Consider the following 55,499-nt stretch of genomic DNA (forward strand, 5'->3'; position numbering starts at 1 on the left):
CAGGAGACGACAATTTTAATAATTGGTCTTCTGATTTATTCTACTGCTTAACTAGCATTGTGGGTGGAGTGTGGGTGTATCGCGTACGGTTGGAAAGTTGTTATATCCCAATTAGCAACCGAATGATACTGCGACGTCTCAACTCGTTGAGACGTTGAAATCACACTGTTCAGACCACACAACACTGAGAAGATTATTCGTTCATTGTGGGATGGTTGAGTTGTCACCGGCTCCCTCGGTCAGTATGAAAATCGTCCAGTCAATGATGAACAGGTCCACCTGATCTTGCAAATGTTCATATGTCTCTGCGTGTATCTGTAGGTAGCTGTATAGTCGAGATTGTGGACGAAACTTATTCTCAGAGCTGGAGTGATCTCACTCAACGCTCACAATTCACTAATCACTGGATATCGGAATGACGGGATTCTTCAATTAACGGCAACAAGAAAAGATGTTCTCTAGAATACGCTCGTCATGTGACATTGCTCAGGTGTCGTTGATGACGTCGATAAGGACAATGGTGACTCGGGCAATGACATCGTAGAAGAGTAAGTAGAATAAGAAAAGACAGTGATGGTCAGGACGACAATCCTGATGATGATAGAGACAGAGATATGCAGAATGGTGACGATAACGAGGATTGTGTTTTCCAGAGAAATCCCACCTTTCAAATTGTCATTTATTTCCAGAACTGTGTGATATTATTGTGTTCAGAACTAGATCACATGGTAGAATATGTGCGAGAAAATGCAGCAGTTAGTGATAACCGTCAAAATGCAATGGTTGTGTTGGTGAATGTGTAGTAACCAATCGACTTAAAGGCTGAGCACATGTATGTAACCACTGTTTGAAATAAGAGACTATTCTATAGGGAATTTGTAGCATTGATCCACCGATCTAATACTGAGAGAAGATTTATGCCTCAGTGATTGTTTTGCATGTGTTCATGTTGAATGATTTTGATGATGAAGTGTTCATGGTGAAAATTAACTGAAGTATGTTTATTTGCCAATGAAATTATTTTGCAACAGCTCCTCGTTGTCGTCCTGGTCAATATCAGTGTTCTTCTGGTGAATGCATTGAACAACAAATGAGGTGTGATGGTCGACAAGATTGTCGGGACGCTTCAGATGAGACTGGTTGCCGTAAGTCAGATCTTATATCTTTTTCCGATTTCCATGTTTATTCATTTAGATTTGAGTAAATTCTTAACGTTGAATTTTTAATATATGTTTACTTGAATTTTTATTTTCTTTTTTTGTTTTTTGTTGTGTTATTTGTTCGCTGTTTCTCTTTTTATGTATACTTCTTTTTCTTCATTTTTTTTCGCATATTTTTTTCCCTTTCTTTTGCTTTGTTTTTTGTGTGTTTCTTTATGCCTATGTTTCGTACTATTTCTACTGATTTTTTTTTATTTTCACCCTTTTATTTGTTGTTTTTCTCTGGTGTGTTTTCTTGAACTATGCATACTCTATAATATTTTCTTTTTTCTTGTTGATATCATAACTCATTTTCTATAGGACAGTGTTTTTTTTTACTCATAATTTCATATTATATCATTATCTGTCAAATTCCTTGGTCGTTTCCCAACACTCTAGCATTTCGTTTTCTACATATACCAGAAGTAATAATAATTCGTTTTTGGAGCTCTAGTCTATATGTTCTGAATAGTAACATTTTTTTAAACGTAATAGTTTTCTATTGATATAAAATTTATCTAAAAATCCATTACTCCCATCAATCAAACCGTACCCTATTTTCACCAATCAAAAGCGTTGTTTTAGTCGGTTTATTAAATACCCAATTATCGGAACCATAAAAGTAGTGAATTTGGTTCGACACTATCGGTTCTAGTCAACCTTGTCGTCAGCTATGTATATTTCAAATAGTGAAGCTTATATGGCTTTCAGTGAGGTGTTCGTTGGTTTATGATTTTTGGCGGAAGCAGAACTCCTGATACAACTGAGAGCATATGAGAAAGTGACTGGATGAAATTTCATAATACGAGACAGTCATCGAAAGCCAAATGATTTTTACATTAAATGTGTATGCGAAGGGAAGTGTCATCTTTAGCGTCCGAAAACTTTTCAGGAAACTCGAAGTTTTTTTCGAGGTAGGTTCTTCATCCATAGGTTTAGAAAGCCTCCTAGTAGTAGTTGTGAACCTGATGTATTTGTGTACGAAAATTACAGGAAGAAAATAAGCGCCCAAGATGTATTCGACATGCGAAAACGTTTATTTGGACGATCTGAACTCTGAGGTCAGTCTAACCTTGATTATTATCTGTACTAGGTAGGTGATTTTGAGACGTAGACTGTAGATCAATGAATGGAAGAAATCAACAGCAGAAGTGACGCTTTGAAAAATGTGATCTGGATGCTACAATATCTACTGATAACGGTAAGGACAGAGGTGAAGCAAATTTGAATGTGCAATTGAATAGTAAATTCCCTGTGCTTATTGAAATATCTGATGATAAGAATGTTGGCATTATTTGTTCTAACCATCAAGTGCGGAAAAAGGTTTTTATGGATGGGTCAGATGTAGATGTTCGAGATGCAGCACACCCCGTTATCTTGTCTGTTCTGTAAGAGCTGCTGAGGGTAACCTCCCATATATGGAATGTTAAGATTATGATATGTGGTTATTGGTTCTACAGATGGATGAAATATTGAATAATACTCTTCATGTTATTTTATTTTGCATTTGATTCTAACTGGAATAGTTTTATGCAATATTTTAATGTTTACCTTCATTATTTCCCTTTTTAGGAGAACGAGTAAATATTCGTGTAGTGCCAGATATCATTCATACACAGCCGTACGAAAAATGGAAGTTTGAATGCTCTGTGATAGGTGCAGATATAGAACCAATAGTCAAATTCCAAGATGGTAGACTTGTCGAATCAGATCCTAACTTTCGAGTTACTCGCATTGATCCCAACACTGTCAGCGTTGAAGCGATTCATGGCTTAACGGAAAAAAAGGAGCGTCTTAGCTTCATGTAAGGAGATTCGCCATGAATTCTCTCATTTATGTATCTTTTGATTAAATTAATATACTTTGCAAGCTGAATACAGACTTAATCCTCAAGTTCCTTTCTTAAGAAATAAGTTTTCCTATGACTTACTCAGTTGAAGGTTTTGAAAACTTTTGATGGTATTTTCCATGATGATAATTTTCCTGCTGTACAATCTTTTTTAGTCTATATGCTAGAATGTTTAATCGAATATTATTTACTAGCCATCTACTTTTTTAGAATTGTTTGATACTTACTGGGAACCTATTAGAACAAATAAGGACTCATGAGTCTATGTATTGAAATTGTTGACGATTATTAGGATGATTAGCAATAAATCCTGTTTTTACTGATGCTTTCCTTATCCTTATAGACGACTTAATAATGATATTCTTAATTATTTATTGTCATTACATTTATGTAAGAGGAAACTAATTTTAACAGTGAAATCATCATGCCAGTTTTATTAGATAAATTCCAAGGTTACTTGTTAAATAAACTATCATGATCTCAAATATTGAAATTACTACAATCTCCACAAAACCCCTTCTGATACTAATCAAAATATGCTCACTAGTGACTGGCTTCAAGATGTATATCCTAGATTTCTAGTGAGAAGCAGTGAGCAGTGGAGTTCAACCAGGTCAGTTGTGGGATAGGACTTCACTGATAACAATGGTGTATGTGTCGCTCGATCTCGTGGATTAGTTAAAGCTAGACATTAACACCGTTGGATGCCGGCCCAGTGGTCTACTGGTTAGGCGCTTGCGCGCGAGACCACTAGGTCCTGGGTTCGCATCACGCGAGGCGGGATCGTGGATGCGCACTGCTGAGGAGTCCCACAGCAGGGCGAAACAGCCATGCAGTGCTTCCAGGTTTTCCATGGTGATCTAGCTTCAATCGACTCATAATCTCAACCATTGAAATTACTACAATCTCCACAAAACCCCTTCTGATACGAATAAACTATCATTTAAACAAATGTTAATACCATTTCTTAGTTTTATGGTATAATATACTTGATTAACGAAATTATTGCTTCTTAAAATTACATCAGATAGACTTTTTATGGAGAACATTGCCGATTATGATGTAACCCTGGCTTGATATTTTCATGGATATGGATTACCATGAAAATTTTTAAATATACTCTTAATAAAAGGAGTTTTCTCGGTACATTATTTCGATGCCTATATGAAAAATGTGTACCTTTTTTGGAAACCTAACTTAATGGCCTAGTTATCCTTAAAACGATCCCTTTAAATTATAACGAGTACATTCAACTATTAAAAATGTCTATAAATCAGAAAATAGTATAAGATTGTCTAATAGTGAGATTATAAATAATGAACGATGGTAAATTTATGACCATCTTTTAATGGCAAATTAATTCTACTTAAGTCAATATGGTTTCAAAATAAAGTCCACATAATAAGCACCAATTAGGTTTATTTTTAACAAAAAACGGTGAAATACAATCATAAATCAAAAGATTAGTTACGATAAAGAAACCCCATCTAACTGTTGATTTACATTCGTCTTTATCATAAATCAATATTGTTAGATACTGTACAGTACTCATAAAATTATTGAATGTAACTCAAACTACTTGGTATTGAATAAACAGTACTTTATACTATACAAATAAACAGATGCGATCCAGAAATGAAGACTAATTTTAACACATTGTATATAATGATACAGTGTATTGTCTAATTTATTTGAAGAGTAAATGTAAATTACCGAGTAATTCAGCGATTTCATAAAATTTAATTAAATGATTCTTTTGCATATATCTATTTCACTATCTATATTAAATATGTTAAAAATCAACGAAACCTCTCTAATTATAATAAAATAGTACAATCAATTTTGTAGTGAACAGAACACGGGTAGGGACAATCGAGTTGTCTCACATTTCATTGTTCATGCGTTTTCTTACAAATTGCATTGTGTTCCCGCCCTTCCTTTCTTGATCTTCCCCCATCTTCTGCTGCCAGACATTACATTTTTAACTCGCGTCATATACTACTTACATCAATATAAGTAGCACGCACCACAGTTTGAATATCAAGCTTAGTTTCATTCATAGTTTAAAAGTTATAAACCAGATCAAAATGTTAAACTTCTTTGATCATTGTATTGTTTGATTTAAAATCGAAAAATCTTTACATATTTTATTTCTTTTTAATTTGATGGTGAATAATATCTTACCTGCAAATCAATTGCTAGATATAAAGTAGTATTACTAATGTAATTCTTGCTAATTATTTCACAGATGTACATTCCCTGGTGGACCAGAGGAGGAGATAGATGTTTATATTCGACGACGATGTCCTCATGATGAATTCATGTGTAAAGATGGAACATGTCTTCCAGAAAGGGATTTTTGTAACGGTCGAGTTGATTGTTCTGATGGTTCAGATGAACGACCTCCATATTGTAGTAAGTTTAAATAAACTATTAAATACTTTATTATTGTCTTAATATTTCAAATTGTTTCATTCTTTACAAAGAGTAACTAATGAGCTCTATCTCAAATTTACCAAAACTCAATTAATTTTTTTATATATTGAGATCTTATTAGCTAAAAATTACAAATGCTTATTGTAAGTCATATCCTACTGTTTAAATTTAGTTGCTTATTAATCATTTGTTTATATTAAAAAAGATACAAAGCTATAATTCATATCTGGTTGGTCTTTGTTTTTATATAAATTTATTCATAACTAAATAAGAAATGATATATAGTTGTCGTTTGTGTAAGTGTATAATGTTTCCTGTAGATAATATGTGAAATTTATTATTACATTCTAAGTACTCTAGTTTGGTCAAGTTGATATCATTAATTTTGATGGAGTTTTGTTCTCTGAGCTGGATGGTTTGGTCGTGGAGCTTTCATCCTTCTTCTGAACAACATCATCAGCACAAACTTCAGATAGAAGTGAAGTGTTCGAATTTCTTCATATACGTTTCACAGCTTATTCTGTACATCTCGACGTTGATTGGTTCTTATTGACCTTAAATTTGTCATTGTTTACTTCAAAATCATCCACCTAAGCTACAAATCTTCTCCACCATCTTGATATTATTAATATTATTTTCCACATTCATTAGTTACTATGCTTTATGAAGTATTTACTATGTTCATATGAATAGAGGGTTATTTCATAAATTAGAGAAGTGATATAAAATACTTCAGTTTCTGATCAAACAAGCAGAACTTCTAATTATAATTTATACTGGCTAATTTTTAACACATATGGTTATTGTAATGAAAGTTTACAACTAATCTTCTATTTATGCTCTGAGATATCTATCAATTCAGCTATTTCATATCGCGATATTTGCTACTGATTTTAACAGATATAAGAAGTATGTATCGTCACTCAAAAGCGAAATGCCCAGAGGCATAAGGTTAAGAAGAGAACGAGAATGAAGAATGATTGGTGTGGAATCGAAAGAAAACTGAAGTTTGAGACGATTGATTAACATTTTGCAAATGAAATACTTACTGTATGGTTCTCAGATTTTACTAAAATATTCTGTAATTTTGCATTCAAGTACATTCGATTATCCTCAATTGTGTTTTCGTTCACTACAATATTACTAGTCAATACTACTAGTAGTCTAGATTATTAGTAACTTAAATATTGATAATTTTTTCCCATAATTAATACTGTGAAATTTGGAAAACATAAAGAGATGAACTCTTTCTCATCACCTTATTACTGTGTTGTTTGTTTTAAATATGACACCGGTCTATTATGTTTCTTTAAAAACTTGTTTTATATTTAAGTAATTTTTTATATCCCTATGAGAATAATGAATGGTAACTGTTGGAATCTATTTCTGGACTAATACAATACGCATATTTTTATTGTATAATTGTTAAATAACTAAACCATTCATATTCGTGTTTCTCTTATCATAAGCTTTATTTTGAATTATGAACCATTGTTATATGATTTATCATTCTTGAGTTACACTCAGTCTGTCTCCTACAATCACAGCCACATTTGGCAAAATCTTGTACAAATGTTATTTCTTTTTTATAATACGATGTGGTCTGTTTGGTTAGTATATAAACCCAGTATGTTTGAAACATATGATTCATATCGGAGAGGTTGAGATTGGTGTTCTGAACTTAATAGGCAGGGCTAGGTCGGAAGCAGGACCGACAAGTACTGTAGACTTCCCGTACAGGTTTTATGCGTCATTGGTCCGGTCGATAATTCACTGTTCTCTAATTGGCGTTATCATTACGTCATACATTAATAGGACACAAGGCACAAGTTATAACATAATTCAATTCACCTAATTACATCAAGTAATTATGTTGCCAAGAAAAGAACTGTACTATAAATTTTAAAAAAAAATTACAGTAAAGTCATCGAGAATATTCTTTCAATGTTTTATTATTGTAGATTTATATTTACCTCTATTAAACTACACAATATACCTTGTGAATATTTTTTTTCCAAATAAAAATAATTAACATCTTTATTTTATAAAATAGGGGAAATTGTACAGGTGGAAGTTAAACCAAGCATTATTCATGTTCAACCGTATAAACGTTTTGAATTTGAATGTATTTCTTTTGTTCCTGGGATAAAACCAGAAGCTCGATTACCTAGTGGTATACTTGTAAGTCAAGATCCACGTTTTAATGTAATATACCTTTCACCAAATCATCTTCAAGTAAATGCAATATATGGTTTAACAGATAGAGATCATCCATTCCAGATTTAGTAAGTTCTAAACTGTAAACTTATTTGAATAACTATATATAACATGAATGGTTATTAATAATTATTTCAAATACAAGTGTAATCAACCGCCATCACTTGAGAATTTATTGAATAATGTGTTAGGTATAAAATCTTATCCTATCCTCATTTGGATATTTTTTTATCAGTCACCTATTGTAGTCAAGTTAAATTATATACAAATAATCACTCTTAATCTATTGTATTCTCAGACTATTCATGTTTATCTTGCATACAGTTAACGAAACAATTTTTGTTTTGATTGTAGTTGTATATTTCCTGGATTAGAAAATAGAACTGCTGTAATAGAAATTGAAAGACCTTGTCCAAGTGGACAGTTTCAATGTATGGATGGACGATGTTTACCATCTAATGTATTTTGTGATGGCAAATCGGATTGTTCAGATAGTTCAGATGAAAATGAACGATACTGTGGTAAACAAGTTCTTAGATTGTTATTTTTTATTATTTTTTAATCCTATTTTTACTTTAATAGTCATATTTCATAACAAAAGTTTGATAGGTCTATCGCAAACCATGAATTAATCTTTTTGAATAGAATTTTACGACATTTTATGTTTTCACTGTTTGAGTTTTTTAACTTCGGTGAGTTGAAGTTATGAAAACCGAATACACAACAATGAGCAAGAATTAAGCAGACAGTGACACGGATTGGCAAATTTTTTAAAGGTAACAAAAACAAAATCCATTTATAACCAAAGATGGATAGTGGCTAGCAGTGGAATCTAAGACTCGCGTTTCGTCCTGTTTGGAACTCGTCAGCTGGATGTACCTGCATCTCAGCGTTGATGTTCACTCTGGGATTCGAGTCCAGCATCTTTGCCTATAATGCTTGTTAATTAATGCAATATCTAGGCAATACGCACAGTATGCACCTATGCCAATAACAGACTGATCAATTTCAGTCCTAAACATCAGTGGGAAGATTCAAGTAAAACAATACCAAGTGAATCAAAATCCATTTAGTTTGAAAATAAATCCACTTAGAGTAGGCACTTCATAAAATCAAAATATTAAAGAAATTATTCTAAATTATATAACTTACTACTTTTGACGAATATCTTATTATTAGAAACATTTATTTTCAAAAATATCAGAATCCAAGTACGATCAAACATGTTTTCCCGCATGAAATCAACCTTCTCAATACTTCAAGATTTTGGCTGAAATATCGAATATTAAACAGCTGATACAATGATATAACTCAACCCTCGTCCAGTACCGTTTGCGATTGTCTTCATATTCAGCTCAATGGTTCCTCATAATTACAACACAAGAAAATCCATTTTCAGTTTATTCTGTTTTCGACTGAAAAACCGTAAAGGGAAAATGAATTGTATTATTTAACTTTTACCAAAATGTTTAAACTTTTGAAAATAGTCAATCTTTCTATCCATTTATAATAAATCGATGCACAGTGTGCACCATACTACTTGTGTCGATGACTTAATTATGTCCTCCACTAGGGCAGCTCTTAAACTTTTATGACAAGATGATATTCAAACAATAACATTTTATAGCCATCACTTGTAGGAACATGAGAATAGTAGAGCAAGAACGTACAATCTGATAAAATTCAGTTTATACTTTCATCGTAAAATCATTTAAAGACTTAACATTCTCAGATAGGAGGACATTTTTCTCCAATATCCAACCCCACGTTGAGAACGCGAATTAATTCATTACACCATTGCTATAAATGAATGATATATAAATTCATTTGAAGATAATTCATATTAAGAGATGACATGATTTGAAGACGCATTAGAAACTACCTAGTTCGTTCAGTTACAGAAATTCTCGTGAGTGAGAACTCACATTCCTACACGAGATATCACCCAAGACCCCCAGTTCTGATGGCTAACATTAGCGCCCTTAGACCAACTAGTTGAGATTCGGATGTCTGATTGTTTCAATTTTTATCAGTTTGTAGTTTAGAGGAAATTACATCAAATGGCATCAGTGGATTATCATTTTTCACAGTTTGAGATGAAAATTACATTTAGGTTGATAGGAATCTCCACAAAATTCCTATTATTAGACTTCATACTAACTAGCTGCATTAAAGTTTAGTGTAACCAAAAATTGATGCCTTGAAAACACTATATTGTTGATGCTAAAGCCAAATACAGTCTATGTTCCGCAATGTCTTCACCTATAGTCTGGCCTACGATAAAACTATCAAATCAAATCTTAAAGCATCTGGAAAATAGTTGTCATATTTCTTTCTACAGATTTTGTATCACTTCTTTTATTTTAGCTGTAAACATCAGAGTGACACCAGGTTCGATTCGTGTAGTCCCATATCAACGTTTTCAATTCGAATGTTCAACGTCAATCCCAGGCGTATCTCCTCAAGTAACGTTTGACGAGCGTTCAGTAGAAAGAGATAATCGTTTTGTTGTTACTCGTCCAAGTCTTCAAACTATAGTAGTGACAGCGCCAACTGGTTTATCAGAAATTGGTGCACACAGATTTAAGTAAGAATTAAATCTAATCCATTAATTATAATTTTCTAGTAGTAAACACTATTCATTTTAAAAGGTTTATAGCGTATATTAAGCATAAAATTATGGATTTTTCAAACAGCAGTAAATTCTCACCTATCAGTAGAGTTTATAGTTTGCTTAATCTACACACTAGCCTCTGCATCAGTAGGCCTCAACATACACCAAGGAAAAAGCGAGATCCTCGAATACAACACGGAGAACATCAACCCAATCACACTTGATGGCGAAACTCTGGAAAATGTGCAATCCTTCACGTACCTGGGAAGCATCATCGACGAACAAGAAGGATCGGATGTAGACGTAAAGACGAGGATTGGCAAAGTAAGGGCCGCATTCCTACAATCCAAGAACATATAGAACTCAAAACAACTCTCAACCAATATCAAGGTCACAATCTTCAATAGAAATGTCAACACAGTTCTACTATACGGAGCTGAAACTTGGAGAACTATTACGACCATGATCAAGAAGGTACAAGTATTTACAAATAGTTGTTTACGCAAGATACTCAATATTCATTGGCTGGATACCATCAGCAACAGCCTACTGTGGAGGAGAACAAACCAGTTTCCAAATAAAGAAGAAATTAAAAAACGATGTTGGAAGTAGATAGGACATACATTTCGGAAATCATCAAACTGCACCACGAGACAAGTGATAACTTTGAACCCTGAAGGGAAGCGGGAAAGTGGAAGGTCAAAGGGCACTCTGCCTTGAGAATTGGAAGCAGACATGAGAAGGATGAATAGCAACTTGAAAGGACTGCTAAGGACAGAGTTAGATGGAGAGTGCTTGTGAGCGGCTTATGCTCCTTCACGAGGAGTAACAGACGTAAGCAATTAAGTAATCTATACACTATTAATAATTATTCAAAATACGTTAATTTGGTCAAGATGGAGAATTTTCCAGTTGTCTACTGAAATTATATAGATTTACTTGAAAAGAAAGATAGAACTGAACTAATCTCATTATCAAAGATGAGATGTTTTTAAAAAAATTAATGATATACATACAGAAGTCATTGTTGTAGTGTAGTTATAAAGTCAATCAAGAAGTGTAAACCAGTTAAATTTAGTATAGTGAATGTAAATGATACAAAATATTTCATCAAAAGAATATTGTTCTATTTATAAGTTATAATACCTAGAATAGAGTCGTTCATAATTAGAAGTATTTAATGTTAAGTGATAAATTATTGTGAGTATTATAAACTCATCATTTGAAACAAGAATTAATAAACAATGAATGGTGTTTACTTCCATGTCGTACTGCGAAAATGCTGGTTAAAAACTTTACAGACAGAGCCTTCGTCTGTTCTATATTTGGCATGAAAAATAGATTATCAGTAAATATTATTCTAACTTACAATAAATTAACGTGTTACATTTTCATTTAGTTTAATGGAAACAATAACCGATATATCCAAATAAAGCTTTATTAAGATCCTACATTACATTTAGACGTTTATGAGAATGATCATGAATCAACAGTATAGAAACAATATTGTTTCGACCGTAATATGTTAATTATAAGCAGAAACTATGGAAATTATTGATTTGATGGGAATATAATTTAAATGAGTTGTATCGTTTATATTACTGTTTACTAATGATCAATAACCAACCAAATCTTTTAGAAGTCGAATTCACGAGCCAATCTAAGCTAGACCACTATTTAAAACCTAGAAGCATTGAACAGGAGTCTTGTCCTAGTATGGGACTCCTCAAAATTGTTCATCCACAATCTCGCACTCCGTAATCGAACACAGCAATTTCGGTATCGCGCTATAGATCACTCAGTCAGTATCCAATGTTATTAATGTTTGACTTCAATCACCCCAGGATTTTGCATAACCTTTCATCTTTTGTCTGAGGTGGATAACTCTTTCACACTTGACACGGACTGGACTCCGTTGGTCATGGTTCCTCAACAAACTCCAGGAGTTACATCTTGAACCTAGTCACTAGCGAGCACACGATCATGATCGTGGATGCGCACTGCTGAGTCCCATACTAGGACGAAACGGCCATCTAGTGCTTCCAGGTTCTCAATTATGGTCTAGTTTAGATTAACTCGTGAATTCAACTAGTAAAATGCTCCAATCTCCACAAATTCTCCTAATGGTAACTGAATTTTTGCCAAATTTTAGGTTAAGCAAACTAAATCAGTATATTTAATATGACCACTATAAATGTAGATTAAGAAAAGGTTTCTTTACAGGAAAAGTTATCGTTAACGGTAACTGATTCGACTAAGTGAATATTCGAATATTACTTCTATGACAATAGAAAATGTCAATCTATAGTAAATTATTTTAGTGTTGAAACTTTAATTGATCATTTAAACTCAATGGCTAGTGAGAATTTCAACATTTATAGTTATAAGCGAATTAAAATGAAATTTTACCTATTATTTAATTTTCTTAGATGTATTGTATCAGTAAATATTGTTAAAGAAGTTGATGTAGAAATCATAAGTGAATGTCCACCTGGGCAATTAAAATGTAGATCTGGTGAATGCTTGCCAAGAGCAGTGTTTTGTGATGGGAAGTATGATTGCCCAGATAGATCAGATGAAGATCCAAGATCATGTGGTAAGATTCTCTGTTTACTGAAATAATGATAATTCATCTTACTTTTCAATCATTAATATTCGTTCAAGCGATAGATTTGGTCGATTCCAATCACTAAAGTATGAGGTTTATCTAAACGATAGTAATAATATCTTTTTTTGCAAGTTTTCTTTTTGTATGTTTATCTGAAGGACTTTGATGGAGTTCTGTTCTCTGAGCTGGATGGTTTGGTCGTGGAGCTTTCATCCTTCTTCTGAACGACATCATCAGCAAAAACTTCAGATAGAAGTGAAGTGTTCGAATTTCTTCATATACGTTTCACAGCTTATTCTGTACACCTCGACGTTGATTGGTCCTTATTGACCTTAAATTTGTCATTGTTTACTCCTTCGTTTTGGTTGTGTCTTCCAGTGGTTTGATTTTTGTTCCCATATTTGTGCATAATTTTCCTGATTGGTTGATAAATTGGATCGATTACAATGTGCTTGTTGATTGCTGATTGACCTGAGTGCCAGGCTTCTAAAAATTCTCTAGTGTTTTTGGAATTTCCTCTGTCCAATATTTCCACATTTTTCCAATCGAACGAGTGTCCGCAGTTGTCCATATTTATTTATATAAGTGAGGAAGTATAATATAATGGTTTTACAATTGATTGATCACTGGGTGGTGATCAATCTCATGCTTGTCTAGTCCTTATTAGTGCAGATCGAATGCTATCGATCATGTTGCAATGTGGCCACCAGTCTAGGTGACTCGACACTGCGGGCACTATGTATTGAGATTAGATGGTGGTTGGAGGTAGTCAACAGGAAACCCTGGACCCGGGTTTCGTGCTACTTGGCACTCGTCAGCAAGGTGTACCTGTAATCTTGAGGGAACTGGTGCTCCCTGGCGGATTCGATCTCGTGTCACCCAGCTTCACAGTCAGAGACGTTACCACTGAGCTATCCGAGCCGTGACTAACCTCCTGTAGGACTGAGATGTAATCACAATTGATTGATCACTGGGTGGTGATCAATCTCATGCTTGTCTAGTCCTTATTAGTGCAGATCGAATGCTATCGATCATGTTGCAATGTGGCCACCAGTCTAGGTGACTCGACACTGCGGGCACTATGTATTGAGATTAGATGGTGGTTGGAGGTAGTCAACAGGAAACCCTGGACCCGGGTTTCGTGCTACTTGGCACTCGTCAGCAAGGTGTACCTGTAATCTTGAGGGAACTGGTGCTCCCTGGCGGATTCGATCTCGTGTCACCCAGCTTCACAGTCAGAGACGTTACCACTGAGCTATCCGAGCCGTGACTAACCTCCTGTAGGACTGAGATGTAATCACAATTGATTGATCACTGGGTGGTGATCAATCTCATGCTTGTCTAGTCCTTATTAGTGCAGATCGAATGCTATCGATCATGTTGCAATGTGGCCACCAGTCTAGGTGACTCGACACTGCGGGCACTATGTATTGAGATTAGATGGTGGTTGGAGGTAGTCAACAGGAAACCCTGGACCCGGGTTTCGTGCTACTTGGCACTCGTCAGCAAGGTGTACCTGTAATCTTGAGGGAACTGGTGCTCCCTGGCGGATTCGATCTCGTGTCACCCAGCTTCACAGTCAGAGACGTTACCACTGAGCTATCCGAGCCGTGACTAACCTCCTGTAGGACTGAGATGTAATCACAATTGATTGATCACTGGGTGGTGATCAATCTCATGCTTGTCTAGTCCTTATTAGTGCAGATCGAATGCTATCGATCATGTTGCAATGTGGCCACCAGTCTAGGTGACTCGACACTGCGGGCACTATGTATTGAGATTAGATGGTGGTTGGAGGTAGTCAACAGGAAACCCTGGACCCGGGTTTCGTGCTACTTGGCACTCGTCAGCAAGGTGTACCTGTAATCTTGAGGGAACTGGTGCTCCCTGGCGGATTCGATCTCGTGTCACCCAGCTTCACAGTCAGAGACGTTACCACTGAGCTATCCGAGCCGTGACTAACCTCCTGTAGGACTGAGATGTAATCACAATTGATTGATCACTGGGTGGTGATCAATCTCATGCTTGTCTAGTCCTTATTAGTGCAGATCGAATGCTATCGATCATGTTGCAATGTGGCCACCAGTCTAGGTGACTCGACACTGCGGGCACTATGTATTGAGATTAGATGGTGGTTGGAGGTAGTCAACAGGAAACCCTGGACCCGGGTTTCGTGCTACTTGGCACTCGTCAGCAAGGTGTACCTGTAATCTTGAGGGAACTGGTGCTCCCTGGCGGATTCGATCTCGTGTCACCCAGCTTCACAGTCAGAGACGTTACCACTGAGCTATCCGAGCCGTGACTAACCTCCTGTAGGACTGAGATGTAATCACAATTGATTGATCACTGGGTGGTGATCAATCTCATGCTTGTCTAGTCCTTATTAGTGCAGATCGAATGCTATCGATCATGTTGCAATGTGGCCACCAGTCTAGGTGACTCGACACTGCGGGCACTATGTATTGAGATTAGATGGTGGTTGGAGGTAGTCAACAGGAAACCCTGGACCCGGGTTTCGTGCTACTTGGCACTCGTCAGCAAGGTGTACCTGTAATCTTGAGGGAACTGGTGCTCCCTGGCGGATTCGATCTCGTGTCACCCAGCTTCACAGTCAGAGACGTTACCACTGAGCTATCCGAGCCGTGACTAACCTCCTGTAGGACTGAGATGTAATCACAATTGATTGATCACTGGGTGGTGATCAATCTCATGCTTGTCTAGTCCTTATTAGTGCAGATCGAATGCTATCGATCATGTTGCAATGTGGCCACCAGTCTAGGTGACTCGACACTGCGGGCACTATGTATTGAGATTAGATGGTGGTTGGAGGTAGTCAACAGGAAACCCTGGACCCGGGTTTCGTGCTACTTGGCACTCGTCAGCAAGGTGTACCTGTAATCTTGAGGGAACTGGTGCTCCCTGGCGGATTCGATCTCGTGTCACCCAGCTTCACAGTCAGAGACGTTACCACTGAGCTATCCGAGCCGTGACTAACCTCCTGTAGGACTGAGATGTAATCACAATTGATTGATCACTGGGTGGTGATCAATCTCATGCTTGTCTAGTCCTTATTAGTGCAGATCGAATGCTATCGATCATGTTGCAATGTGGCCACCAGTCTAGGTGACTCGACACTGCGGGCACTATGTATTGAGATTAGATGGTGGTTGGAGGTAGTCAACAGGAAACCCTGGACCCGGGTTTCGTGCTACTTGGCACTCGTCAGCAAGGTGTACCTGTAATCTTGAGGGAACTGGTGCTCCCTGGCGGATTCGATCTCGTGTCACCCAGCTTCACAGTCAGAGACGTTACCACTGAGCTATCCGAGCCGTGACTAACCTCCTGTAGGACTGAGATGTAATCACAATTGATTGATCACTGGGTGGTGATCAATCTCATGCTTGTCTAGTCCTTATTAGTGCAGATCGAATGCTATCGATCATGTTGCAATGTGGCCACCAGTCTAGGTGACTCGACACTGCGGGCACTATGTATTGAGATTAGATGGTGGTTGGAGGTAGTCAACAGGAAACCCTGGACCCGGGTTTCGTGCTACTTGGCACTCGTCAGCAAGGTGTACCTGTAATCTTGAGGGAACTGGTGCTCCCTGGCGGATTCGATCTCGTGTCACCCAGCTTCACAGTCAGAGACGTTACCACTGAGCTATCCGAGCCGTGACTAACCTCCTGTAGGACTGAGATGTAATCACAATTGATTGATCACTGGGTGGTGATCAATCTCATGCTTGTCTAGTCCTTATTAGTGCAGATCGAATGCTATCGATCATGTTGCAATGTGGCCACCAGTCTAGGTGACTCGACACTGCGGGCACTATGTATTGAGATTAGATGGTGGTTGGAGGTAGTCAACAGGAAACCCTGGACCCGGGTTTCGTGCTACTTGGCACTCGTCAGCAAGGTGTACCTGTAATCTTGAGGGAACTGGTGCTCCCTGGCGGATTCGATCTCGTGTCACCCAGCTTCACAGTCAGAGACGTTACCACTGAGCTATCCGAGCCGTGACTAACCTCCTGTAGGACTGAGATGTAATCACAATTGATTGATCACTGGGTGGTGATCAATCTCATGCTTGTCTAGTCCTTATTAGTGCAGATCGAATGCTATCGATCATGTTGCAATGTGGCCACCAGTCTAGGTGACTCGACACTGCGGGCACTATGTATTGAGATTAGATGGTGGTTGGAGGTAGTCAACAGGAAACCCTGGACCCGGGTTTCGTGCTACTTGGCACTCGTCAGCAAGGTGTACCTGTAATCTTGAGGGAACTGGTGCTCCCTGGCGGATTCGATCTCGTGTCACCCAGCTTCACAGTCAGAGACGTTACCACTGAGCTATCCGAGCCGTGACTAACCTCCTGTAGGACTGAGATGTAATCACAATTGATTGATCACTGGGTGGTGATCAATCTCATGCTTGTCTAGTCCTTATTAGTGCAGATCGAATGCTATCGATCATGTTGCAATGTGGCCACCAGTCTAGGTGACTCGACACTGCGGGCACTATGTATTGAGATTAGATGGTGGTTGGAGGTAGTCAACAGGAAACCCTGGACCCGGGTTTCGTGCTACTTGGCACTCGTCAGCAAGGTGTACCTGTAATCTTGAGGGAACTGGTGCTCCCTGGCGGATTCGATCTCGTGTCACCCAGCTTCACAGTCAGAGACGTTACCACTGAGCTATCCGAGCCGTGACTAACCTCCTGTAGGACTGAGATGTAATCACAATTGATTGATCACTGGGTGGTGATCAATCTCATGCTTGTCTAGTCCTTATTAGTGCAGATCGAATGCTATCGATCATGTTGCAATGTGGCCACCAGTCTAGGTGACTCGACACTGCGGGCACTATGTATTGAGATTAGATGGTGGTTGGAGGTAGTCAACAGGAAACCCTGGACCCGGGTTTCGTGCTACTTGGCACTCGTCAGCAAGGTGTACCTGTAATCTTGAGGGAACTGGTGCTCCCTGGCGGATTCGATCTCGTGTCACCCAGCTTCACAGTCAGAGACGTTACCACTGAGCTATCACGGCTCGGATAGCTCAGTGGTAACGTCTCCTGACTGTGAAGCTGGGTGACACGAGATCGAATCCGCCATTGATTGCACCAGTTCCCTCAAGATTACAGGTATCACCTTGCTGACGAGTGCCAAGTAGCACGAAACCCGGGTCCAGGGTTTCCTGTTGACTACCTCCAACCACCATCTAATCTCAATACATAGTGCCCGCAGTGTCGAGTCACCTAGACTGGTGGCCACATTGCAACATGATCGATAGCATTCGATCTGCACTAATAAGGACTAGACAAGCATGAGATTGATCACCACCCAGTGATCAATCAATTGTGATTACATCTCAGTCCTACAGGAGGTTAGTCACGGCTCGGATAGCTCAGTGGTAACGTCTCTGACTGTGAAGCTGGGTGACACGAGATCGAATCCGCCAGGGAGCACCAGTTCCCTCAAGATTACAGGTACACCTTGCTGACGAGTGCCAAGTAGCACGAAACCCGGGTCCAGGGTTTCCTGTTGACTACCTCCAACCACCATCTAATCTCAATACATAGTGCCCGCAGTGTCGAGTCACCTAGACTGGTGGCCACATTGCAACATGATCGATAGCATTCGATCTGCACTAATAAGGACTAGACAAGCATGAGATTGATCACCACCCAGTGATCAATCAATTGTGATTACATCTCAGTCCTACAGGAGGTTAGTCACGGCTCGGATAGCTCAGTGGTAACGTCTCTGACTGTGAAGCTGGGTGACACGAGATCGAATCCGCCAGGGAGCACCAGTTCCCTCAAGATTACAGGTACACCTTGCTGACGAGTGCCAAGTAGCACGAAACCCGGGTCCAGGGTTTCCTGTTGACTACCTCCAACCACCATCTAATCTCAATACATAGTGCCCGCAGTGTCGAGTCACCTAGACTGGTGGCCACATTGCAACATGATCGATAGCATTCGATCTGCACTAATAAGGACTAGACAAGCATGAGATTGATCACCACCCAGTGATCAATCAATTGTGATTACATCTCAGTCCTACAGGAGGTTAGTCACGGCTCGGATAGCTCAGTGGTAACGTCTCTGACTGTGAAGCTGGGTGACACGAGATCGAATCCGCCAGGGAGCACCAGTTCCCTCAAGATTACAGGTACACCTTGCTGACGAGTGCCAAGTAGCACGAAACCCGGGTCCAGGGTTTCCTGTTGACTACCTCCAACCACCATCTAATCTCAATACATAGTGCCCGCAGTGTCGAGTCACCTAGACTGGTGGCCACATTGCAACATGATCGATAGCATTCGATCTGCACTAATAAGGACTAGACAAGCATGAGATTGATCACCACCCAGTGATCAATCAATTGTGATTACATCTCAGTCCTACAGGAGGTTAGTCACGGCTCGGATAGCTCAGTGGTAACGTCTCTGACTGTGAAGCTGGGTGACACGAGATCGAATCCGCCAGGGAGCACCAGTTCCCTCAAGATTACAGGTACACCTTGCTGACGAGTGCCAAGTAGCACGAAACCCGGGTCCAGGGTTTCCTGTTGACTACCTCCAACCACCATCTAATCTCAATACATAGTGCCCGCAGTGTCGAGTCACCTAGACTGGTGGCCACATTGCAACATGATCGATAGCATTCGATCTGCACTAATAAGGACTAGACAAGCATGAGATTGATCACCACCCAGTGATCAATCAATTGTGATTACATCTCAGTCCTACAGGAGGTTAGTCACGGCTCGGATAGCTCAGTGGTAACGTCTCTGACTGTGAAGCTGGGTGACACGAGATCGAATCCGCCAGGGAGCACCAGTTCCCTCAAGATTACAGGTACACCTTGCTGACGAGTGCCAAGTAGCACGAAACCCGGGTCCAGGGTTTCCTGTTGACTACCTCCAACCACCATCTAATCTCAATACATAGTGCCCGCAGTGTCGAGTCACCTAGACTGGTGGCCACATTGCAACATGATCGATAGCATTCGATCTGCACTAATAAGGACTAGACAAGCATGAGATTGATCACCACCCAGTGATCAATCAATTGTGATTACATCTCAGTCCTACAGGAGGTTAGTCACGGCTCGGATAGCTCAGTGGTAACGTCTCTGACTGTGAAGCTGGGTGACACGAGATCGAATCCGCCAGGGAGCACCAGTTCCCTCAAGATTACAGGTACACCTTGCTGACGAGTGCCAAGTAGCACGAAACCCGGGTCCAGGGTTTCCTGTTGACTACCTCCAACCACCATCTAATCTCAATACATAGTGCCCGCAGTGTCGAGTCACCTAGACTGGTGGCCACATTGCAACATGATCGATAGCATTCGATCTGCACTAATAAGGACTAGACAAGCATGAGATTGATCACCACCCAGTGATCAATCAATTGTGATTACATCTCAGTCCTACAGGAGGTTAGTCACGGCTCGGATAGCTCAGTGGTAACGTCTCTGACTGTGAAGCTGGGTGACACGAGATCGAATCCGCCAGGGAGCACCAGTTCCCTCAAGATTACAGGTACACCTTGCTGACGAGTGCCAAGTAGCACGAAACCCGGGTCCAGGGTTTCCTGTTGACTACCTCCAACCACCATCTAATCTCAATACATAGTGCCCGCAGTGTCGAGTCACCTAGACTGGTGGCCACATTGCAACATGATCGATAGCATTCGATCTGCACTAATAAGGACTAGACAAGCATGAGATTGATCACCACCCAGTGATCAATCAATTGTGATTACATCTCAGTCCTACAGGAGGTTAGTCACGGCTCGGATAGCTCAGTGGTAACGTCTCTGACTGTGAAGCTGGGTGACACGAGATCGAATCCGCCAGGGAGCACCAGTTCCCTCAAGATTACAGGTACACCTTGCTGACGAGTGCCAAGTAGCACGAAACCCGGGTCCAGGGTTTCCTGTTGACTACCTCCAACCACCATCTAATCTCAATACATAGTGCCCGCAGTGTCGAGTCACCTAGACTGGTGGCCACATTGCAACATGATCGATAGCATTCGATCTGCACTAATAAGGACTAGACAAGCATGAGATTGATCACCACCCAGTGATCAATCAATTGTGATTACATCTCAGTCCTACAGGAGGTTAGTCACGGCTCGGATAGCTCAGTGGTAACGTCTCTGACTGTGAAGCTGGGTGACACGAGATCGAATCCGCCAGGGAGCACCAGTTCCCTCAAGATTACAGGTACACCTTGCTGACGAGTGCCAAGTAGCACGAAACCCGGGTCCAGGGTTTCCTGTTGACTACCTCCAACCACCATCTAATCTCAATACATAGTGCCCGCAGTGTCGAGTCACCTAGACTGGTGGCCACATTGCAACATGATCGATAGCATTCGATCTGCACTAATAAGGACTAGACAAGCATGAGATTGATCACCACCCAGTGATCAATCAATTGTGATTACATCTCAGTCCTACAGGAGGTTAGTCACGGCTCGGATAGCTCAGTGGTAACGTCTCTGACTGTGAAGCTGGGTGACACGAGATCGAATCCGCCAGGGAGCACCAGTTCCCTCAAGATTACAGGTACACCTTGCTGACGAGTGCCAAGTAGCACGAAACCCGGGTCCAGGGTTTCCTGTTGACTACCTCCAACCACCATCTAATCTCAATACATAGTGCCCGCAGTGTCGAGTCACCTAGACTGGTGGCCACATTGCAACATGATCGATAGCATTCGATCTGCACTAATAAGGACTAGACAAGCATGAGATTGATCACCACCCAGTGATCAATCAATTGTGATTACATCTCAGTCCTACAGGAGGTTAGTCACGGCTCGGATAGCTCAGTGGTAACGTCTCTGACTGTGAAGCTGGGTGACACGAGATCGAATCCGCCAGGGAGCACCAGTTCCCTCAAGATTACAGGTACACCTTGCTGACGAGTGCCAAGTAGCACGAAACCCGGGTCCAGGGTTTCCTGTTGACTACCTCCAACCACCATCTAATCTCAATACATAGTGCCCGCAGTGTCGAGTCACCTAGACTGGTGGCCACATTGCAACATGATCGATAGCATTCGATCTGCACTAATAAGGACTAGACAAGCATGAGATTGATCACCACCCAGTGATCAATCAATTGTGATTACATCTCAGTCCTACAGGAGGTTAGTCACGGCTCGGATAGCTCAGTGGTAACGTCTCTGACTGTGAAGCTGGGTGACACGAGATCGAATCCGCCAGGGAGCACCAGTTCCCTCAAGATTACAGGTACACCTTGCTGACGAGTGCCAAGTAGCACGAAACCCGGGTCCAGGGTTTCCTGTTGACTACCTCCAACCACCATCTAATATAATGGTTTTAGTTTGAAAAATTAGCCACATATATTCAACATGTGATCTTCTGATAGGCTAAGACAATATGAAATGTAGCATCGAAACAAATTATCTCACGTAACTCTCATGTTGAAAACTCTGGATTGTTATGATGGGATAATCATTCGGTAAAATACCAGTATGACTGACTAAACCGTAAAGATTATTTGTTTGGGAATAGTACCGTTGAATTCTAACCAATTATTTTTCACCAGAAAAACCAGTTAACTGTTATTTATAAACAAAATATCAGATATCAAATACTTAGCGTGGATTAATAGTGAAAATGACTATCACAAAAAGAATTGAGAGAGCCACCGTTTCATCTATAGTACAAAAGAGTAGTGATGAAATAGACTGGTTTAATGAATAATAATACCAAACAAATGTTTGAGAAATCCAAACAGTATAAAGAAAGAACAAATCGAGACTGCTAGTGATATTTTGTACTGGTAACATTGAAAACAATAAATCATATTATATTCAAACATCCTAGACCCTATTCCAGGTTATTTTTGACAGGACAATGATAAGTTGCAGTAGCTAAAAAGCACGTTGATAAGTCTGTCTAATTTAAAACGGGCTCAATAAATTATTCTCATATTTCATCCGTCAAGCACATCCTAAACTATCTAATGTCAGAATCACTACATACCGTTTCAGTGATTAAGATTCCTACACGAAACACACTTTTGTAACCTGTGTACATAGCATTTTTTAAAATTTTCTAGATGATTCACTTATTCAATCTAGTATTATCCTTAGTGCTTCTGTATGACTTTCATCTTGTTTCAGACATAGATATTAGAGTACCCTAATAATGAATATTCTCTTTGCAATTCATAACTGAGTTGAAACATTTCAAAATTATTTTTCATGATTTACAAGAAATAGCTTAATTATGTGATAAATAAGGACGCTTCTTCCATATGAATAGAAATAATCATGTGTGCTTCACAAACTCCGTTTTCATTAGATTAGAGTTTGAAAATATCAGACGTCTGAAGTAGTAGATAATTAACAATGTTGTTGAAATGAATAAAAATATTTAATATCACTGTTTAAATGCTAAGCATTTTCTTTTTATTCTCATTTTCATTTTACTGACATCAGTTCCTACAATTATTATTACTCCAACAACAATTTTAACAAGACCACATGAATCTTTCCAATTTGAATGTAAATCAGTTATGCCAGGTGGTGAACCAAAAATTACACTTGAAGGTTATCCAGTTGAAAATGATCCCAGATTTACAATTGTACGTCCAAGCCGTGAACATGTTATTGTTCGAGCAGAAAGTGGTATTGCTGATCCTGGAAAATATTCTTTCACGTATGAAAACATAGTATACAATTAAAAATTCTTAACAATCACATTTATTATACAACGATAAAATTCCTATCCTAAAATATATTTTATTATTGTTTACCTGCATAAAGATAGAAATCAAGTACTAGTTGTGAGATTTGATAATGCTAACTATTTCTCACTTTAAAGTGTACTTTGAAAGGAAACGTTACTGGTTAATTTTGAAAAACAAACCCTTCTTTCAGTGTATCATATCAGATATAGTCTAATTTATAAATTCATAAGTTCTAGAATTTAGTAATTAAAAAGTGTACTTATGAAGATTTAAATTTAAGATTTTACGGTCAAGTGAAAGTTTATAAAATAGGGTATATGCAATATCACAGATTGAAATTATGAGTCAGTTGAATCTAGACCAACATGGAAAACGTGGAAGCAGTGGACGGCCGTTTCGTCCTAGTACGGGACTCCTCAGCAGTGCGCATTCACGATCCCACACCCCGAGAGATTCGAACCCAGGACCTATCAGTCTCGCGCCAAGCGCCTAACCAACTGGACCACTGAGCCGGCATCCAATGGTGTTAACGTCTAACTTCAACCAATCCACGAGGTTGCGCCACCGTATGCCATTGTCTTCAGTGAGCTGATATCTCACGGGGTGTGGGATCATGTGTGCGCACTGCCGAGGAGTCCCCTACTAGGACGAAACGGCCGTCCACTGCTTCCAGGTTTTCCATGGTGGTCTAGCTTCAATTGACTCATAATTTCAATCTGTGAAATTTCTAAAATCTCCACAAACCCCTTCTGATATATGCAATATGTTTACAAAAGTTAACTACATAGCCGTTCAAATCAAAATACACTGATCGAAATAAATAAATAAATAAAATAAAGTGAGTGGTCTACTGAGCTACCTTGTTAAAACATTTTGCTAAAGCACAATTCTCTGAAATTCCTCAACATTATTACTTATGTGATAAGTGATTATACTGTCTCTTATTTTGTCAGAATTTGAAGATTCACTAATTTGACACCATTTGTATTCAGTGATAACAGTTTCTTTTGTATTTATGTAATTTCGAGTGAGTTACCTGAGACCTATCTTATATTTTAATAAAAATTCCATTTGTTGTGATATGGGGAGTGTTATAATTTTTTATTCCATCACATTAAGCATGTTATTCTTACCATGGTTTTCTAAAAAAAATATCCATGGTCTAGTAATTCCCATATAGTGTAATCTACCTAAGACACAGTGTGCATTTCAAATTATTATAAGAATTCAACAATAACTACTGTTTCATTAATCCAATACAACTTTGATTTATTATAAACATATGAAACGATATGTATCTCTCATCTTATTTTATACATTCATTAGGTGATGTGATTATTTTTATGCTGTATATTCTTGATTAACTTGGTGGTATCACTGATTCTTAAATAAACTAAAGTTGATGAAGTGAGATTTCACTTGGTCACTAATTAGTTGAAAACCAAAAGCTTCGACTGCTAAAAACTACTATTCTATATTCGTTAAAACATAGATATGAAATCTTTTAGTTCATTTAAATGAAATTTCTATTTCTTATCAAACAGACTGGTGAAATGATATTTATGAAATAACATTTCTGTTAGCACATAATTCCCGATGTTCATAACGTGATCTGCCTAATGTCAAGTGTTCTTAACGTAGAAAAGACTTAATCAACATGACTTTTATTCTGTAACACTAACATATTGGTAGAGTTTCAGACAAATAAGCTTTTTTTTCAATGTATAGCTGATGTAAAGTAAAAAAAATTATAAGTAGTGTCCATAACACTAAACTATCAGTTTAAAGAAAGTAATTCAATAAAATGACTTAGATTCCTACTTAGTTTTTCTTTAGAAATCAAACTTGTTTTATTAAGCTCTTGCACTTTTGATCTGCACACTTGATATCATGAAGCGATTAAATTTCAGAAATAATTCCACTTATATATATATATTATTTTAAATACAGTTGCACCGTAGTAAGTGCAGCTAGTAAGACAATCGTGGTACAAGTTGAATCAGTATGTCCATCTGGTTATTCTAAGTGTAAAGATGGAATGTGTATCCTGGACAACCAGTTTTGTGATGGGATAATTCATTGTCGAGATGGCTCAGATGAAGACAAGTTACGGTGCCGTGAGTTGAACATATTTATACATTGATATTTAATTGTTAAATAAAATATTAGGAAAACTAAATGCTATGAATAATATCTTATCCACTAAACAAAAGTTTAAAACAGCATTTTAAATAAGTTATAACGTTAGAATATATATTATGTCACTCTCCATTTTCACGAAGATGTTAAAGAACTCAAACGAGAGCTTGAACAAACATACAAAATATTGGTTACCCTGCAAGATACAATTTAATACGACTGAATGAATACGAAATAAGTTTATTAGAACTACAGATGAACACGTCAAGTGATAAGTCATACTGTGGTGCGTGCTACTTATATTGATATAAGTAGTATATGATGCGAGTTAAAGAACGTAATGTCTGGCAGCAGAAGATGGGGAAGATCAAGAAAGGAAAAGCGAGAACACAATGGAATTTGTAAGAAGTTACATGAACAATGAAATATGAGACAATGGATTGATGTTTGCTACGGCAACAGTCCAGTTTGATATGATGGAATGATATTTTGCAAATTAACGATTTACTATTTGGTTTTTCTATTTTATAAAGTAACTCTGTAATTTGTACAAAATACAATTCGGTTATCCTCGCGTGTGGTCTCCTTCACTACGTTTGGTGTCACTGCCAACCAGGAGTAGAGGGGGGTGCTGTTCTGCGGACGCCGTTACGACCTTGGGGCTGGGGTGGTGGTCGCAGCAGTCTGGTGCGGAGGGGTGGCGATGGCTGTAGGGGGTGTTGGCCACAGAGGGGAGCTGTGGGACGTACGGCTGCTGGGTGGACATCGGATGTAGGTGGCTCAGTAGGCCGGTGGAGTACAGGTGTTAGGCGTCCCAGGTGCCGGGTGGGTGTCGGATGTTGTTGCCTCGGCAGGTCGACGGAGCTATGGAAGTCAGCTCTTCGCAGACTTGACATTTTGAAGGAGAGCGTGGCACAGACTGCAGAGACGAATAATGTTGCACGGCGGGCATGAACCACCTCAAGAACGACTGCTTTAAAGTGGGGGACGAATGTGGTTCGTGCTAGTTATATTGATATAAGTAGTATATTATGCGAGTCAGGAATGTAATGTCTGGCAGCGGAAGATGAGGGAAGATCAAGAAAGCAAGAGCGGGAATAAAATGCAATTTGTATGAAAATGTAAGAACAATGAAGTCTGAGGCATTTTGAGACAACTGGTGTACATTTTGCAAATTAACGATATAATATATAGTTCTCAGATTTTATTGAGATGTTCTGTAACTTTTGTGTCAAGTACGTTCGATTGTCCCCACCCGTGTTCTGTTTACTACAATACTACTGAAAAGCACACAAACATTTATTTATTCACAAATTTAAGTTGTAACAGTTCTTCAATTGGCTGAAAATAACTAAGTTATATGAATTTAAATGATTGTTCAATCAATCATATAAAACGTTATGTCTTTCAATGATTTTTCACTTGAAGGTGGCATAAAATCTTACTTGCGCCTGTTACTCCCATTGTAGCATAGGCCGCCGACCAGCATTCTCCAACCCACTCTGTCCTGGGCATTCTTTTCTAGTTCTATCCAATTGTTGTTCATTCTTCTCATATCTATTTCCATTTTTCGGCGTAATAGGTTCTTTGGTCTTCTTCTGATTTGGCCCTGAGGGTTCCGTGTGAGGGCTTGCATTGTGACGCAGTTGGGTGCTTTCCTCAATGTGTGTCCTATCCACTTCCAGCGCTTCTTCCTGATTTCTTCCTCCTCTGGGGTCTGGTTTGTTCTCTCCTACAGTAAGTTGTTACTAATAGTGTCTGGCCAACAGATCCGAAGTATTTTGTTCAGACAACTGTTGATAAACACTTGTATCTTCTGGATGATGACTTTCGTAGTTTTCCAAGTTTCCGCCCCATACAGTAGAACTGTCTTGACATTTGTACTGAAAATCCTGACCTCGATGTTGGTTGACAGTTACTTTGAGTTCCAGATGTTCTTCAGTTGTAAATATGCTGCTCTTGCCTTGCCGATCCGCGCCCTCACATTTGCATCAGATCCACTATATTCATCGATTATGCTGCCCAGATATGTAAAGGTTTTTACACCCTCCAAAGCTTCTGCGTCAAGTGTGATTTTATTGATGCATGTTGCGTTGTATCACAGAATCTTGCTTTTCGTTTTGTGTATATTGAGACCTACTGCTGCTGAGGCTGCTGCTACACTGGTCGTCTTCTCCTGCACTTGTTGTTGCGTGTGCGATAAAAGAGCCGGATCATCTGCGAAGTTTAGATCGTCCAGTTGCATCCTAACTATCCACTGTATCCCGTGCTTCCCCCCTCCCAAGATGTTGACGTCCTCGTAATCCAGTCGATCACCAGGAGAAAGAGAAAGGGTGAGAGTAAGCAACCTTGCTTGACACCGGTCTTTACTTCTAACGAATCTGTGAGCTGTCCTCCATGCACGATTTTGCAGTTTAATCCATCATAATGAAAATCTAAATTATTTCAGATTTTGTTATTCAATTCTAATGTGCAAAGGAAATATGTTTTCACTCACGAGAGTGGGTTTTTTTCATATCTTGTTAACGATAAACTATTTGAGTTAGACTGATATCATAACATTTTCTCTTGTGCTTAATAAATTTAATTGGTGACACAAAAAATATCACAGCACTCAAAACCATTCGAAAATCTAAGCACATTTTGAAATCTCTACTCCCAGAGATTGAAGACTTCTAAAAATCCACTTGTTTTTTAATAAATGTTCTGATTTGAATGTCACATAGAGTAGAAATTTCATTCATCACACAAAAACTTAAACTCACTGGATACTCATTAACAGTGAGATACTATTTTATACCAATTAGCTAGTAATTACTTAATCATTATTCGTTTCTGATAGTTGACGTATAACGGTTTGTAAGACGTCACGAAAATACAAGTTACGAATGAATATGGAAGTTATATAATTTTAGATAGGTTATCTATAAGGTTTTATTAGTAGTAGATTTATCGTTCCATTATATTGTCCGTTGTTAACCTCATAATGACTGAACGATATTAACTCAGTGATTGTATAAAGCATTGAAGTTTAATAATACACTGACTCGGAAAATAATGTTACCCAAGTTTTTTAAGTCATACAGGAAGAAGATAAAAGCACTTGGTATTGTTTTACTTGAATCTTCCTATTGATGTTTTAGGACTGAAATTGATCAGTCTCTTATTTGCATATGTGCATACTGTACGTATGCATCGATATTGCCTTAATTTACAAGCATTATAAGCAAAGATGGATAGTGGCTAGCAGTGGAATCCAGGACGCGCGTTTCGTCTTGTTTGGGACTCGCTTTGAGGTGAACGGTACTGAGTTCGAGTTCCAGAGTGAACATCAACTCCGAGATGCAGGTACATCCAGCTGACGAGTCCCAAACAGGACGAAACGCGCGTCCTGGATTCCACTGCTAGCCACTATCCATCTTTGCTTATAATGCTTGTAAATTAAGAAGATAAACGCATTGTAACACTATACACATGTATAAAATATGATCAAAGTTACACGTGAGTAATTGACAGAGACAAATATACGGGTGACAGATTAAGTGGAAAGATTAGTATAATTCCTCTGTCCAAATATTAAAATAAATCACGTGGGCGTGTGACAATACCGAGCACCAAAGATTTAGCAAACAGACAAGGAAACTTACCACATTCAAATTTATTATCACTGAGAATACTAAGACCTATCGTCCATGCTGTAACTTAGTAACCGTTGCTAAATGATTCGTAAAAGGCTATGACACTTCATGCATTCAACATCTCCTTATTACGATCTGAAAGTATCTCACTATCAAAGGTTTTTATATATTTGAATATAGTTTTCACTAACTGACAAAGAATAGTTTGTTCTCGAAAACGCAAAACCCCTGTAATAGTATGATCATTTCTTGAAAATAGAATTAGAAAGCTAATTCATAATAATGAATAGATTATGATGCGTTTGTCAACAGTCATCTCTATAAAATGGTGAATACTAGCTTAGACCATAAAAACTAAATGAATTTAAATCTTCTATAATAGTCTTACTCAAATTATTCTACCTCAATAATTTGAATATTAGTGATTAGTAGTTATGTTGTAACTCTGTTATTAGCTGAAGTGGCTGTTGATGTACGAGTTCACTTTACTCCTGGTGAATTACGAATTCAACCTGGTCGAGCATTCCGTTTGGAATGTGTGACGGATAAACCGGGCACATCTCCAGTTTTACAGTTTCTTGATGGGAGACCAATAACAAGTGACCCAAGATTTGTGGTTTCTAGGCCATCAACTGAACGTGCCATCATAGACGTTCCTGGAGGCCTTGATGCTAGAGACAGACAGATCATAATCGAGTAAGCTTAAATTTATTGACAATACTCATTCACATATTTTAATTATGTCATTACTAATTTCTGCTAGTTGTAGACTTATTGTAAATATTACTACAATTCAGGTTAAAATAGATAGTCTGTTTGTACGTAAACAGATAAATTAATCGGAAAAACTGAAAAGAATTCAATGAATAACCACTTTTTTAAAGAACAAAACTAAAAGTAACCGGATTCATATTTCACAAATATTTCATTGTAGGTTTCTTAGTTTACTTTTTCTAAATTAAATTTAGGCATTTAATGTTTATAAAAATCTACAAATTAAATATTGTCATAGTTAAAATCACTAATCGACCATAGCTAGACTACTAATGGAAACCTGAAAGCGCAAGACGGCAGTTTCATCCTAGTTATGAACTCCCCAGCAGTGTTCATCCCTTCTTAAGATGAGGGAATCAAACTCAGGACCTTCGGTCTTGCACACGAACCCTTAACCGCTAGACTCCATACCATTAATAACCATGTGTCTACTAATGACTAGCTTCAAGATGTAACTCCTGGAGTTTTATTGAGGAACCATGACCAACGGAGTCCAGTCCGTGTCAAGTGTGAAAGAGTTATCCACCTCAGACAAAAAATAAAGGGTTGTGCAAGATCATGGGGTGATTGAAGTCAAACATTAATAACATTGGATACTGACTGAGTGATCTATAGCGCGATACCGAAATTGCTGTGCTCGATTACGGAGTGTGAAATTGTGGATGAACACTTTTGAGGAGTCCCACACTGGGATAAGACGCCTATCCAATGCTTCTAGGTTTTAAATAGTGGTCTAGCTTAGATCAAATCGTGATTTCAACCTTGAAAATACTACAACCTCGACAACCCCCCATACCAATGAATTAAATATTTATCGTGTATTATAGTTGTATGATCTTACTTGATTAAGAAATTAAAAGAACCTCAACCACTCTCTTATTAAGTTCTGTAACCTGGATTTTCAAGCACTTCGATGAAACAGACTATTTTTTAATGAACATTTTTAAAAAACTGGGCTTACATGATTATGTGAGTTATCTCAGCCGGTAAACGAAACGGCCGTCCAGTGCTTCCAGGTTTTCAATTGTAGTGGTCAAACATCAATCGGTTCATGATCTCAATCAAAAAAGAAAATCTGTTGGTTATGCCTTGGCAACTAACTCATTGATCGATTCGTATGTATAGTCTTCTGCTAGGTTTGAAGCTATTACGAGTTCACTTAGTATGCGAACGGAACAAAGACTTGTGACCGTAGACCACTAAGCTAGCTATTTTAAGCGTCCCAGCTCCGCTAACTAGAGGAAGAAGTCAAAGCTTGGAACGGGGAAGCATATTCCGTAAGCCAGAAGCACGAGTGAATAATAACAGACACAAATTAAACGTATACATACAGCATAAAACTGTCCTTGAGAAGTGTAGCAAAAATAGCATACTAAAAATACACAACGGACCAATAGCGTTAAAGATTCTCCCAAGTGGGAAATACGAAATGAAGGTGAAAAGTGCGCTGTTGGCGCGAAAACAATGAAATTTAAATTTCCAAAATAAAATTATGAAATTAAGGCATTTACCATGTGAGTTCTGGGGATCTAACATCCCCAACACCTTCTAAGCGGTGAAGCAAACGAGGATTACAAAACTTAAATTAATACAGGAGTGAACAATAAATGAGTACTAACAGGTATATAACCAAGATGTTCATTTTTCAGATCGTCGCAGGAAACAAATGTAACCGTTATCCAATTACTTATTGCAGTCTTTTACAAATTAAAATGTTTGCCAAATGACATGTTAGTTTACATCTTTAATGTCTCCAATGTTATAACTTACCAGATTCAATAGAAGATCTAACAGCCAAAGAAGATAAATTTAAATTTTCTTAGTATTTTGTTGAGTAAATTAGCCGTACTTATAGTTCAAGTCTAACTGTAGTATATTAAAATCAAAATAGGATTTACTATATTGTATCAAATTGAATGTTTACTCCGAAATAAAACATATATTCTAAATGCCAATCTTGCTAATTGATAACTTAAACTAATTCCAATTCATTATCAAAACATGGAAGTAGATTAACCCCAGTTGCTTACTGACTTTTTAAATTTCAGATGTGTATCTCCCAGTGGTGAAAGAAAAACATCAACCATCTTCATCGAACTAGGTTGTCAACCAGGACAAAGACGATGTCCCAGTGGGCAGTGTATATTTGTGGGTCAATTCTGTGATGGGAAACCTGATTGCGATGATGGATTTGATGAGAAACCTGAAAACTGTGGTATATTTTTCATATTCTGCATATTATATATCCTGATTACTTATTCCCGAATTTCTGCTGTCAGTAGATACTTACTTTTTTACTTAAGCCTGTTATCACCTATGGAGCTTAGGCTGCCTAGCAGGATCTTCTAACCAACCTTGTCATCAGACAATCAGTAAAAAAGCTCCCATAAGTCATAATTTGAGTCACATTATGACAACTGTCAAACCTGTATTTCAGTGTGTTTTGAAATTTTTTAAATAAACAAAAGTTTAGAAAATATACGGATTTGCGAAAATATATCATCACTTATTAAGTAGGGTAGAAGGAAAATAACGTAGAATGGTCTAATCAGCAGAAACCATCTCCGGTTATAACCAGATCAAGGGTGACACTATATAACCCTCGATAGTACTTACATATTATTAGGTTGTAATATTAACAGAAAGCAAACAAATGCTTTCTCACCGATGACTTTTCAAAGACAAGGAACCTTTTGAATAAACAATGTCAACAGATAAAATATGAACTGCATTCAGATGTCGTTCTCCGCCAAGACAGGTTTGCGTTATGCTCTGATGTCCAATCGTTATTTGTCTGACGACCATTTGTCACAAATTCTAAATCTGTTCAAATTGACGTCCTGCCGAAAGGAATAGCATCATATTATTATACACAACTCTGGAGTTAACGTTGAACATAAATGTTATTCACTGGGTGTATGATGAAACTTAACTTATTTTTATTATTTTGAATAGAATAGAGCTAACAGTTTTCTAATTCCTATGATTACAGAGTATTGTGAACCAATAACAAAACCATGCGAAGTTGTGAATGGTAAACCACCTAAAGAAAAAACCTATGAACTACATTGGAGGTGTGATGGCGAAGATGATTGTGGAAATCGGTTTGATGAACAAAATTGTCTAAATGGTAAGTATTTGTTTGAATAATGAAACTCAGAATATACATGTACAGAATGAGATAACATTTGTTGAATGACTTTAGTTCATTTTACAAATAACATGTTAGTAAAAGTTAAATTATTATTATCGAAATACCATTAATTTTCACTATGTAAATGTTTTCAGTTGTAATTTCTTAGGAAATGATGATACGAATTTTTATGTGGACGTTAGTGATAAAATGGTAAAACACAAATATCAAACTGTTAAAATATGTTATCGAATTGACGATAATTAATTTGTAACGAACCAAATATCATTATTTTTTCTGGTTAGCGTTTTTTTCAGCAAGTTATTTTTCTACGGGATGGGGTCGCTAACCCTATACCCAACACTACTCCTTTATCCGGGCTTGGGACCGGTAGTAGCTCCAGGGGGACTTCAGGCGGAGTTCAAATATCAGATGACTGTTATCATTTCTCGTACATATTCACTAACGATATTACTTATTAGTGATCTAATTGCAGTTTTACTTAAACAGCAATTTCATTTACAACTTATACTTTACTTTCAGACACTCGTGTACCAGATAACGAGTGTGGTGCTACTCATTTCAGATGTGGTACTGAACCATATCAGTATATACCGTTTGCATACTGGTGTGATGGAGGTCGTGATTGTCGAGGTGGTGAAGATGAAGCTGATTGTTGTAAGGAAATAACTTCAACTTTTCAGTATTTTATTTTTTATTTTACTTATCATCAGATGAAAATAGTTTTGTATATAGATGTTATATTTAGAAAAGAACTAACATAGACTAAGGTGTAATTTCAGTGGTTGAGATCATGAATCAATTAAAGCTAGGTCACCATGGAAAACCTGGAAGCACTGGATGGCCGTTTCGTCCTAGTATGGGACTCCTCAGCAGTGCGCACCTACGATCTCGCCTCGCAATATTCCAACCAAGGACCTATCAGTCTCGCGCGTGAGCGCTTAACCTCTAGACCACTGAGCCGACATTCAACGGTGTTAACGTCCAACTTCAACCAATTCACGAAGTTGCGCTACCGTCTACCATTGTCACCAGTGAGTTACTATCTCACAGCAGGTTTTCCATGGTGGTCTAGCTTCAGTTAACTCATGATTTCAACTAATGAATTGCTATAATATCCAAAAAACCTCTCTCTACTTATATATTTCTCAAGGTATTTACAAGTAAAACTAAAGTTTGATTAAACATAAAATGATAGTTCCAAATAAAACAGAGCCAAAAAATCAATATGAATTGGAGAGAACATTAAATTATCACATCAGCTTAGGTTGTAAAATGGTTTACAAATGACACATTTTCAACTAATTAAAATAGCTTTCGAATACTGGCTTTAAAAAAACAATAATAGTACATCTGTGGTGTGTGCTACTTATATTGATATAAGTAGTATATGATGCGAGTTAAAGAACGTAATGTCTGGCAGCAGAAGATGGGGAAGATCAAGAAAGGAAAAGCGAGAACACAATGGAATTTGTAAGAAGTTACATGAACAATGAAATATGAGACAATGGATTGATGTTTGCTACGGCAACAGTCCAGTTTGATATGATGGAATGATATTTTGCAAATTAACGATTTACTATTTGGTTTTTCTATTTTATAAAGTAACTCTGTAATTTTGTGGTAAATACAATCCGATTGTCCCCACCCTTGTTCTGTTCACTACGTATCTTTTAAAATCTCTCGAGAGATTATAAGTAATGAACTGCAAACTGCACTGCAGCTATAGCAAACAGATTATCGATTAAAGTGTGGAAACACTTGTCTATTTATGAATGAAGTATTTTATACATAAAAGTGTTGAATACAATTCTGCGAGAATTTTATCGCTTCTATACGCAATAACTACATTTTTTTGTAATTCAAATATCTTAAGTGAGTATTACATTTGTAAAACTAGTGATGAAAACTGTTTATTGGTTAATCTTCATTAACTTAATAACAAAAGTCCTACCTAATTACAAGTATGTTTCAACACTTTAAATAAATTTATTTCACTTATCCACAACTATTTCAACAATTTGAGTTAAGATATAAAATAGCAATAATCCTGTAAAAACACTGAAGAAATTCATCTTCGTTACATGAAAACACATCAAAATGTGTTCATTTCTGTTTTATTCTTTATAAAACCTACGATATGCTATCAATAAATTGTTAACTGTGATTGACAGTGGTAAATATTGACTTGGATTGTGTGTTCAAATGATTGTAAGTGCAATAATACAACTACTGAAGGAGATTTTTGTGCATCTATAAAAGGTTTCAAAGTAAATATCACTTATTGTAGTGTTCATCATCAGCATAGTGCACGTCAATGTTTTAGCTGATACGTTTTTTGTTTAAAATCATTTTTATCATACTCAAATAATAATCAAAATAGTTTTTGAAATTGATTGCCAGTGTTTCAATCCCCTTTCAGCCCCACCTACCATAATTCAAACTCAACGTCAAGAAACTCATAGAGTTCGTCCTGGTGGTAGACTGATTTTAGAATGTGAAGCATCCGGTGTTCCACCACCTATGATTATTTGGCGTTTCAATTGGAGATGCCTTCGTGATGAAACACGAATGAGGACCCAAGCTGTGCCAAGTTCGCTTGGATGTAAGGGTTCAAAGAGTCGTCTAACAATCGAAAACTTCAGGGAAGGTGACGATGGGATTTATAATTGTGAAGCACTGACATCGAAAGAAAGAGCTATGTCCCAGGATATATTTGTTTTTCTATCTCCTTAGTTATGTTTTCATTTTCACGTGATATTATGGAATATCAAGTTGGATGAATAGTTATATTATCATTTTATCATATATTTTTAAAATTAATTTAATTCTTTGTGTCAAAATAGCAATGTTCTGAATTTCAAAATAGTATATCTTTCAATCATCTTACAAACAATGTATTAATTTTGCCGTTTGAAATTCTAATTCCCAAGTTATACATTATTCTGTTATATGAAATTTAAAATATAATGCTTATTTGAAGAGATACTAACTTTTAGTACACCATTTACATAGTTTTAAGCTCAAAGATCAAAGTTTACTTATTTAATTACTTATGCTTGTTATCCGTCAAGTGGGAGCATAAGCCACATAGTTGTTTCACATTTCCATCTCTTACAGATTTGTGTGCTGTCGTTGCTAGGTCTTCCACGAATTTCTGTTTGTCAGCTCTAATGCTCCTGTAAGGCTTGGAACTTGTTGTCGAGAGTTATCTTGAATTCGTTGATTTTCTCAGTATGTCAAAGGAAGGCTGTATTAAACCTTTGTAATGCTGCTTCTCCCGTTGTCCATTAGTTCCGTAGCTTCAGTTTCGTCTTGACAACCACCAGCTGGTGCTGATTTGAAGCTATGTCAAGTCCTCTCCTGTTTCTCAGTTTTTCCATCGACCTGAATTCTTCAGTGGTACAGATATGATCGATCTGATTCTCTGTAGTTTGATCCGATGAGACCCATATAGCTCTGTGTATGCGTCTGTGAGGAAATTTAAAGCCATCTATAACGAGTTTGTCAAATGTACCTAAATTTCTTAACCTGTCACCATTCTCATTCGTTTTTCCCAGTCAATCCATATCGTTCAATGAAATCTGCATAGCCGGTGTCCTCCATTCTGACTTTGGCGTTTAGATCTCCTATTAGGATTGTCAGGTCCTTTGTTGAGCATTTTGCCATGATCGATTGCAGCCTCTCATAGAACTGATCTCTATCGTCGTCGTTGCTATCATAAGTGGGTACATAACACTGGATAATATTCATTTGTTTTCCTTCTTCTTTGTTTTGAAGGATGCTTTGATGATTCTAGATCCGTGAGTCTCATCCTATAAGTGCTTCACATGGTTCTTTGTTCAACATCAGAGAAACTGCCTGAGTGTGTAGAGAATATTCCTCTCTGTGACCGGAGTACAATAGCATTTCTCCCGTACCTAACTTTTGATGTCCAGCTTTGGTCCAATGTGTTTCACTCTTTTCGAACACCATCAAGTTGCATCTCCTCATTTCCATAGTTATTAGGCTGGTACTCCCGGTCTCTCACATTGTCCGGACATGCCATGTACCTATATTAGTTGTTGCTCTGGTTGTTAGGTGCAAGGGTTGTTTTCTACTGGTTGGAGTTGCTGACACCACACCTAGCCCCCTCTACCCGGTCTTGGAACCGGCAGTAACCCTAGAAATGCTACAGGCAGAATTCAGGGATTAAAAGAATCTGAAATATTTCCAAGGATCTAATACATATAATGTTGAATATGACCAAAACAACAATTGAGACGGAATAATATGAATCTATTATATTTCGTGGTTTCCGCTCAACTGCCTAAGACCATGTATGTATTAATATGCAGCACTGATATACGATACAATGTAAAGCAATTGACAATCATGATAAAAAGGACCAGAATGACAAATATCAGTAATTACTATAGGTTTGTATATTTAATGTGTGGTAGCGGAAGCAAAATATGACTAGTATGATATAATGTGGTCCAGTCTATGTACAGCCTTTCGAATGGGCATTCAGTCTAGTTGTACTATGAACTCGATCCCCAGCCCTATTATCGTATTATAGTAGTGTTGAGGAGAACCAGAAAACTCCTTTAAAAAAGCCGAAAAATGCTCTGAGAACGTTGAGAAGCATCTTATCCAATCAGCATTCAATAGACGTTTTGCCATGAACATATAGAAAGTGAAAAGTCACATGTCGTGTTTCTGACTGAATGATTACCCATACTGTTACTATGTTTAGGAACGTTCCAGAGATTTCCGAAAGCTCTACGTCATCTAAAATACTATAAATACCTTAGATTTTCTGTACATAAACAGAACCTTTGGAATAAAGCGCTTCTTCCGTATTTCGCGCCTTTTCTCTCGTGTTCAAGTCACTGTGAAGATTTAGCCTGGGGGTTAACAGAAGTGCTTAGGAACTGAATCCAGAGTTACATTCAAAGACTTATCAAGTAGTATCCTGCGAGAAAAATCTGATCTGGTTATCAATTTTTGCTCCCATTCTGGGAGTGATGCCATAATCTTTTGCCGCAAACTATCAACAACATAATCAGTACAAACTTCAAGTAGAAATGACAGAACAAGCTGTGAGTCATATGTGGAGAAATTCTAACACTTCACTTGTACCTGAAGTTTGTGTTAATGTTCTTCAGAAGAACAATCAAAGCCGTACGACCAAACCATCTAGCTCAGACAACAAAACTTCACCTAAATTATTCACCTGAGTTACAAATATCCACAATCTCAAAGTATCATTTTATTTCGTGAATTTTGCTGACGTTTAAATTACATTATTTATTGATTTTAAGCAGTGTAGAAAAAATAGGAAGAGAAAAATATCCTTTTATTTCTTTCCATAAAATTAAGCATGAAAAGAAGAAGGAACAGCAATTATGTCTGAAATAATTTTTATGCAACTTGTTGAATTATTTTATCACTGAAGGCACGTTCCATCAATTTGATATTCACAGTGATTTTTGGATGTTGTACCATAAATTCAGCTGCAACTTTGGCTTTGATTAAATATTGTATAGACTTGTAAGTAAAGAAATAAAATACGCAAGACCAATAATAAATACAATAGTAATGCGAGAAATTATGTGACAATGCTTTTTTGGTAGTTTCACTTATATAGCTTTGTTTCGTCAAAAATTCAAATGCATATTTAGTAGGATTTTGAAGATATCCATTGAACATCCCAAGTTTGGATACTTTATAAGTAGTTTGGCAATGTATAGAAATCATGAACCGATCAATGTTAGACCACCATTGAAGACCTGGAAGCATTATGCGGCCGTTTGGGATTCCTTAGCAGTGCGCATTCACGATCACGCAAGCTAGATTTGAACACGGAAACTTCGGTCTCGCGCAAACGTGAAATTCAACAACCTCCGCACCCCATACTGAAAATTACTATGTGCTCACTGGTGACTAGCTTTGAGAGATAATTCTCGGAGTTCTAGTGAGAAGCTGTGATCAGTGAAGTTTAACCGTATCGGGTATGAGACAGCCACCCACTGAAAACAATGGAAGGTGGTTGCGGGGTCGTGAGTGCGCACTGCTGAGGAGTCCCATACTAGAATCAAACGGTCGTCTAGTGCTTTTAGGTCTTGAACGGTCTAAAATTGATTGGTTAATGATTTCAATAAAATCGAAAAATTTCCATAACTCTATACTAAAATTTTGACATTGTTCTATTTTTTTGTTAATGTGTAGACAAGCTAACTTACATACGTCACTTCTAAGATTTAATTAACGTGTTTCAATATATCTTCATTCAAACGAAATAAAGGGTTCCAGTAACATTATTTCTACATACGTCAGATATGAATAGGCTACATTAACTGGTGGAGAAGTACATTAATAAGAACCTTTATAGAAAACGTTAAAATTGGATTCTTTTTTCGAAACTCATAAATGCTTACTTCTTGCTTTCTTTCTAAAATATAGTTTAGCATTGACAAAGTCAAATACAATTGAACTTTTGGATCTGGCTTGGCTGGATTACAAGTACTTGCATTAAGCTCATTTTCACTGATACGCTGATTATGATATTTCTCGATTGCATACAGCATTTTTTCAGCTTCAGCTTTTTGTGCATCATCTGTTAATTATAATCAGTATATTTTGTTTATTCAAAGATACAATAATAAGATGTCTTATTAGTTGGGTACATACAAAAAAATTAATTCTAGTCTTAAATACTTACTCGACTCAAATCACATAGCTCTTCTAGAAGTAGCTTTCAGAACTATTTGAAAGGTATGACAGTTTAACTACAAAAGAATACGAGTACTAAAATCACCATCCTAAGTTTGATGCTTGCAGTCCCTTATTTTACCTTGATCTTAGAAAACGGCATACAATCAAAACAACTTTCTAATTTCATAAGTTATTACTTCACTTTTTCCTTATTCACTTTTGTCTGATATTTATGAAGTAGACAGTTATCATTCATGAATGATCTGTTTATAATTTACTGTTTTGGATTATCATTTAAACTATCAAGCAACTTATCTAATCAATGTAAAACATTTTCAGTTACCTTTTTACTAATCCAATATCGTTCTATTTTATTAAACTTATTTATGATATGAAACTATAAATACAATTATACCGTTTCAGTGAATGATTTTTTCGCAGTACAGTATATCTATCATTTCATGTTTAAAGGTAATTTATAACAAAGTTGTACGAAAACATATTTGCTATATTGTGCTTATTAGTGAAGAATATTGAGAACCTTGAAGAATCTGATGTTTTCTAAGATATTCTAGTTACATATGACCAAGTAGTTGAAAACAACATTACGGGACTAAATAGATCACGGCTAACTACATTAAAGGACTGAAATAGGTAAAGTAATCATACAGTGAGTAGTAAATAACATCATATTTAGTAGTTAACGTTGTAATTAATTTTGTTGTGAAAACAGTCGCAAAGATATCATGTTAACAATAATTCTCTTTATTAGTTATCCAATAAATGAGGCGAGAAAAATGGATGCTACAATACTACAAGACAAGTTCGACAATGACATTCCTTCATTATGTCAATAAGTAAAACTGATAATTTATGGAGTTTCAAAAGAAAAGGGGGAAAGACAGAGAAGTAACCACTATTAAATGTTCTGTACTCTACTGCTAAGTACACAGGGAAAAAATAATAATAGACTAAACATTGAATGGTAGTTTTTTAAAAAAACTAGTTAACATCATGTCTACTATGTTTTATTTAAAACCTTTTATCGAGTTGACAGTCATTAAGGTGATATAATACAAACTATCAAACAAACGTAGAATATAAGACAAGACATCAACCATGATTAGTAAATTCGAAGTAACTCGTCGGAATGTCAACTCATTTTTAGGCAAAAAAAACTGCGAAGCACTATGGGTTATAAGTTGTGAAAAAATACACTGTTAATTCGTGTGAATGAGTCTCTAGAACATGTAGACTACATAATATTGTTATTTCACCCCTTAAAGTTTTGTACGATAGTAAGTTTGTCCCGATAAAAAGTCCATTATATTCTTGACTTTACTAATTTATTCCATATGACAGAATCTATAATATAACTAAATTTGTTTATTTAATCGTAACAAAGTGGATTCGACTACTAGGATAGCCAATTATGATTAACAGGTTCTCAAAGCCCAATACAGACCAAAGGGTTGAGGCAAAATACATAGAGAACATTAAGACAATAACATACTTACAAAAATTGTACACATCTCCAGAGGAATGTGATTTGATGGAAATAATAGGGAAAATGCAGAAACCTGTTGCCAGTGGAAAGTAATAAACTTCCAGATTAATTGTGGACAGATCATCAGTTCGAAATGGCAACAACAGCAACAGTTTGCGCTCTTGATGCTTTATGACATCAGCTTAACCATAATAATACACTTTTAAGTCATTTTCGAGTAATTTCCTAGGTTCACTACAATGGAGTTCATTTAAAACTCAAAACCTACATATAAAATACTCCAGATGTAGAAAATAGCAAGTCCTCGAATTTTGTAGAAACTTTCTGTACAGTAGGCCTTACAATCTGAAACACTGAACAAAAGTTAGTTTTGATATTAGAACTAAGTACGTGTGATATTTGTACTAACTAATTATTCCTCTGTACTAGATTGTGTGCTTCTTACGAATTCTAGATACGTCCAGTTGTGCTCATCTAGTTCTACCTGCCTTAAATTGCACTATTTCGGGAATTTTTATTTGGCAAATCAACTTGGAATCCTGAAGGAAAATGGAAGAGCGGAAGGTCAAATAACACATTGGATCGGGAACTGGAAGCAGACATCAAAAGGATGAACAGCAACTAAAAACAACCAGAATAGTTTATCTAAGACAGAGGTCGATGGAGAATGCTGGTGGGTGGCCTATGCTGCTCCATGAAGAGTAACAGGAGTAAGTAAGTAGTTAGCAAATCAACCTGAATGCTTCTAATGATCATAGTAAGGTATTGTTTAACATGTCATTACCTAGGGTTTGTTTAGCTTTTTGATTAGTCTCCACCATAATAGCACCAACGTCTTCAGAGAACACAGGTTTGAATAACAAGCTTTCTACTAATTCCCTTAAGTATCTGGCCCATATATTAACTACACGTGTATACAAATTTTCAACTACTTGAGCTTTTGATGAAGGCGGTTGAATGCAAAACTCTGAGTTTGTTGAAAGACTGTTGTTTGGTTTCGTTTTCCTTTCATAAATCAATGAACCGTGAGACTTATTTTGTTTATTTATTTCTGAAATCTCCGGCGTAACCGAAGGATATACAAATTCAGTTGACTTTTCTGGAAAGTTTTGATCAAGAGAACCTATGTTGCCATTGGCTTTATACATTGCATAAAACACTTCAGCCATATGAAAATAACCACCGGCTGTGCAAATATGTTCGGTGCCATATTCGAGGGATGCATAAAATATCTACAAATAAGATATAATAATGTTAAACGCAATATTGAAGAATGAGTAGATACCAAATAAAGTTATAGGACATAAAATATGAGGAACATACCGAGTAAATCAGTAAAGTATGATTCTAGATAGTGGTTATCATGAAATGAAAACAATTTGTTACTGTTTGTAGTTCGCAAATTTTGGCGGAGTCAATGACTAGCGTTCATTGTACCATAAGTTTTCTTCTAACTGGGTCCAGAATTGATAATCAACTTGATTATCAACTCATCTCATTATTTTAACTTTGACTTCCCATAACTCGTCGCATTAGTTTAAAATGTATTTAGAGGCATACCTACACATATATTCGACAGTACTGAAATATTCATTAATTTTAAGAAAGAATAAAGATCTTAGTAGACTCACATCTTTCGCCAAACTCGCCAATGCTAGTTCATAATTCCCTTTAGCAGCATATAACAAACCAAGTTTACGATGTAACTGTGATTGTATACTATCTGTGCATCCATGTTGTGCTTTAAGTACTATCCACTGAGCTTGTGCAAGGTAAGTCTCAGCTTGATTCAGTTTCCCAAGACCTAGATGGTAAAAATAGTAATCAAGCTAATACGCACATTATTTATTATTTCTCATGATCTCTCGATCATCACGTTTTGCAGTCATTATTTCTTTGAACTTACTCAAAAGACTGATCTAAAACACAACAAGTGCTAGAACGTGTATAGCCATTAGAAATAGACAGTTGATAAACAATTAAAACAGAAAACTAGGAACAAAAACACCTATACTATTTATGTTGAAGTGACGAAGGGAAATTTTGTAATGACTCATGTGGCTGTGTTTAGGGGAAACATTTCCCTTAGAAGTGAAACTAAAGGTTTCTACAGATATTCTTTGCATTCACCAGTTCTGTAAGATATTTATATAGAAATTATATGTAATCGTATTCTTAGAGAATGACCTACTACTTAAAGGCCTTCAAAACATTTGGAGTACAGATGAAAGGTCAGAGGCTCTGTGGATATAAAAATCCTTATCAGATCTAAAGATCTGATTTAAAGATCTGTATTAGTGATTCTTAACTTACCAAATGTAGGTTGCTGCTTCAGAACCAGTCACCAAAATTGTTTGATTATAGAAAGTGGGATGGTTGAGTAAGGTTGTCATCCTACCTGTGTGCGGAGAACCATCAATCCTGATTAGCAACAAAATTCTGGGAGTGATAGGTCTTTCTTAGCAGTAACCAAATCTCATCACCTGTAGCCTCACTTTGATTCCTGAAAGCTCGTCAAAGAGCAAACACAACGCTAAGTAGTAGTACGAGGTAGCATCTAAGGCTGCCAGCAATTTCTTGACCCTTTCATGAAAATATAGGACGAATTTTAAAGAAGATCCAGATGTGTAACCATCTGACTGTGTTTATAGGCAAACACCGAAATGCTAGAGATTTAATAAAAAAGTGTACACTGAAAACACATTCAAGAATTTAGAGCACAATAATCTTTCATATCTTTTTGGGAAGTATTTTACCAATGGCTTAACTACTTACCAATACATGATTCTGCAAGAACTAGATAGGGTGATACTAATTCAACACAAGCTATTCCATATGCACGCACTGCAAACCTCAAACACTGTAAAGCAGCAGGTAGGGCTTTCTCTGATTTTCCTTTAAACAAAAGTTTTCGACTCTCCAGATGAGTGAGCCGGACCAGATCAAGCTGAATAAATTAAATAACACGAAAACCTTGAACCAATAAACTATGTTTTGAATCTCATTCTAAATTTAAGACGACATAATTCAATATATTTGAGTTACAATAGTACAATTAAATAACTACTCACACGATTCACCAATGTATGACTTAAGGAAACTCCTAATCCCGACTACTTAAGCAAACGCTTCAAACGATTTTTGAAGTAAATCTACTTGAAAAAAACTTTCAATGGCTTACAACTATGAAGAAGTGTCATTCAAAGTGAAATTTCAACGAGCCAATGGAAAGATAATTGCGGAAGTAAAGCGGAATCAAGGTTCTTTTTTGAGAACTCAGCTAGGTATTGGTTGAACTTCACAAGTTATAGACTAGCCACTTACAATATATGTTTAGTAATTTGTGTTGGACTCAATGACTGGGACGTCCCACCAAAACATGCGACTTAAGTCCAATTAGTGAACACTTGTAAGAGGAAATTGGATTTTCCATGGAAAATATAACACGAGGATTAACACAGGTTAACCGACCTACTATCTTTATTATTGCAGGCTAAATGTGCAACAAAGCTAATGAACTCACTATGCACCCAGTGAGTTCTGGATAGACAACTGCTATGGAATATGTACCTCATAATAATTGTCTATTTAGAGTCACCATCATAAAAAATGATTCTAGGTTCAAATATCATGACAACATTGTCTCAATAGGCAAGCGACCAACTGCGCACTATCTGAGTATATTGAAATATAATACTAATTATTAAAAAAAAAACAAAGTACATTTCGTACTCGAATCCACTACCAAAATGTTTTACATTGGTACCCATATCGCCTATCCCCATGTACCACAAGTATGATAGAGGCTTCTCACCAAAAATAATTGTACATGTGCAATGTAGATGCACTTACATTTTTGTTTTGAAGTTCTTCGCTTTTCTTCTGACGCTTGTCCTTTGATACAAATCCTTTAGATTCTCGAAATGTTATTAAATCCAGACATATCTTTTTATGAATTCCTACCCAATCAATTTTTTGATGCTCTATTCCACTAGAAATATAATGCATTCATATGTTAATGGTCAAACCAATAATACGTGATCCGGCATACCCCACATTGTAAGCATGCTGGTTTAGAGCATACTTCACAGCCATGCTCTTCGCCTTTTGGGTTTGCAAGGGGATAAAGTGAAAGAGCTGATGGGGGATTTTTCATAATTGCATGTAACGTTCAGCCTTTGATAGGTCTGCGTCTAGCCTAAAGGTATCTTGTAGGCTGGAGAAGTGGGGGTAACAGTATGTAAGAGAATTTGAAAGAGAAAGAAACAAAAGAACAAGTGAGCTGACAAATCAGTAAGCGCAACACATTTCGGACAATCTGATCACATGTATACTTGTTAAGACATTTTTATATGAAAATTAAAATGTCAACTAGATGGGTTAAAGGTAAGCCGTAATGAAGAAAAGAAGTATTAAACTACACAAAAAATGTAATTACCACTCTGGATAATAAATCAGTATTACCAGGGTAGGTTAAGTATAAGGACAAATTGTTTTTAAACGCATAAAGAGGGTTTCAATTTCCTTATAGCCAAGGCTTCAACAAACCTTAGTATACGTCCTTGAAGGTTTTTGTATAACATTACAAATGTTGACTCGATGTCAACCTTATGACCAGTCTCAATCAGTCAAGTAACACATATTACTTCTGGGTGGCCTATGCTCTATTGGGAGTAACAGGCGTGAGCAAGTACTTAAGTACTGTTACCTCTGAGGCGACTATAAACGCAAGATTAATACAAGTCGCTACTAGAATCAAGGGGTTGAAAGTGTAAGGCTTTGGATGCTTTACGACGTAACGCATATAGCGGATTGTGTTTTAGCCAGGATCTACTTTGTGTACTAGGGGAGCATGGTGAATACATTAAAGGAAGATGGAGAAAAGAACAAAAGATAAGGTGGGTCGACGATCCAGAAAGAATACAAAATGCATTCACGTTTAATAAGAAAAGCAATAGGAAACAATCAGCAACGATATAGGCCACAAGTTAAGACAATTTTGAAATCAAAACTGCGAGTAGGTTATTTGACCCGCTAGAATGAGTCAATTTTAAAAACCTGCCGCGAGGTGTCATAGCTACGACCTGGATACCTGCCCAAGTTCTAATTTTTCCCTATTTCACCTCATTAATTATGTTTTTAATCCTATGACATGTTCAGGAGCGTACTTACAAAGTTTGCGACATGTATTGGTTAATAAATCTCCAAAACTAAAAGTTTTGTAATTCTCCAACAGTGACGCTGATCCTATCTGTTTTACTGGACACACAACAAATGAAGGCGCGTGATCACCCATCCGCACCAGACTATGAATGGATACATTGTTCTACACATCCATTGCAACTACTAGCCAGCTTAGACCAAACGATTCTCGACATATCTATAACCGGCTAAATCCATTTTCGAACTCCTTCATATCTGACTTCTTATTTGTCTGCATTGTCATACTTCAATTAAAACGGCCTTACGTTTAAAGGCGTTATCGAACTGCGGATACCTGTGGCATCTTTAATGGTGAGCCTGGTGTGACTTGGTACACAAAACGATTAATTGTGATTTTATTCCTTGTCGTGACATTACGTCCTTTTTAGAGTTTTACATATTGTGATATTACTTTCGTATTCTCGTACTCTTGTTTTTCTCGACTACCTGCATATATTCACAGTGCTGAGAAAGACACCAAAACTATTGACTTTTGAGTCTTATGCTACCCCTCCCACCTTTCAGTTTATATCACTCTGGTCTGATAATATCGAACCCTGATTCTGCTTCGCAAGTAGTCCAGGAGCACGTCGTGGTAGATGCGCGTGCGTGATCCCCCGCTGTAGTGAAGGCATTTCCGCTAAAGCTTAACCACTATGTTATGCCCGGTGATGTTCCAGAACCTTATGGTACCTTAAAAAGCGCGATCTATAAACAGGGAGACCTAACCGACCGTTAAAGTTCAGATAAGCTCTTCCACAACATAGAATTGAAACACAGTTCAGAAACAGAAATTTCGCTGTGTGTGCGCAAGGTTATTGGTCAGTGAATCTTCAAAGAGGGTTTCTTTAGATTAGTCTTCCTATTTAGGTTTCCACAACGGATGCAGGCGGTTCTCATCTCTCTTCAAAATAATGCCGTAGACAAATTGAGGCATCTGCCAATCGGATTCTGGGGTTCACCGTAACTTCTAACACCGATGTTTTCACTGTTAAGGAAAGGCCTCGAATGGCACGAGAATTCGTTGTGAATCACTGTAATAGTCTTACTCGTTATCTTCGTATTCATCATAACTGCAGACTCTCCGAAACTCCTCGAAGGGATTTGACACGGAAAAGATGTGTTCTAGGCCATGAGAAACAAATAATACTGATTGGTTATGGAAGTATGACAGGTATGATTAATTTTCATAGAAATTGAAAGAAACACTGCGGTTTGTCCAACTCAAAACCTTTCATCACGACAAACCTTTCAGGAAACTTCCCTGTAGGCACGTATTAATGGCAGTACTAGCCAATGAAAACAGCCATCTGTTACTAATCACTAATGTGGTGATAGAAGTTCATTGTTTCACCAACACTGACGCAGAAATAAGCGTTCTTCTCATGAATACCAATGACCGACTACAAGATCCGGTCTTCAGCCTGCAAATGGCATCCGAAAAACCGATTGCTTCATGTGGTAAAGGATATGTTTATCGTAAAGTTGATTTATGAGAACCTATTCATTGAAGTTTTGTTGTGACAGACATTTCTATGCCAATCATTTGTATACACCTGCCTCAACTCTATGATCTACGCATGGACCCAAATAAATGTACGCTAGTGTATGTTTGTGGAACGGAATTTCGTAGTTGTAGGTTATACCCGATTACGGTTAGACGTATAATACACACTTTCAACGGACGCTCGACAAAAGCCACGAACTTTACAAAACTCGAGAAAAAATATTGTGCGTAGACAGAAATCACACACACCACATCCTGATTATAGTACAAACTGTATTTGTCAAAACGTCAACTGGCAACCGAGAAACTTTGACTGGCTAAAGCTGAATTCGAGCACATGATAGGCTCGGAAATTATTCAGTCATCAAACAGCCTATGAGCATCTGTGCACATAGTCCCTAAAGAGGACTTCAGTGATTAGCGTCTAACCGGTAGTTATCGGCAACTGAATATGAAGATCACCCCTGATTGTTACTCTTTGCCGCACACCCACAATCTGACAGCTGCTTTGAAAGTTTGGAACAAACAGGATGATTAGTTAAGAGTTGATCTCAAACATCTAAATATATATCGAAACATTAGAGCTCAAGTACTCATTCACGTCCTTATTTTGTATAGGAACTACACTTTCTATTATCTTACATTTTGTGTTGAAAGGCCTTGTGTATTTGGACAGATAACCTCGCAATCCACTGTGTGCCAACCACGAGCTAAAATAAAGACTTGTTCACTACTAGTCTGGCTTCTTCTACAAAACAGAACAAGGGTTCTCTACAGTCACGAAAATGGTGAGCTATGTGTTGAACACAAATTTAATTTCATCTAACTTTGAATATTATTTTTCTTACTTAGTCATGAAAGTAGACTTTCGGATTATCCATAACTAAAATTCCGCACATATGTTTACACGTAGTTTTTATCGCAAGTTATTCATGTTGTAGTCATTATTCTGATCAGTTCCTATTATATTATTTGTTTACTTCTTAAATAGATGTGAAATTCTAGTCGACACCAGGAAACGACGTTTGGCACTGCAAGAAACTTTGAATTTCACAAGGGGTAAAGCAAATCACTTCAGATCTCTAAATTTGATATAAACTCCGACAAAAATGACGGCGAAATTCCAGGATACATGCACAAGCTGTTTATTCCCAAACAATCAGCCGAGTAATATGAGTAAAAAAACATATCAAAAGGGGTGATTCACAAACAAACGAAGAACCTTCAACTGGGGTGGGTGATGTGAACAGGTTTTCCCTACCGAATTACCATTTCCCTAAATTTCACCACTAATATTATACTATGTGAAAGTTGGATAGAGACATCAGACAAATTCCTTATGAACACTTATTATAAACCCAAACAATGAATCTTTTCAATAACGACAAGTTCCGAAAGCATTCCAAACTATTTTAATATTTTTCTGGATAATTTATTGTGATTTTGTACTCCTTAACTTATATATATATCATCTAGACTGGCCGTTAACATTTAATACTACTACTAATAATAATTTATTTTCAAATAACAGTTTGTTACATGAGGCATGCCAGTTTACAGGCAAGATCAAATTGTTACAAAAGATACAATTTTCACTGTAGTAAATTACTCAGTTGGGTTGATATTTTGTAAGAAATGAATGTAGATGGATTAAATAAGACCTATGTTGTCAATGTCACAGTTGAAGCGCTTTACGAAAGTTGCGTTGCGACGTGCAACCGATGGTCGTCAATAGATCCATGTGAAAATGAGAGACTCTAGAAACCCCAACCCTATATCCCTCTGGAATATCTGAGGCTTTTATGATGGTGCACGGCGAAGTCACCCGTTCCATATCTGTTTCCGGTGGCATATCTCTAGTGGGCTGAAAGAGAATGTAAGAAAAAGAAGGGACGAGAGCAGAGCAGACAATATTCATGGAGGGATACTTAAGGCATGACTACCTAGTCTAATTCTCTTTTCGTATAAACGACTCCTCAAACCGTTTTTAGAATAAGATATGTTTAGTAGCCTTATGCGACCAATACAACCACTGTAAAGTGGTTGTTAGTCGAAGCATTTTAGGTCAAACAATGGCTAAATACTCGTAATTGGTTCATTTTTACATGCTTATCAAGGTTATGCAACTCCGCCTGGAAGCCCTCCGAGGGCTGCTGCCGGTCCCAGGCCCGGATAGAGGAGGGTTGGGTATGGGGTTAGCGACCCCATCTCGTAGAAAACTAACTCGCAATAAAACTCAATCATATAAATCAGTTTCACTTGCATCACCCAATTTTTTTACCTTATTTTCAATTTCTGATGTTTCTGAACCAACGATCGTGACGGTGTTCTGTGCCATCGAAAATCTTAGACATATAAAACAGCACTACCTAACTTATTTTCTATGGCTAATACTTAAATCAAAACCAAAAGTAGCTATCCATGAATGGTATCTTGCCATTGCTTTGTTACGATTTGACAATCACGTAATATGGTCGATTTAAACAATTAAACTAAGATCTAAATCAGTCGATAACCTGACTGATAACTATTATTATTATTCACAAACATCTTATGGGTACATAAGTGTTGTAAAGAAATCATTTAGGGTTTCTTCAGAAATGCAATAATACACAAGTTTCAATAATGTTAGCATTATATTTGCCATATTTGAAAAAGAGAGTCAAAGAAAAAGGAAAATATAATAATGACAGTACAATAATGATAAATCAGGTTCGGAATAATTGAAAAGAACATTGAGTTGACTTTAAAGAAGGAAAGGGAGAAAACAAAAGAGACGCGCAATACGTAAGTAGTTTAATAGGCGTGTTTTTGTGTGCATCGCCGAGTGAGTAACAAAAATAAAACGATACAAAATAAATTTTAAAAATAACTAAAAAATAACTTATCAATGCAGTAAGACATGACTGTAGGATGAGTTTTTGTGCATTCATAATGTGGAGTGATGCTATGGAAGTCTCAATTAATTGCAAAGGATAACCAAGTATTAGTATTGTAGGATCCATTTTGAATGTTTGGTGTGTGTGAGAATCCTTCCATGTACACACTTGCACTTTATTCCTATTGATTTCCTTAGTTGTACATTGGTTGTCTTTTTATTACATTTGAATTTTTAATATTTGTATTTTACTGTAGTTTTTATTTTTCTTACGCCTGCACTAAGTTTTTTGTTTCTTCTCGAATTGCATCTAATTTGTTTTATTTGACACTTGTTCTTGGCGACAGCCATACTGATTTGCTCCTCCTTTTGCGCGTGTTCTATCCAGTCAGGATAGAATAGCATTCATTTGTTGTGACTGCTAATTTTTCCCGCATCTTTTATCAACTTCTATATTTATTGTAATTTAAATTTGATTGATTGAACAATTATTGGTTGAATAGCCGGGTGGTAATATTTGTTTAGGTAACCAATTACATATAAATTTATGATGAATTATAGAACCGTCATTTACCCGATTACTTGTTTTGATTTTGACAGACAAGGGCGTGTGTCTAACCTACTTGAACGGCTCTTCTTCAGTCCAAATCGTAGTTTGGATTCTACAAGTATATATAAGTCATACATACACAGTGAAGATATAAAAAGTGTGAGAAGTTAGTTTAAGTGTGATGCAGGTTATTGTCTTAATCACAAGCTCCTAAATCCTAAGAAAAGTATTTATTTAGGAGGAAGAAAGTGAGAGAGAAAAGAAATGAACACTTAGTGAAAGGCTTTAACCATGATAATAAGAGTGTAATGAAAATCGACCTCTGAAGCAAACCACAAATTTTTTCAGTTTTTAGTGCATTCGGGTGAATACATGTAAATTTATGTAATAGAATAGAGTAAAACTTGATATTAGTATAAACATTTGTGCAATAATAATTTGGAATGATGCTATGAAGGTCACAATTAATTGCAAAGGATAATCAAACATAAGTTTCTATGTGTTATATATATATATATGGTGAAGATTGTGGTGGATCCCAGCAAAAGAGCATATTCAAGATACATCAATACGCAAGGTTATTAATAATATACCGAAAGAGTTAATGGTAAAACCCTAGGTGTCTGTCTATGAGTAAAACCAAAAGTTAACAAATTACAGTTAGAATACAAGTGGTATATTAAACAACAAGATAATAACAGTTATTATGACATGGATGTTACTTGTAAGCCTCCCTCTGAGATATCAACCAAAAATGAGTTCGCTCGATTAACGAAGATACCTTTGCACGTGGTAGCACCAACGGCGTAATAAGAAAGATTGAATCCAGTGGTATTATTTAATAACAATCCGCGCCAAAATCAAACGTAGTGTAGCAAGGCCTAAAAGGACTTTATAACACTATTATAGTCTTCAATCAAAGGCCGTGACCAATGAAGCAGAAGAACAGACGGCAGAGATAGCTTTTTATATTTTTTAACCAACGCGGTAGTATATTCGGATATAGATCCAAACAATTAAAATACTTTCTTAACAAGTGACACGGGAAAACAATAGATATTGAATAAAAATGTGGTTACATATAAAGTGTTACAAATTAGAGAAAAAAATGCAGTTTTTACTTTGTCGTTACAAAAATCACTGAATATACGTCAACATAAGATAAAATAAGTCTGAGAAGTTAACTTATCTAAGTGAAACATAAGATAATTTGTTTTTAATTATATTCTTTGGATGTTCAGGACGAAAAGAAGAGACGAAAAGGATGTCTAATGTGTTGAGAAACCAATCATGATGATAATGGCAGTATTAATTATAAATATGAACATAAGCAGACTTCATATACTAAGATGAATAGGAAGGAAACGAAATACAATAAACGAGAAAGGTTTCAAAGGTTACATTCTGCTTTTCAGTCAATTAGATGACGGATCTTGTTTATAGAAATGATATTTAAACATATTGATATTCAGTAGGTGAAACAATTCACTTTTCTGAAAGAAAACTACCAAGGAGACTTCTGAACCTGGTTATAGTTCCGCTGCAACGGGTGTTCACTGGCAGTCTGTTCCAGATGGTTGGGTGGCGAATAACGAGAACGGTTTCCTTACTGCATAGTTTGTGGTATGATATCACAGAGTACGGAGGGATGGATGCCGAAGAATATGAAATATCGTTTATAAGCCGGTAGATAGGGACCAACTTTAGTTTGATACACTTGATCCAGATAGGTTCTGACTAGAATTGTTGTTGGAATACCCAAAAACAGCTTTGGTAAACCTTCTTTGAACACCTTCACTTTCAATCAGGTCATTATGCCTGCAATTACTGTAAACTAAAATACTATATTCAAGAATGGGTAAGTTACATTTTCTGTATAATAGTAATAATAATAACCTCGACTCGACATTATAAAAGTTTATCATTGTGAATTCAATGGGCTTTCTGAGTTTGGATACTTGAGATGCAATGTGCTCGGAAAAGTTCAAATTATCGCTATATTTCAAACGTAAGTCACGAACAGTGTTGAGAAGTTTCAGTGTATGTTTGTGTTTATCCAGATTTAGGTCAAGGCAGCGGCCAATGTGAATAAATCCACTTTTTTCAACATTAAGTGGTGGATTCCATGAAACATTCCATTCCTACAACTTGCTTATTTCTTCTTGGATTATCGCTGAAATATAGTTTTAATTGGTGGGAGGAGAGGACGAATAAACCACTGTTAGGTCATCGGCAAAAAGGGAAGGCATGTTGGATTATGATCTACTATGATATTAGTACCGCTCTAATAATAGACTTAATCCCTAAATTCTAGATTTGTCATTATGTAACTGCCTGATCTATAAGATTGATGATGTCGCAGGTATTCAGTGTTTGACAACGCTTTTACCAGTAACACCTAATATATTTCGTTCCCACCCAGAGAAATCAAAAGACCGAATCGAGGAGATCGGAAGAGTATATTTGGCGATGACCAATATATCGGAATTCTCTGATCTAATCTGGCTAGCGATTGCGGTTGATGTTGAGCACAGCGTTACCACACGTGATCTGGTGCGGATGCCTGACCGAGCGCCCTCAGCTAGATGAGTCCACTAGAACATATGGTCAGCATCCTGTTACGGGAGAACTGAAGACTTTTGACGGATTAAAACCTTTTATTGTATATTAGTAATTTACTGTGTTTTTTGGATGTAATTGTTTTACTTAACTTTTGAACTTGTTTGTTTATATCATTATTTCGGACATTTTGGTTTGTCTTTGGTTTGGTATTTTGGTGCTCTCTTTGTCTTTGGTTTGGTATTTGGTAGTTTTGCTCCGGAAACCTACAAAATTGAAGGTTTGTTTTGTAATTGTTATAATTATTGTTGTTAGAACGACATTTGGTCGATTATTTGCGAATTACGAATAAATTTGGTATCTAAATTGGAAATTGGTTCTGTTGTTAATTTGGGTTTGTAATTTGCAAGTAGATCGATAGTCCGTACTTCAATAACTGGAACGAGCAAAACTTGGACGTAACAATCCAGTGTCGAAAACTTAGTGCTATTTATTTTGGGGATTTATTTACCGCTACAAGATCTTACATGGATGTCACCTTAGTATCTACACCAACTCATCGCGTTGTAAAAATCGTCAATATATGATGAACACACTTAGGCTGGAGATAGAACAATATATTCAATGTGAATAAGAGATATGTGTTAACACTCAATAATGACCGCGCCTGGAAGGCCGAGCCATGTCAACCCATGGATTTGAACTAATTCAATTCATTGAACATCTATTTTCCTGTGTCTCCTGTTCAGCTTTGAGGATTGTGTGGTTAGGGCCAAGTGCCATTACAGGCTTACGATAATGAAAGAGGGAACACACATCATTGAATAAAAGGAGAAAGAATGATGGACCAATCACACTTCCTTGCTTAACCCCACTGGTTACATTTCACAGGTTTAGAGTAGCAAGATCCAAAGCGGACGATTTGGCTACGTTCTGATAAAAAAGATTTGAGCCAAGATAAGAGGGGATTCAGTATGCCAAATGAAGAACGTTTTAAAAGAAGAATTTTGTGTGAGGCACTGTCGAAAGCCTTGCTGAAATCGATGTACAGAACTATCACTGACTGACCAGCATCTCTTCAGTCTTCAGTAATAAGGATAGTAGGTTGATGAACCTGTATTAATCCTGACGCACTGCTTTCCAGTGAAGGTCCAGCCTCTCCTTGAAAATATTCACTGATGGGGCTGATACCACTTGTTCGGGTAAGGCGTTCCAATGATTGACTACTC

At 37.0% G+C, this 55,499-nt stretch overlaps 2 protein-coding genes across 2 annotated transcripts; one reads left to right on the forward strand and one right to left on the reverse strand.

Annotated features, from left to right (window-relative positions):
* The first annotated feature begins 2,049 nt into the window (after positions 1-2,049).
* MS3_00003982 (uncharacterized protein) lies at positions 2,050-36,353 on the forward strand. Its single transcript, XM_035731765.2, has 13 exons — positions 2,050-3,003; positions 5,297-5,463; positions 7,538-7,769; positions 8,056-8,222; positions 10,069-10,288; positions 12,745-12,911; positions 23,413-23,632; positions 25,614-25,780; positions 29,896-30,136; positions 32,263-32,429; positions 33,207-33,344; positions 33,891-34,025; positions 35,791-36,353. Exons 2-13 carry the CDS (start codon positions 5,370-5,372, stop codon positions 36,102-36,104), a joined length of 2,262 nt encoding a protein of 753 aa, XP_035589731.2. The 5' UTR covers positions 2,050-3,003; positions 5,297-5,369; the 3' UTR covers positions 36,105-36,353.
* A 2,421-nt stretch (positions 36,354-38,774) lies between these two features.
* ZMYND12 (Zinc finger MYND domain-containing protein 12) lies at positions 38,775-45,791 on the reverse strand (the record flags this gene model as incomplete). Its single annotated transcript, XM_012943553.3, has 7 exons — positions 45,603-45,791; positions 45,427-45,565; positions 44,350-44,521; positions 43,206-43,378; positions 42,359-42,806; positions 39,791-39,969; positions 38,775-38,900 (listed from the first exon to the last, which is right to left on the reverse strand). The coding sequence occupies exons 1-7, from the start codon at positions 45,728-45,730 to the stop codon at positions 38,775-38,777; spliced, it is 1,365 nt and encodes a 454-aa protein (XP_012799007.2). The 5' UTR covers positions 45,731-45,791.
* Between the last annotated feature and the right edge of the window lie 9,708 nt (positions 45,792-55,499).

Source organism: Schistosoma haematobium, chromosome ZW (genome assembly GCF_000699445.3).
Source record: "Schistosoma haematobium chromosome ZW, whole genome shotgun sequence".
Taxonomy (NCBI): Eukaryota; Metazoa; Platyhelminthes; class Trematoda; order Strigeidida; family Schistosomatidae; genus Schistosoma; species Schistosoma haematobium.

What these genes read in the sequence shown, in the direction of transcription:
- MS3_00003982 (XM_035731765.2), top strand. Translation starts at nt 5,370, where the DNA reads ATGTGTAAAGATGGAACATGTCTTCCAGAAAGGGATTTTTGTAACGGT. An exon ending in TGAAAATGAACGATACTGTG is followed by an intron (nt 8,223 to 10,068) that starts GTAAACAAGTTC and finishes CTTTTATTTTAG; the next exon opens with CTGTAAACATCAGAGTGACA. An exon ending in TGAGAAACCTGAAAACTGTG is followed by an intron (nt 32,430 to 33,206) that starts GTATATTTTTCA and finishes CTATGATTACAG; the next exon opens with AGTATTGTGAACCAATAACA.